The 60948-nt window shown below is 47.7% G+C and overlaps 1 protein-coding gene and 1 long non-coding RNA gene across 16 annotated transcripts; one reads left to right on the forward strand and one right to left on the reverse strand.

The window, feature by feature from the left end:
- Window positions 1-3940: 3940 nt before the first annotated feature.
- Window positions 3941-13073, forward strand: LOC138845505 (USP6 N-terminal-like protein). Of its 15 annotated transcripts, none has more exons than XM_070058364.1 (10): window positions 3941-4228; window positions 4812-4881; window positions 5043-5128; window positions 6209-6251; window positions 6566-6733; window positions 7147-7254; window positions 8968-9062; window positions 9442-9507; window positions 10047-10661; window positions 11804-13073. In XM_070058364.1, the coding sequence occupies exons 2-9, from the start codon at window positions 4819-4821 to the stop codon at window positions 10114-10116; spliced, it is 699 nt and encodes a 232-aa protein (XP_069914465.1). In that variant the 5' UTR covers window positions 3941-4228; window positions 4812-4818; the 3' UTR covers window positions 10117-10661; window positions 11804-13073. The 15 variants fall into 15 exon arrangements, 14 of the variants coding, with proteins under 14 accessions (XP_069914465.1, XP_069914451.1, XP_069914459.1 ...); XM_070058350.1 differs by lacking the exon at window positions 3941-4228 and having other exon boundaries at window positions 4239-4881; window positions 10047-10146; window positions 10556-10661; XM_070058358.1 differs by lacking the exons at window positions 3941-4228; window positions 9442-9507 and adding an exon at window positions 7648-7696 and having other exon boundaries at window positions 4239-4881; window positions 10556-10661.
- A 20779-nt stretch (window positions 13074-33852) lies between these two features.
- LOC138845506 (uncharacterized) lies at window positions 33853-49923 on the reverse strand. The gene is made up of 4 exons (XR_011382795.1): window positions 49795-49923; window positions 40911-41027; window positions 36889-37034; window positions 33853-36103 (listed from the first exon to the last, which is right to left on the reverse strand). It is a non-coding gene; the product is annotated as an uncharacterized lncRNA (long non-coding RNA).
- Between the last annotated feature and the right edge of the window lie 11025 nt (window positions 49924-60948).

Below are 60948 nucleotides of genomic sequence, written 5' to 3' on the forward strand. Positions count from 1 at the left end.
AAGGTGCAGCAGGAGGGAGCTAAGATGTTCTGGCTGTCAGCACTGCACTCAGACACTGATGAGAACAGCTATTCCTACACCACACCACAGGATCTAAGGAAGCAGGTGAGTGACCACAGTGCCTGGCATGAGAACAAGAAGAAAAGACGCTCTGAGGAATGCAGGAAGAAAAGAGGACATCCATACCCACCTCTGAGATCCAAGTAGCAGGGAAAGGGGTGTCTGGTTTTCTGCTTGGAGGAGAGAGGAGGAATTGCACCCAGACCTTTGATGTCAAACCCAGTACCAGGCTCACTACTATGAAACATGGTGACAGACAGGGTCCCAAGGCCATTGCTCCCAAGCCAGTGGCTACAGACTGAGCCCAGGTGTCCTCTTTAGTGAGCTGTCAAGGGTACTGCCTCAACCATCCCTTTCTCAATCTTGGAAAGAACACAAAACAAGACCCCAGCCACTGAGAAATAAAGTGATTTCAGGATTGTGTCCTGTGACTCAGTGCCCATCTGAAAAATACCTGAGACTGTTCCTATCCCAACATTTCCCTTCCCCAAGCCCCTCCTTCTGGATTGACCCCAGTGCCAGGAGTACCAGGTGGAGACCTGTGACCCACGTTAATCAGACTTACATTCCAAACAGCATCACTGATGGATGATGGAAGTGAGTCCACTTCAGGACTGGAAGCATGGGTCTTGGGCTCCAGATGTGATTGCCATTTTGGCACTGATGGCATGGTAGTTGGCATCTGGCTCAGCACCTGGAACAGGACTGCAATGATAGACTACCCCTACTTAGGTACTTCCTCAATTTATTTTGAACAAAACACCAACCACAGCATTAGGACAAACCTGGGCTTGGAGCACTCTCTAGTGCTAAAATAGTGACAACACATCAACAGCAGACTTATGTTGCAATCTAGAGCTGAAATAGCCCAAGTGTCCATATGCTCTGAAAATAGACTGCTTGGAATTTCTGGAAGGAAAGTCAAAAACAAAGCCACAATTCAAAGGCTTGAGGAAACACTTAATCCCTCAAGTTGAAGATGATATAGTGTACCTACAAGCATCAAGAACTTTCAAGTCCTTTTTTTTTTTTTTTTTTTTTGCTAGAGTGTCTTGGCTTTCCATGAAAGATCTCTGCAAGTGAGATCCCAATAGAAAGAACAGGCCATCAAAAAGAGGTACCTTTCTCTGAAGGGAGGAGAGAACTTCCACTTTGACTGTGACCTTGTCTAAATAAGATCAAAGTCAGTGAACTCAAAAGGCTTCCATAGTCTTGGAAACTCATGACAAGAGCCTAGGGAGATTACTGATGCCATAAACAAGAGTGTCAATTTGTTAAGTCAACAACAGGAGTCACTGTGCACTTACTCCTCATGTAGGATCTTTGTCCTTAATGTGTTGTTCAATGTGAATTAATGGTATAACTAGTACTCAAACAGTATTTTACACTTTATGTTCTGTGTGGGTGCAAACTGTTGAAATCTTTACTTGATATTTACTAAATTGGTCATCTGTATATAAAGATAACTGAAAATGAATCTTGATGTGAATGGAATGGGAGAGGGAGAGGGAGTTGGGAGGGTTGCCAGTGGGAGGGAAGTTATGGGGGGGGGGAAGCCATTGTAATCCATAAGCTATACTTTGGAAATCTATATTGGGTAAATAAAGGTTAAAAAAAAGAAAAAAGAAAAAAGAAAAAAAAGAACTTTCAAGTAACCACTACCTCACATAAGGAACAAAGTAAGTTTTCAGAGGCCAGATGGATGGCAACTGACATGTGCAGATTCTCAGATGAAGAATTAAAAATAGCTGCTGTATTGCAACTCACTAAGCTTCAAGAGAACATGACAAAACTATTCAATACTCAGAGGAGGAAGCTTACTAGAGATGAAGGTAATTTTTTTTAAAAAAATATTTATTTGAGAGGTAGAGTTACTGATAGTGAGAGGGAGAGACGGAGAGAAAGGTCTTCTTTCATTGGCCAGTTGCAGAGGAGGAGGCCTGGGAATGAGCATTTATCACCCTCGGTCTCTTGGTGGCCTAAAATGGCCATCAACTCCACAGCAAATGTGTGAGAAACACACATTTTTCAATTTATTGGTATTTATTTGCATTCTACTGTTTGCTAGGAAGTCTGCAGGGCCAGGAGACTAAAGAGAAACCTTTCATGCCCATGACCTTCAGGTGATGAGGTGAGGATGGCTGCAGTGAGGACTGGGAAGAAACTGAAAGGCAGGACAATGCCATGGCTGTGTGGCTTTAGGGGGTGCAGGGAGGCCTCATGGCCCCCGTGTCTGGGGAGAAGTTTCTCCAGGGGTTGGTGAGTGCTGCATCAAGGTAGGGCAGGACAGCAGAGGGGGACACTTGGGTGGGTTCCTGGGCACAGGAGGGGCCCCTTGCAATGAGGAAGTGGAACAGAGAGTGATGTGGTGCATGTGTGGGTGATGGGGACTCTGGACTCTGTGGTACCAGGCAGGCTGCAGATGAGACTTGGGTTGTCACTGCCCTGGCCATGATGGGGTGAGCAGGAGAGGCCTGTCCTGGGGCCTGACCTAGGGCAGGGAGGGGCTGGAGACAGGTGCATCTTTTGTTCCTCCTCATCCACCTCCAGGGTGACAGAGGAGGAGATGGCCAACAGGTGGGATCGTCACCTGACAGGAGGGGACAGAAGCCACGTTGCAGAGGTGAGTTCATCCCTCCCCCTGGGCATCCTCCATGCTGGGCCACATTAACAGGGGCTGTGCAGCCAGCTGCCTTGTCACCCAGAGCAGGATTCATCCTGGGTGCCTCCTGAACCCATCAGCCTGGGGCCATTGTCTCGGCCTCCCCCATGCACACTGAACTGAGGGCAACAGGAGTTCTTGAAGGAGTGTAGATTCCTGCCTTGCCATGGGGCTATGCCTGCTGCAAGCCCACCTCCACTGCACCAAAGCAGCCCAGCAAGGCGGGGTGGGAAAATGGGGGGACACTTGGTGCCATCTCAGTGTAGCCTGCGTGCTATGAGGTGACAGTGACAAGGACTGGGTGCTTCAGGCATGGAGCTTCCAGTCCCGGGGAGGCCTGAAGCACACCCACCTTGGGCACACATGTGTGATGCACAGAGAAATACATGTGCACCCCACAGTAGAAGACAGCTCCCCCTCCCTGGAGTAGGCAGCGAGGAAGCAGCAGGAAGGCAGCCTAAGCTGGAACCCTTGAGGCTGGGCCAACCCTGCTGGGGTCCCTGGGCTCTGCAGAGCCCGCGGTGACCACGAGCAGCCCAGGGGCTGGAGGGACTGAGCTGCCACTGGCAGTGACCCCTGCATCCCTCAGGGGTGGGTGTCCCGGTGATCAGCACCCTGGGGAGCTGCGGGCCTGTGGCTGCTTCTGCCAGACGTGTGCTGTCCCTCTCCTTATGGTCAGCAGCAGCCCAGTGTTACCAGCATGCAGCTCAGGGGCTGCTGCCCAGGAGCTCTCAGTGCTCTGTGCCTGAAGCCCTGGTCCGTGTCCAGGACAGGGCCCTGGCTCCTGCTCTGGACAGCCTGGGCCACGCTGGCTTGAGGTTCTATGCAGGTGGTGCTCAGCGGGCTGCTCCCCTCCCCCCACCCCAGGAGGACGCCGGTGTCCACCTCCTACAACTCCTGGGAAGATGGAGTGGAACAGAGCAGGAGGGGACAGCGGATGTTGGCAGTGCTGGGGTGGGGCCTGTGGTAGGACAGGAGGCTGCAGCCCTGGGACTCCCAGTTCTGGTCATTGCAGGGGCAGCCCCCAAGTGTGGGTACCTCAGGAAGATAAACAGGCAATGATGGGGCTCCCCGTGCCACCTTGTGTTCAAATAAAGAGGACTTCACAGTGGTGCTATAATAAAATGGCAGAGGAAGAAAGGAGGGGCAGGAGGTGCAGGTTGCCTGGGACTTGGGACCGTTACGGCAGGTGGCAGAGGGCCCTGGCACCCCTGGTTCCAGGGCAGTTTTGCCAGAGCCCTGCCCTCTTCACCTGGGCCCTGGGGAGAACACAGGCCCCACTTTTGGTGACCTTAAATGAAGCCAGGGCTGAGGACCCTGACCCCTGCCACACAGAGCCACTTGGGATTGGCTGGCAGGATTCTGTGACATCACAGTCACTGAGAACTGTGCACTCTGGGTTGTCGGCAACCAGTGGCCAGTAGTGCTTCTACTGCTCAACTGACCAGGTGTTGGTAGCGTAGGCAGAAGGCACATTTGATAGAATCCTGTGGATTCTCGACGGAGGTGAGTGGGACTTGCTCTACGCATGAGCTGTGATGTGGGGAAGGTCACGCCAGGTGGGTGGCACTGGTCTCCCACGCCGGGTTCCATGGACGATGTGGCTGAGCTCTCAGTGGGCCCCTGTGTGCAGAGCATGTATACAGTTGTCTCATTTTTCCTGCTGTGCTGGTCACCAGTGCCAAATGTGCCTCGTTGTGAGTCTGTGTCTGAGCATGGGTTCAAGACTAAGTATCGGGTCAGCTGGTACCAGGTGGGGCAATGAGGCTGGATCTAAGAGCTCCAGAGATGTGGGAGCCAAGAGCGGGTCAAGGAGACCCTTAGACTTGGGCTCCCTGGAGGACACGTGGATGCCAGGCTGGGGGTGGCGCATCATACCTGAGGGCAGAGGAGGTGAACTGGGGGGAGGGTGTCCTTCCCCACCTGTCCCTAGTCCCTGTGCTCTGGAGGAGTCATCCTCCTGGGACCCGGCCACCAGGTACCTGCTCGCCTGTCTGTGTGGCTGTCCCCTCCGACCATGGGGACAGACCTCAGGGCAGCAGTTCCCGTGGGCTCCCCATGCTGGCTCACAAGTGTGTGTGTCTTACAGATTGGATATGGACACCCTGAGGTCCGGCAGGGCCCAGGAGCGAGCAGTGATCATCATGAAATATGAGAAGGTACTGGCCAGGGTGCTAGGACAGGAGGTAGGGCCCTGCCTCAAGTACTGTGCTTGTGAGAGCCAGACCCCACCTCCCTGGGGACACAGCGGGGAGGGTGGCTCAGCTTTCCCCAGTGCCTGAGACCCGGACTTCTCACCTGGGTCCCCTCTCCCCTGCAGGGTCCCCGTAAAGGGGCCCAGTTTCAGCTGGGAGAAGAGGGTGAAGAGAATGGAGTCCTCGTCCCAGACAGATTTGGATTCTTGCAGTGAGTCCTCTGCAGCCCGATCCACCCAGGGGAGGGACCAGGGTCAGAAACCCCGCCATTAGGTAGCACACCTGTCCCCAGTCCCCCTCCTTGATCCAAGCTGTCGTCACAGTGCAGGCACTGGTCAGAGCTTGGCCAGAGCCGAGTGACCCTGTGACTCAGGACTGCAAGCAGGGGGCACTCTTACTCTGAGGCCTCTGTTCATGTTAAGTTGAGGGGTGGCCTGAGGGTCCTGCTGTGCTCCCAGGGGACACAACTGGGTCATCAGCACTCCAGAGCTGTGGCCACAGGTTCAAGAAAGCACCCTAGAAGGTGGGCAGTTGTCCAGGAGGTACCTGGGTCTCAGGGGCCAAGCTAAAGGCTTTTTAAGGCCTGGCCTGAAGGACAGTCAGGGGTGTGACCTCAGGGCTCCAAACCTGCCTGCAGGCTTCCCCAGTACAGACCAGGGCAGAGGGGTTTGCAGCAGAGGGCCCTGCCCCCGGGTCTAAGCTGGGAGGCATGGGGCCGGGGGCAAGAGTCAGACTTGGAGGTTGTTCCCACAGATGGCAGGGAGAGAGGCCCCATGGCTGGAGGGTGGGCTCCGGTGACCTAGAGGGATGGAGCAGTCTCGGGACATCTCTGGCATGACTCAGCAGCCCATCTTAGCACGTGATAGGGGGCTCTGGCTCCATGTTGTGCCAGAACCTGGAGAAAAAGTAGGAGCCAAGTGGTGGAGAGATGGCCACGATCCGGGCTGACAGCAGAGGCTGAGGGGTTAGCAGGTACCTCAGGCAGCCAGTAACCCGGGGGGAGGGTGTATGGGGGGACCCTGGGGGTGTGGTGGTCCCAGCTGCCTCGAGCCCAGCTGCACACTCACAGCACTGGCAGTTCCTGCCTGGCACTGGGCTCCCTGTGCTCATGGTCACAGACCCTGCTGGGTGTCTGCCTGCAGCATGGCTGCTGCCTCCCTGCCCTTCTCTGTGCCCTGGGCTGCACCTCAGCAGGGTGAGGAGGACACAGGTCCTGTCCACACCTTGCTGAGGAAGTGGACCATGCGTGGTTCAGTGCCCATTCTTATGGTGTTGTCTCTCTGCCTTTCAGTAAGCAGAAGCTGCCCAGGCATGGCTGGCTGGCAGTGCAATGGGTAAGCTGACCTTGGCCATGGACTCTTCATCTAGGAGGCAGAACTAGCAGGCTTGTGGGTATGGGCAGTGGTTAGGGTAGTGCCATATGGTCCTCCAGGGACAGCAGTCCCCAGGAGATCTGTTGAGGCCCACATGCCCCAGTGCAGGCCTGTAGCTCAGGGGTCCCTGCCTGTGGGCCACTGTGACCCACTTTCCAGGATGAGATGGGACTGGCTTGAGGATGCTTGTCCTGTGGGCAGGGCTCAAGCCCCAGAGGCTCCCCTAGTTGGAAGGTCTGGGTGCCATGGTCTGCCCCTTTGCTGGCTCCTCCCAGCTGAGTTGTCCACAGGCTCCTGAGCTGCACCTGTGGCCTCTCTCAGAGGACACTGCTGGGCTCACGCCATCCTGTCTCCATTCCCGGCGTAAACATCAGGAGGGCCGCCGACTGCAAAAATGGAACAAGATGCTGCGAAATTTCACCAAGTACCACAGCAGCAAGAAGGTGCCTGGACCTGAGGGCCCCTGGGGACCACTGGGGGCAGAGTTGGGATGGATGGTGCCCATCGCTGTGCCTCTCAGACACAACTGTCCTGTCCTGAAAGGAGACGGGTCATCTCAGCCCCATGCCCATGCACCCAGGACACTGTTGCAGTAGAAGATCCAAAGTCTCCCCCGGGGCCACTCCCAGATGCAGGGCAGGCACAGTTCCTGGTGCCCTGTAGGGGCAGTGAGTGCACGACAGAGCCTGCACTGAGCCCTCGGCCCTCCTCTCACTGTTGGGTCAGGAGGCCCAGGTCCAGGCAGATCTGGGGACACAGCACAGAGCCCAGGGCTCCCCTTCCTGCTGTCTCACCCTGCGCTCCCCCCCACAGAGGGCCTGGGGCGGGTCTCACCAGAGCCTCCTCTCTCCTGTAGTTCCACCTGAGAATTGAGAAAGGCATCCCCGCCCAGGTGCGCGGCAAGATGTGGGCCATGATGCTCTCTGTGGATAACAGGAGGGCCCAGAACCCTGGCAAATTCGAGGTATGGCTCTGCGTGCAACCTGAGGCAGCCCGACCCACTCGGGCCTGGTCAGGAGCCCGAGGCTTCCGCGTGGTGGACAAGTAATGACAAGGAGGAGTGGTCATTTGGTTGGGGCCCCCACCTGGCCCTCCCCTCTGCCTCACCCACTCCCCAAGGCCTCCTCCATGTCTCCACACACAAAAATGGGCCTGGACACAAGGATCCAGTCAGGGCCACAGCCCTCATCCCTGTGGTCCTGCCTTGCCTCTAGGCCCAGGACTGCCCATGCAGGTGCCACATGCAGGTGCCCTGACGACGTCACTGCTCATGAGCAGAGTGTCACGGGCCCTGCATGTGGCTGTCAGGCTCTGTTAGGCAGAGCCACATTGAGAGCCTCTGTCCTCTCTTTTCCAGACAACGCTCCTTATTCGAGGTGCTCCTGGCATATTCGATGTACAACCCCGTGAGTACTCTGGGATAACGTTCCATGTTCATATCCAGAGCTGTCCATGCAGGGTACTCTGGTCACAGAGATCTCAGCCAGTGTTGAGGGGGCCTCTCTAATCCACCAGGCAGAGGCAGAGGGGTAGAGTTCAGGCTCATGGACTCCTTGGCCCCAACCTCAAGTTCTGGGGGCAGAACGGAAGCCTTCTCCTGGGCTGGGCTCTGTTCTGGCCCAGGCAGGCCTTACTATGGTGCTTCTTCCTCACGTCTGCAGTGGGGCCCAGCAGGGCACCTGTGCAGCAGAGAGCTCCAGAGGCCATCACGGGTGTGCAGTCTGCACTCCCACAACAGTCTTCCCCTTCCTGACATCTGGGGTGGGGCTCATACCTCTTCTTGACCCTGCACAGCCTGCACTCAGACCCTGCAGGATTCTCTCCAGGAATGTTGAGAGCCAGCATGTGCTCCAGTCCCTGAGATCCTGACACCCAAGGGGCAGCAGTGGGGCCTGGTGGTAACCCTTAGCCTTCCCAGGAGAGGTCACCCATGCCACGTGAGATCATCCCAGCCAGGGAGGTCCCTCCAATGTGCTTTGTGCTCCTATAGGACTTGGGCTACAGCCAGGGCCTAAGCCACGTGGTGGCCCTGTTGCTGATGTGGCTGAGTGAAGAGGATGCTTTTTGGGCCCTGGTCCAGCTCATGTAGGGCAACCAGCATGTGATGCATGGTGGGTGATGGGTGTGGTGGGTGTGGTTCGTGCAAGTGCATGGATGGGCATGCAGACAAGTGACTGAGACATTGTCCCTCGCTGGCTGCTGCGTGCATAGGGCAGTCTCCCTCAGGATGGTTCCTTAGAAGCCAGGGCCAGCAGAGGGCCCAGTACCAAGCCATACACCTCACTTCCCATCATCCAAAGGTCCTGTGCCTTGTCTTTGACAAATGACCCTTAGGTCCCTACTGGCCTTACTGCTTCACATGTCTACCCAGACTCCCACCCACTGAGCCACACCCCGGGAACTTGTAGAAGGAGCATCCACTGTAGGGTGATCCCCTCCTCACTCCGAGTGTCCAGATGGCCCTGAGGCACCCAGTGTGACTGCAGTCAGCCCAGAGGTCACCTTAAGCAGTCTGCCCTGGGCTGTCAGCTGTACCCCTCTTCCCCTGAGGCTCCCCTGCCTGTTAGAGCCTCCCCTGACCCTCCGTGTTCAGAAAGACCCCACCCCAAGCCTTTGGCTTTCCACCCTTCCTGGGAAGACACTCTGAAGTGAGGGCTGGGGGGTTGCTATTACACAGATTTCTACACACCAGACTCCCAAAAACTGGAGTGATTCCAGCACCACCTGGGAGATATCATGCATCTCGTGCTCCTCTCCCTGGAGAAACACCTGGTAAGTAAAACATCTCCTTTCTCCTCTCGGGGCTCTGTGCTTAGGGAGGGGAGGATAGAGAGGGGTCCTGACTGCTTCCTGGGCCAGGGGAGGCTATGTACTCACCAAGACTTTCCTTGGCTACTGGGGTCCACGGAAGCTTGGGTGTTGGTTTGTTTTCCAGCACTTGGTCCCCCAGAGTTTGTGTAGATTGAAGGGAGATGCTGTCCCCAGAGCAGAGTGGAATGAGGGACCTGTGTCCCTTCAGGAACCTGCATGGCTGGGAGGGGAGATGCACCTGCTGCTGGGCTTCCTGCACCCAGGGGCTCTGCCACAGGGCTCAGAGTAGAGGGAGTCCGGCCTGGGCCCTGGGCCCTGAGCCCCCTCTGCCTCTTCTTAGGAGAAGGAGGGTGTGTACCTTGAGGACTACACCACCCACTGGTACATCCAGTGCTTCCTGGGTGGGGTAAGTGTCCCGGGGACCCCTTCCCAGGGAAGCTCCTGCGCCAGTGCCTGACTCTCTTATCCTGGAGGCCTGTGACTCTGAGCAGGGCTGTGCTCCCCCAGCCCCAGCAGACACAGGAGGGAGCCTGCTGTGCAGACCAGGCAGGCCCTGTCCTGCTGAGTGTGGTTCAAGATGAGGCTGAGCCTCAGGGCCAGCAAGGAGGGGACAGGCCCCACCAAGACCCATCCTGAGAGCCTGGCAAGGCCCAGAGCCCTACAGTGAGAGGCAGGAGATCCATAGACCCACGGTGGCACAGGCTAGTGTTGTCACAGCCCAAGGGCTGATCCATCCCCCAGGTCCCTGGGAGTCTGGCATCTCCAGTGTGGCTTCCAAGTGTGCAGAGCAGTCTGGGTGGCCCCAGGGTCCTAGATAGTCCTTGGTGCTCTCTCTCTGGGTGTCTAGGCCACAGCTAGGATGCCCTATGACACCACACACCCACCCCCTGTGGACCCTACTGATGCCCTGATGGGCACGGTCCTCCAATGCCTGCTCTCCCACAGGTGCCATTCCCCCTGGCACTTAGAATGTGGGATATCTACATCCTTGAGGGTGAACACGTACTCACCATGATGGCCTACACGGTCCTCAAGATCCATCAGAGTAAGTCCCCAGGGCCCACTGTGGCCATGGTGCTGGGGATGGAGGAGTTGGGGGTCCCATGCCTGGCTCCGGTAAGCAGAACCCAGGGGAGGAATGAGTTTTCTGAGTCCTTGGCCCACTTGGGGGGCATTGAGAATCCCATTTCATCCCCAACACCAAAAACTCAAAGTCCACAGGGAGAAGTGTCCAAGGTCATTCCCCAGGAAAAGTGGCCCCTGGTCAGTTCCCTCTAGTTCTTGACATGTATGGGCATCCAAGGGGGTCTGCAGCCCATGTCTGGTGCAGGGACAGGGGTGGAGAAGCCATGGTGGCTGTGCCATCCCTAGGGCTCCTCCCAGCCTGATGCCCACCCCCACTTCTAGAGCGCCTGCTGAAGATGTCCAGGGACCACATCCATGGGTTTTTGCAGGTGACTGTGAGGCAGGCATGGGCATTGAGCGAGGATGTGGTCATCAGGCAGCTGAGGGCCTCCATGTGTGAGCTGGGGAAGCTCCAGTGCTTCCTGCCTCCCGAAGGTGAGTGTAGCACATGGCCTTATCCCATTCTCTCTCGGGGGAGTCAGTAGTGGGAGTGGCAGCCCCGCCCAGGGCCTCACCTCTTCCTAGTCCTCCTTTTCTTCCCTGGGCTCAGCAGCTCTGCTTTCAAAAGCTCTGACTGCATGGCCTGGTGGGGCCTTGGGCAGCTTCCCTGAATCCTCCTGAGGAATGGTCCAGTCAGTCCTGGATCCCCTTCAGCCATCTGAGGACCCCTGGAAGGCCCAGGTGCCCTGAGCCCAGTTGTGGGGGCCTAGTGCACTCCTGTGAGCAGGGTGGGCACAGAGGCAGGCGCTGCAGGCCCCCGTGGCAGAACCCAAGTGCAGCTGAGTGTGGGCTCTGCAGTCCTAGCCTCGGCCCAACAGAAGTCAGCAGGACCCAGAGCAGCGCTGGCCTGTGTGCTCTGGTGGGGAGGGGTCCCCGTGCTCATCCCCTGCTGCTGCTGCCATCAAGGGCCTGAGATCCTGGGTCCCCATGAAGAGCAGAGATGGGTCTGTCCCAGCTCTAGAGGCTGGCAGTGGGGGCCCAGGGGCAGGCTGTTCAGGCACTGGGGTGGCCCCACTGTGCTTCCAGGTGCTGCCTCCCCTGGGAGCTCATGGGACAGAAGCGTTGACAGCCCAGTCTCACCAGGAAAGGGAGAGTGGCCCAGGGGCTGAGGACACACCTCAGCTACTTCTTTAGAAACTGCATTCCCTGTCCCCGAGGGCCTGGATGAGTCTCCATGTCTCTCCCACAGCCCCAGCACTCACCCCCATCATCTTAGGCTCAGTTCCTTTTTTACAATTTAGGAGGGACTCAGATGCGGGTAACTCAGCCAATGCCTTATAGGGCACAGGAGGTCAGGTGGGGTAGGTGACAGGGTCCTGAGTTGGTGCCAGTGGTCCCCACAGATGAGAGAGTGAGTGGGGGGATCAAGGAGTGTCCAGCCCATGGAGCCTTGCAGGAAGAACCAGAGGTGTCCTCAGCACTCCCATGGCCCAGGCTGCATGCACCATTCCCTCTGGGGCCCACAGGCTGGAGGTGTCCCACCGAGCAATGGGGACCCCAAGGGTCAGGTTGGGGCAGGCACCCGGCAGGCCAGATGGTGGCCACAGAGAAGCAAAAGCCATCTGTTCTTCTTCCAGCAAAGCCAATGGAAGATTGCAGCCCAGCCCTGCAGGTGCCGCCTGGCTCTCAGGAGCGCACTCCCCCATCAGTGTCCCTCAAGCGCAAGACCATCAAGGAGGAGAGCAAAGGCTGCCACCCCACTGCTGCAGCTCCCCAGGAGCCAGTGGGGGCTTCAGCTTCTGTCCCCGAGGAGACCGGTCCTCTAAGATCTACCTTCCAGCCCGACTCCAAACAAGACACCAAGGAGGAGAAGGGCAGTCATGGTTAGAGCAGCACCCAACCCTGCAGCCTGGGCTCCTCCACAGGTGCCTCAGGGTCAGGGGGTGCCCCTCACCTCTCAGGCCCCCAGTGCTCCTGGCTGGCTGAGCCAGGCCCCCTCCGGCGCTGGACTTCCCTGACCAAACTCAACGTGACCTTCAAAGATGACGACTCTGACTCTGATGACAAGGAGTACTCCAGCTTCCTGGAGGAGCAGGAAAAGGATGAAGAGGAGGAAGAAGAGGAGGAAGACCGGGCTGCTGAGTGCCCTGCGTCTCCCTGGCCAAAGCTGCGGCGGGATCTGGCATTCGTCCTGCCCGAGAAGATTTTTGAAGAGGACAAGGAGGGAGGCCATGAAGAGGGCGCCTCCCCGGAGCCCTCATCCCCAGCCCTGTCTGTGAAGTCCTCAGAGTCTCTGCTTGGCCCGGGCCTCCCGGCCCCACAGAGCTTGCTGAGCAGGGGAGACCTGTCCCGATGGGGTGGCCTCCCAAATCTCAGCCCGCCTGTCAATGGCGCTGATTTCTGGCCCCTGGAGCTGGGTGGCCAGTAGGGGCTCAGGGCCCCTCCCCCACCTGCCTTGGAGCCCCTGGATCCCGGGTCCATGCAGGCTGTGCTGGCCCTGGGAGCAGAGCTGAAGACTCCCTCCCTGCATAGGAGTCCCATGCAGTCTGGGGACAGTCACGGGCTGGAGCCTGCAGGAGCCAGCCCTGTGCTGGGAGACCAGGCCTGCATGCCTTCCCTGGCTTGAGGCCTCCTTGCTGCCCACTCCATGGAGCAGCTGGATGTATGTGGGCGCCTGGAGGGGAAGAAGAGCCCAGCAGGTGTCCAGCTCAGATGGGCCAGAAGCCTAGCTTCTTTATACATGGCGGCCTCCACGATGGAGGAGGCTCCTCTCTAGAGCTCCTCTCCCCTACCCTGAGCGGCCTCATCCTACCTCATCTCGGGCTGAGGATCCAGTCTTCTGTCACAATTGCTATGGGCACGCCTTCTGGCCCCTGTTGATTGAATATTAAATCATTTGCTTCAGAATGTGTTCGCTCTGATTTTGTGACCCCTGGAGCCAAGCTGTCACAAAGGGTACCTGAGTCCTTTGCAAGCAGTCAGAGACCCAGTTCAGGAGGTGCCACAGCCTCCAGCTGCAGCAGAGACCCGGCTCAGGGGGCTCCATCACTTCCTGATATTGACCTTTGCCCAGCACACACCAGGGGAGGGCTGGAGGAGCAGCAATGGCTGGGTACATGTGGCCTTTGGGACAGTTCAAGAGTGTGGGCCCAGCCAAGGGACCAGGCCCATGATTACCTGTGTGCACTGTCCTGGGTGTGTGGGCACCAGGTTCCTGCTCTTCTTCCCTCTTTCTTTGCCTTCCATCCTGCCCTGCCCCATCTCACAATCCAGCATCTCATGGCCTGTGCCCGCAAGAGGACGCCAGGGCACTTCTGACCACAGACCAGGATGCCAGCAGGTGGAGGCAGCCCCAGAATGTCCAGGTGGCCCTGGTGGCACACCTGGCTGGCCAGATGCCCACATGCCCTCTAGCAGCTCAGGACTCCTGGGCTGCTGTCACAGTGTGTTCAGCTTCTCCAGGTCATGCTGTCACTAGGGGTCATTAGCATGGAGAATGTGTCCCCTGATGTTGGGAGAAGAGACTCCTGGCTCAGAGGCTCCTGGCCTGGAGCCTCCACAGGGAAGGAGTCTGGAACCCTGCCTTGGGCAGAGATAGTATCCCAGTTCTCCAAGGGTTGCAACACTTGTAGCCCCTTCCTCAACCCACACAACCTCCAAAAGGCAACTAGGCCCTGTTCATCAGAAGCCACCTGGGTCATCCCAATGGGGCAGGTTAGGCCATAACCATTTTCTCCTGGATCTGGAAGGCCCAGGATTCTCTAGGTGTTGTGTCTGGTTTGGAGTTGACCACTCTGTACTCTGTTCTTGAATGAGCCATGGCTGTGTCAGTGGCAGGACCCCAAGGGCTCAGAATCACTGGTTCCCACAGGGTGCTTTTTGCAGAATCATGCTGAGGCCAGAATCTGATGAGATAGAGTGTGACAATTGGCTGCTGTGCTGATGAGTCATCTCTCCAGGCTGGAGAGCCACAGCCATGAGCCAGTGTTGTGCCTGCCTCCATTCCCCAGTGCTCAAGGCTGGACCCCTTGGAGATTTTAGCACTTCTCTCAGAAATTGAAAAAACTCATAACCGTCATATGGTGTGTTGAATTCAGCCTCTACCTATGAATCTGGCATCCCAGATATTTCTGGTTCAAGTCCTGGCTGTTCCCCTTGCAATCCAGCTCCCTGCTGATGCATCTGGAAGGCAGCAGAAAGTGACTCAATTACTTAGGACCCTGCCACTGTCTTGGGAGTCCTGCATGGGGTTCTTGGCCCCTGGCCTCAGACTGGCCCAGCCCTGGAGCGTAAGAGAGTGAACTGGAGGGAAGATCTCTCTCTCTCTCTCTCTCTTCCTCTCACTACGTAATTCTTACTTCTCAATTAAATAAATCTTATATATGTACATATATATAACATTAATTAGTGGAGCTGTAGAACACTTCTTGTACTATATATGTATACACACATATCTCTATATCACTACACCCTAATCTCTGGAATTTGTCTAATGAACACAAGTAGTTTTCACCAAAATAAACTGCATCATGGGCCTTAATACCACCTGCTCAAATTTCAAAGATTTTTTTAAAAGATTTATTTATTTAAAAGAGTTACACAGAGAGAGGAGAGGCAGAAAGAGAGAAAGAGGTCTTCCATTCTTTGGTTCATTCCCCAAATAGCTGCAACGGCCAGAGCTGCGCCAATCCAAAGCCAGGAGCTTCTTTCAGGTCTCCCACATGGCTGAAGAGGCCTGAGGACTTGGGCCATCTTCTACTGTTTTCCCAGACCATAGCATAGAGCTGGATTGGAAGTGGAGCAGCCAGGACTGGAACCAACACCCATCTTTTTAATGATTTATATTTATTTATTTATTTGAAAGATGGAGTTACAGAGAGAGATAGAGACAGAGAGAGAGGTCTTCCATCTGCTGGTTCATTCCCCAAATGGCTGCAACAGCAGGAACTGAGGCTATCTGAAGCCAGGAGCTTCTTCTGGGTCTCCCAGTGGGTGCAGAGGCCGGAGGACTTGGGCCATTTTCTACTGTTTTCCCAGACCATAGCAGAGAGCTGGATCGGAAGTGGAGCAGCCAGGACTAGAATCAGTGCCCATACGAGATTCCAGCACTTCAGGCTAAGGCTTTAACCTGCTGCACCACAGCACTAGCCCCACAAAGTTATCATTTTGTTATGGAGGATATTTAATGTTATTCTCTGATAATCAAGAGGTGAGAGAGGTTATTGTCACTAGGTCTGTTCTACAAGAAAGGAAGTTTTTTCAACTGGAAGGAAGAGGGGCTGGTGCTGTGGCTCACTTGGTTAATCCTCCACCTGTGGCACTGGCATCCCATATGGGTGCTGGGTTTTAGTCCTGGCTGCTCCTCTTCCAGTCCTGCTCTTTGCTGTGGCCTAGGAGGGCAGTGGAGGAGGGCCCAAGTGCTTGGGCCCTACACCTGCATGGGAGACCTGGAGGAAGCACCTGGCTCCTGGCTTCGGATTGGCACAGCACCGGCTGTGGCTGCCATTTGGGGAGTGAACCAGCGGAAGGAAGACCTTTCTCTCTGTCTCTCTCTCTCACTAACTCTGCCTGTCAAATAAAAAAAATAAACTGAAATAGATGCTAATAAGTAAGAAAAAATATTAGAATGTGGAAAACTCACTGGTACAAGTCACTAAATATACAAAATCAGAATCCTCCCATATTGTAAACAAGGAACATCCGCAATCCATATGCTTAGTATGAAGAATAACAAGCAAAAGAGTTAAGGATAATAACTCCATGAAAACATTAATATCCATATAGACATATTTAAATTTAGACACAAAAATTCAAAATGTAAGAAGGAAAGGAATATAATTTTAGAGTTCTCTATTAGTATTTATGTCTTTTTTTTTCTTATGTTTATAATCAACTACATGTCAAACAAGCTTTTTATAAGCCAAAAATGTTTTATTAGTTTCATGGTAACCACAAAGAAAAACTCTATAATAACCAAAGCTAATAAGTGAGGAATTAAAACACACAAGCAGGTAAGATCATTTAGCCACAAAGAAAGGTTATAGAAAACAAAGATGGTCCAAGTCCTTGGGCCCCTGCACCTGTGTGGGAGACCTGGAAGAAGCCACTGGCTCTTGGCTTCAGATCGGCACAGCTCTGGCTGTCACAGCCATTTGGGGAGTGAACCATAGGATGGAAGACCTCTCTCTCTCTCTCTCTCTGCCTCTCCTCTCTCTGTGTAACTCTGACTTTCAAATAAATAAATCTTTTAAAAAAATCTTTAAAATTTGAGTAGGTGGTATTAAGGCCCATGATGTGGTCTATTTTAGTAAAAACTCCATGTGTTCATTACAAAAATAAATTCTGGAGATTAGGGTGTAGTGATAATAATATATACATATATATAATAGGACAAGAAGGGTTCTACAGCTCTACTAATTAATGTTACATATATGTACATATATATTATTCATTTATTTTCTATTTATTTTTTAAATTTTTTTGACAGGCACAGTTAGACAGTGAGACAGAGAGAGACAGAAAGGTCTTCCTTCCATTGGTTCACCCCCCAAATGGCCACTACAGCCAGCGTGCTATGCCAATCCGAAGCCAGGATCCAGGTGCTTCCTCCTGGTCTCCCATGTGGGTGCAGGGCCCATGGACTTGGGCCATCCTCCACTGCCTTCTTGGGCCACAGCAGAGAGCTCGACTGGAAGAGGAGCAACCGGGACAGAACCGGCACCCCAACTGGGACTAGAACCTGGGGTGCCGGTGCCACAGGTGGAGGATTAGCCTAGTAAGCTGCGGCACTGGCCTGATTTGATAAATAAGAGTTATATAGAGAGAGGAAGAGAGAGAGAGAGAGAGAGAGAGAGAGAGAGAGAGAGAGAGAGATCTTCCATCTGCTTCACTCTCCAACTCTCCAGGGCTGGGCCAGGCTGAAGCTAGGAGCCAAGAACTCCATCCAGGTCTCCCAAGACAATAGCAGGGTCCCAAGTACTTGAGTCACCTTCTGCTGCTTTCCCAGATGCATCAGCAAGGGGTTGAAATGGAAATGGAGCAGCCAGGACTTGAACCAGTGCTCATATGGGATGCTGGCATCATAGCTGGAGGCTGAACTCACACTACAATGCCAGTTCTGCATTTTTTAAAATCACTATGAGAAGTGCTAAAAGCTTCAAATATGATTTTATCTTTGTTGATATTCTATTACTGTTATTATTTTGCTGCATATATATATGTTATATATACATATATAGCTGTATATATACATATGTATGCAAGTTACTAATCTTATTAGGTACAGGCTTTATTTTGATGTGGGACTATTGACAATAAGTTTGCTTTTCTTAGAAGCACTTTACCATCTTTTTGGAAATATACTTTTAGAAGTTATGTTAGCAGATACTTCACTTCAGATCATGGTATTTTGTTACCATTTATTGTTTATGCTGGTCTTAGTTTTGCTTCTTTGAAGTTAATGTCATTTCTTTTTCTCTGGGTATTTTTAAGATTTCCACTTTGACTCTGATTATAGTTTTACTGTAACGTACTTAAGTGTAGATTTCATTGGATTCATTCTGCTTATGCTTTCGAGAACCTCTTGACTTTGCTCAGGGGAGTTTTCATTAGATTTTGTGAAATTCTCGGCCTGTAAGGCATAAGCACCATTCTGCCCTGTTTCCTCTCTCTCCTTTCTTCCTGGATGATTTCACTCACATACATTAGGGTAATGCCATTTGCCATCTCTTAGCAATCAATCTGCATAATTTCTTCTATAAGATTATTTTATTTAAGAAGGGGGGGCTTCCATCTACTGGTTCACTCCCCACAATGCCCACAGCAGCAAGTGCTGGGCCAGGCCAAAACAAGCAGCTGGGAACTCAATGCAGGTCTCCCACATGGTGGTAGGGGTCCAACTAATTGAGCCATCACCTGCTGCCTGCCTGGGGGTACTTTAGCAGGAAACTGGAATCTGAGTAGGTCCAGGACTTGAGCTGAGGTGTGTGCGTGTGCATATGGGATGTGGTTGTCTTAACCACCATTTTCATTGCTAGGCCAAACATTCACTCCTGTAGATTTTTTAAAAAGATTTATTCATTTATTTGAAAGTCAGAGTTACACAGAGAAGAGAGGCAGAGAGAGAGAGAGAGAGAGAGAGAGAAAGAGAGAGAGAGAAAGAGAGAGAGAGGTCTACCATCGGATGGTTCACTCCCCAGATGGCTGCAACAGCTGGAACTGTACTGATCTGAAGCCAGGAACCGGGAGTTTCTTCCCAGTCTCTCACATGGGTGCAGGGGTCCAAGGTCTATCTTTCACTGCTTTCCTGGGCCATGGCAGAGAGCTGGATGGGAAGTGGAGCAGCTGGGTCTCGAACCAGCGCCTATATGGGATGATGGTGCTTCAGGTCAGTGTGTTAATCCACTGTGCCACAGCGCCAGCCCTATCCTGCAGATATTTTATGGACACATATTTTAATTCAGTATTAATTGAAACTGTTGCAACCAAACCAATGTTTAACTATTTGAATCTATAGGAATTATTTCCATTCTAAAATTTTCACTAGACTTATATTTTTCAGTTCCTTTGTGAGACTTTCTGTTTTATTGGAACATGTAAACTAGAGTTGTGTTGTTATTATTTTGGTTAAGCGCTGGGCTGGTAACTCCCAAATCCAGCAGTGTGCTATATATTTGTACTTTTAGTGCCAAATACTCTGCTCCCTTTCTCTTTTTCCTATTGTTTTGTGGTGATCAGATTATTTTTTCTGCCATGTTTATTGTATTTTTTAAAATTACAGACTTTGGATGATTTATGTTCCTCCAGATGGAATTAAATTTTCCTCTGATCCACCACATTTGGGAGAGCACTTAGGTTCAGTGGGGAGTGAAGACGTCTTGAGATTGTGTCTCAGACTTGCTGAGGGCTGGCCTCCTTCCAGTGTGCTCTCATTCCCAGAAGTCAGGGAGGGGGCTTCACCAAGACCCCACCTCTGAGCAGACCTGAAAACATTCTCATTCTCTCTGTCTCTCTCCCTCCTCTCCTTCCCTGCTCACCTTGCGATTAGTGAAGCCTCCACTTATTTTGTTAATTTATTAAATCTCTGATTGATTTATTAACTTCTTACAGATTGACCAATGCCCCAAGAGAAAACAATGCAGAATGTTGAACTCACTTCCCAATGATACCTTTTTTTTCTTCCCCAGGATTTTTTAAAAAGATTTATTTTATTTGATTTGAAAGGCAGAGTCACAGTGGGAGATACAGGGAAGGGGGGGAGAGAGAGAATCTTCCATCCACTGGTTCACTCCTCAAATGGGCACAATGGCCAGGACTGGGTCAAGCAGAAGCCAGTAGCCACAGCTTCATCCAGGTCTCCTATGTGAGTGCAGGGGCCCAAGCACTTGGGCCATGTTCTGTTGCTTTCTGAGGCAGATTAGCAGGGAGGTGGACCAGAAGTGGAGCAGCTATGGCTGGAACCAGCGTCCACATAGGACACTGCCATTGAAGGCAGTGGCTTAACCCGCTATACCACCACACCAGCCCCTCCTCCAGGATTTTGGAACTGCAAATCCACCCACTTCCAGAACTAGAGTTTAAGACATGGGTCAAGTGAATAACAAATATAATCTGATCTTAAATTACGTATCAGTCAGAGTCAGGTATGGGTAAAACAGTGAGGGACAAGTAGGTCAGTGGAAAGAATTTAACCTGGGAACTAGCTAACCAAACTACAGGATGCATGATAAAGCCATGGAGGGGATGGAGGTGGAACCCAGAGAAAGCTTCTTCTAGTGCTGGGCCTGGGAGAGCAGCATGAGTTGGGACAACATCTACAACGTAGAAACCAGCATGAGAACAAATACCTTCTTTAGAGATGGGCATCCCCATGGGAGAGTCAGACAACCAAGCAGAGAGGAAGAACTGTCCAGATTCCCACCTCCCCACCCCATCCCACCCCCATCAGCAGTTCAGCTTGCTCATGCCCCCTCCTACATGAACCTGACTGGTCGCTGGGAAGGAGCCTGGGAAATGTCAGATCAGACTTCACTGCACAGAGCACAGGAAGGAAACTCCCTGCAGTGAGGGGCAAATGGCAACTTGTGAGAAAAGTCCCCATGGGGCCGGATTCCATGGCACAGCAGCAAGACTGAGCGAGTCCACGGCTCTGAGGTCTTATGTCCCTATTCACTATTTAGAAGCATCCTGATATTAGACGAGAGATAAAGGAAGTTAAATTTTTAAAATGTCTTTGCTGATTTGAAGATGTTTCTAGACAGAGACAGAAGAACTCTGATGAGAGAAATCATTTTGGCAATAGCTAATTTTGTGGATCCTGACCAAGATATTTTGTTAAAGATTTATTTATTTATCCATTAGTTTGTTTGAAAGTGTGTGCGTGTGTGTGAGAGAGAGAGAGAATCTGTCATCTGCTGATTCACTCCTCAAATGGCTGCAACAATCAGGGCTGGTCTATGTGAGTGCAGGGACCCAAGTACTTGGGTCGCCTTCCACTGCTTTTCCAGGGAGCTGGACAGGAAATGCAGCAGGTGGGCCTCCAAATGGCTCGATGTGGGATCATCGGATTTGGGATGCTGGCATCATAGACAGTGGCTTATCCCGCTGTGACACACCAGCTCCGAGCTGTTTGAAATAGAATGGAATGACACAGGGCAGAAGGAAGTAAGGCGCCATCACAATACACAGTTACTTGGAGAGAAAGCAATTGTTCCAAAAGTTTTCAAACTTGGCTGAGTAGATGAGTTATTTAAAGTTGGTTTCATTTCACTGAGGAGGAAACAGACAAGTATAATTTCATTTAAGAATTGCGAGTCAAGTCCCTTTCAAGAACGGAGAAAGGAGAAAGAAGATTAAACGTTCTCAGGAAAAAAATTCTAAAGTGGTAAATGACATGCAAATTTTAAATATTCCCCAGCCAGCCAGTAAATCCTTACAAATGGGCAGATTGTTCATCAGAATTGGAATAAGCCCTTGAACTTTGATTCTCATTAGTTTGGGTTAGTGTTGTTTGAAGAATCTGCAAGTGCGGGCCATCGCCTGTGTTGTGAAACATCTGACAGCAGAGATGACTGCCCTCCTCCTGCTCCTGGGAGCATCTCTTTTTCCTTCATTTTTCTCAGTCACTCAAAATGAGATGTGGATGGCCTTCTCAGGTGTCCTGGGCTGAGAGAAGTGTGTCTGCAGTCGCCACTTGCAGGTTGCTCTGAGAGGCAGGTCTGTGACCAGAGGAGGAGGTGTTGGGTTGCAGCCATGGAGCCGGCCAGCCCTGCTTCCCATGCTGGCTGCTGAGGTGTATAGGAAGTGACTCAGGGACCTGGTGACCTGGCAGGCAGCAGGTGGATGGGCACTGAAGGCTGAGTGTTCACCTGCCACCAATGAGAGGTTCATTTTGGTATTTTCTGTGAGTGGAAGATTCACCAGCTAGGACCCTAAGTCCTGCTCAGACAGAGCTCCTGGAAAGCTGGGGACTTGGGCCAGACACTGCCCCCAGGGACCTGGTTCTCTCTTCCCTGGGCTGCCCCTCAAGGCCTGGCTGCTGTGGCCTGCTGGACTCGGTCCCTCTAGCAAGGGAACAGGAGCAGCTTTGGGGCCGACCTTCTCTCCTGGTCTCAGGTAGAGAAGGGGAAGCCCACAAGGATCCATTTCCATTGACTCCTTGCAAGATTGTTTAACTCTATCCCCATGGCCTGGGGTAGTTTTGAAAGAGGCTATAACTTCCATAGAGATCCATGCAAAGAACATGGGCAGTGAGTGAAGCAGGAGGGGAAGTCCTGTGGAGGGAGATGGGGTGCTTAACAGAAAGGGATTGTGGTGCGTTGTGGTGCCACAGGTTCCCCCACTGCTGGGGATGTCCACATGCCATATTGGAGTGTCTGGAATCGGGTCCCAGCTGCTCCACTTCACATCCAGCTCCCTGCTATTGCACCTGGGAAGGCTGCAGATGATGGCTCTCGTACTTGGGAACTTGCCACCAAGTTCCTGGCTCCTGCCTGGCTCAGTGCCAAATACTGCAGGCATGTGGGGGAGTGAACCAGCAGATGAAGATTTCTTTGTCTCTGCCCCTCTCTCTCTTACACTCTGCCTTTCAAATAAATAAAACATAAGAATGAACACACACACGGCATGAAGGGTATCCACTCTACATGACAGGCAGGTTCTCTTAACCTGCTGTAAAGTGGGGGTTTGCTTGTTTTCCCAGTTCTGCTTCGTCTCACCTTTGAATGGACTCTGTAGCTCTGGGAAAAAGTGGGGAACAGTCTGTGAGCCATCTCTGCCCCCAGGGAAAGGGAATAAGAGTCTTATAGCCACTGGTGACCAGGACTTCCTTTTTAAAAGTTAATTTGTTCTGCAGTCAAAAACTCTACCCCTGAGCTATAGCAAGGCAATGCCTATGTTAATTAGCTCAATTTAGCTATTCCACAATGTATACATATTTCAAAACATCATGTTTTACATAAAAGCATATATAATTTTTATGTCAATTAAAAATGCATAAAGCATCAACTTGCTCCATTGAAGACACAGATATTAATACAGTACATTGAAAATATCTGCATTCATGACTAGTCAGGAATAAAACATTGCCAACTCAACTACACTTTGTCGCTCCCCCTCTTCGTGGAGGAACGACACAGGACCCTGCGCTGTTCTTTCGTCTGCTCGGCCCTCCCCGGGTTTGCTGCTGGTTCTTCCCGGGTTGGCTACTGTCCCTTCCACCTCCGTGGAAGGGCAGTTCCCCCTGGCCACATTCCCCACTTCCGCAGGGGAGCGGCACACCGCCGGCCGGCTCTTCTCGGGGGCTGCACGGGTTCCCTTAGATGTTCCCCATAGATGTTCCCGGTGCATGCCGTCTCTCCCCTCCTTTATAGTCCTCCTCCGCCAATCCCAACTCGGCTGCCCACATGCCGAGTACGCTGCTCTCCTCCAATCAGGAGCAAGTCCTACAGTTTATTAGCTGAACTGGAGGCAGCTGTGTGGAAGCTGTTTACTTCTCTCCCAGCGCCATATTGTGGGAGAGCAGATGCATAGAATAAGTCTTAATTCCAGTAACTCAGTCTAGTCCGGATTGCTCCCCACACACTTTCCTTTGAAGTCTCCCCAGTACTGTTCCTTCATTTAGGAGAAACACATTAGCTTGAATTCAGTATTTGTTATTCCTATGCCTTTATTTATATTTTTAAAAATGATTTATTTATTATTTGAAAGGCAGAGTTACATAAAGGCAGAGGCAGAGAGAGAGAGAAAGAAGTCTTCCATCCACTGGTTCACTCCCCAAATGGCCACAATGACCAGTGTTGCACCATTCTGAAGCCAGGAACCAGGAGTTTCTTGTAGGTCTCCCATGTGGATGCAGGGGCTCAAGGACTTGGGCCACCTTCTATTGCTTTCCCAGGCCATGGCAGAGAACTAGATAGGAAGTGGAGCTGCTGGGACCCAAACCGGTGCCCATATGGGATGCCAGCATTGCAGACAGTGGCTTTACCTGCTATGCCACAGTGCCGGCCCCACCTTTATTCATATTTTAACAAAAACCTGAATCTACAAGACACACAGTGTTGTGCATCATATATGTATATACATATGTGTATGTATTAGCATAGTCATATGCATTTTGCATCTTTCCACAGTTAACTTTGTCAAATGTAGCTTTAGTTCTTTCATTTTGCCATCATGTTGTATTCTTTTTGGTTTTTAAAAGACTTATTTACTTATTTGAGAGGCAGAACTATAGAGAGAGAGAAGGAGAAACAAAGAGAGAGATCTTCCATCCACTGGTTCACTCCTCAAATGGCCACAACAGCTGCAGCTGGGCAGATCCAAAGCCAGGAGCCAGGAGCTTCTTCCAGGTCTGCCACATGGGTGCAGGGGCCCAAGCAGTTGGGCTATCTTCCAGTGTTTTCCTAGGTGCATTAGCAGTGAGGTGGATGAGAAGCAGAGCATCCAGGACTTGAACAAGCACTCCAATACAGGACACTGGCTGAACCCAATGCACCACAACCCAGCCCATTTTCCATGAACTTTTCAAAGCCCTCTCATATTTCTTAATAAAAAGATTCTTGAATCATAATGGTATCAAACATGACTATATGGTTATGATCTGTGCTCTTTGTGGCCCAGAGAAGAAAACCTTCCTTACCTTGGTTTAACAAGTCCAGGTTAACAGCCTTCTCTGTGCCCTGGAGGGGCCCACACTGAGTAGCTGATGACATCACAGTGTGAATTTCATTTGAAGCCAAAAGACGGTGCCTTCTGACCTGGCCACTCAAGAGTAGCACCCCTCTCCCTTTCCCCCTCCCCCCTCCCCCTCCCCCTCCCCCTCCCCCTCTCCCTCTCCCTCTCTGCTGTGAGACCAGCAGTAAGGGGAAGACAGGGAAGAAAGTAGTGGAAGGGAAATCTGGTGATGCTGAGTTTCACCTGCTTGCCTGAGGAGTGATGGCTCCCAGATTTGCCAGGGCCCAGGTGGCCCCTGCCCAGAGGCTCAGATTCTTGTACCCTAGGAAGCTTCCTCAGCATCCTTCTATGGTTATTCCCATGGCCTTTGAGGCACTAAACTGTGGAAGCAAAGAAGGAAGTCATTTTGGCTTAAGAAACTAGCTCAAGGGGCCAGCACTGTGGTGTAGCGGGTAAAGCCTCCTTCTGCAGTGACAGCATTTCATATGGGCACTGGTTCGAGTCCCGGCTGCTCCACTTACAATCCAGCTCTCTACTATAGCCTGGGAAAGCAGTAGAAGATGGTCCAAGTCCTTGGGCCCCTCCACCCATGTGGGAGACCTGGAGGAGGCTCCTGGCTCCTGGCTCCTGGCTTCCAATCGGTGCAGCTCTGGCAGTTGCAGTCATCTGGTGAGTGAACTAGAGGATGGAAGACCTCTCTCTCTCTCTGCCTCTGCCTCTTTGTAACTCTGACTTTCAAAGAAATAAATCTTAAAAAAAAAAAAAAGAAGAAACTAGCTCATAAACTAGAATATCACAGTGCTGCCTCCATCCCCCCAGGGCCAAGCCTGCTATTCAACCAGAGCCAGCTCTGTGCTGTGCGGTCTTAGGATCACACAGTTTAGGCTGTTTGACAAACGGCAGTAAAATCTCCTCTCTCCTCCCTGTTCCCTCCCTGTCTGCCATCACTACAACAACTCACAGCCTGTAATAAGCAGTCCAAAACCTAATTTTCTCAGTCCCCTCACTGACCCACAGGCCATGCAAATGCCCCCAGCTGCCTGCCACCTTCCCTAATGCCCGTACCCTATGACTGCAAAGACCAGAGGACATCCAAGTACGAGTTCCCCTGAGCAGAGGGGGCAAGGCCAAGTGTCTGGGGTGAGGCGGGGTGTCCTTACCTGATGAGACAGTGGAAGAGTTCTCTCTATGCCCTAAGGCATGTGGAATTTTGGTCTCTTCTATGCGACTTCTGTTTCTCTTGTGATTTTTAAAATGTTTACTCCAGGTGATATCACGCTGACTTGCTTCACGGTTCAAACAGCCCATTTCAAAGTGATCATGTCTCAAGCAGTGTATTTTTTCTTCTCCTGGACTCAGGGTATGGAGAGGGCATTAATTTCCTTCATTTTCATTTTTCTTCCCATTCCTGTGTACTTTGGTACGTCCTTCTCCCTACATTAATAAATTCTCTTTACAAATAGGCAAGTGGGGTTAATGGTTAACTCTGTGCAGCAACTTGGCTGAGCTGCAGGTGCCTGTACTGGTCAAGTGTTTCAGCAGGCATCTTTCTGGTGAGGTTGACATTTGAATCCATGGACTGAGCCAAGTCCAGTGCTCTCCTGCATGTGGGTGGGCCATGGCCAATCCGTTGAAGGCCTCAATGGCACAGAAAAGCCAGCCCCAGAGGAAGAAGTGTTCCTCCCACTTCAGGTTGGTTGCACTGGGGGCATCCATTTTTGCCTGCTTCTCCACTTGAACTGAAACAAACAAACAAACAAATGCATTGGGTTTTGAGTCTGTGGCTTTCAGACTGAAATTCACTTGATCAGCTCTCCTGGTTCTTCAGCTTGTCCACTGCAGATGTTGACTTGCCAACCTCCGTAGCTATGAGAGCCAATGCCTTAGGATACATGCATGCACACACACACATACACACACATACACACACACACACTCATGAACACACACACATACTATTGGTTCTCTCTAACCCTGACAGGTGTGCTGCCATTCAAAGCTCAGAACTCCAACCTCAACACAAGATGATGTGGCCTTAGATCTTGGTGAAAGTCATACTTGTTTTAAATCCTATTTTCTTTCTTCAAAAAAAGAAAGACCCAAGAGAGCTTTCAGAAATCCTTCAGGTTTTGTGCTGACTGTGTGTGGCAATTTGCTCTATTCTGATCGTGCACTTCCCTTGCTCCTGCTCAACTTCAGGGCTGTTCTCCCTAAGAGTCTAGCTCTGTGGAGCGCTGGCACCATTAGCGTGACCTCTCCTGGTCCTACAAAGAGCAGCAGGCACAGGTGGGTAGGGAAGAGCTGGTCACTCTCCCGGCCACTCTCCCCCAAGAGGGACAGCTGATTGAGTGCTCCCATCTGGATGGGCATGGCAAGTCTCCAGAACCACGCCCGTGACCAGAGTCTTCTGTCTTCGATGGAAACACTGTTCACCTGGTGTCCATCTCTGCCATTGGATGCGGCTGTGACTTTCCCCATGGTGGTGATGCTAGAATCACCCAACAGGACCAGTGTGGACAGCACAATGCTGGGTCGTGAAAGGGTGAGAGGCTGAGGAATAGGCAGACAGGTGCAGGCAGTGGGGAAACCCCTGGCAAACTGAGTCTTGCTGTCTGCTCAGTCCTGCAGCATGCCGCTTCCAGAGAACATTCTGTGTCTTGATGAGAAAAGGGCATTTGAACTCTAAGAGCAGGTTTCTGAAATCCCAGATACAGCCTGGTGTCCAGGCCCACCACCCATCCTACTGCCTGGTGAGGAACCTGTTGGAAGCACACAGCTTTTATGAGCCATGGCAACACCCAGAATAAAACTCTTCCAGGAGGACACTGTATTTTAATTTAAAAAATGCTTATTTATCTATTTTCATGTACTTGAAAGGCAGAGTGACAGAGATAGAGCAGTCTTCCATCTCCCAGTTTGCTCCCCAAATGCCTACAATAGCCAGCAATGAGCCATGCTGAAACCAGGAGCCTAAAACTCTCTCTGACATGGGTGGCAGGGACGCAAACACTTGATCTATCATCTGCTGCCTCCCAGGATGCAATAGCAGGAACTGGATTGGGAGTGATGCAGCTGGGTCTCGAACCAGCATTCTCTATGAGACGTGGGGGTACCATTTAACCTGCTAGGCTACAATGTGGAGGTACCATCTAACCTGCTGGGCTACAACCCCAGCCCCAAACATTTTATTTGGATGAAGCAGTACAGAGATTGAAGGAAATCCTCACCCATCCTTTTCTGTGGTGCTTTTGCAGTGTGACAGTCAAGGACCAGAGGGCTAAACCTTCACAAACTGTGGTTTGAAAACTCAGAAAGCAGAAGGCTTTCTAGTGTCAGGCTGACCCAGTGCAGGGTTGGAAGCTGAGAAGGGGTCCCAGGTGGGGTTCTCTGCCCAGTGGTTCCTTTGTCCTCACAAGAAATTTTCTGACGTGTCACTCTTGTATTGGTCTCATGTTCCTGGAAGTTTAGTTTCAACAAACTTCACGCTATTTTGGGTTTTTTACTTAAGGAAACAAAGACAGCTTTGTGGAATGTCCTATATAAAAGGAATTGGCATCCCACTTAAAACATCCTATTTAACCCTCTAAACACATGCAGTTATTAAGTGATTGAGTGATGGAGACAGAAATACTAACTAACCTGATTTGATCCTCACACACTGAATTCAAGTATCAAATTATCACATTGTGTCCCACAAACATATACAATTAAAATTTTAAAAGAAGGGGCAGGCACTGTGGCATAGAAGGTAAAGCTGCTGCCTGCAGTGCCGGCATCCCATGTGGGTGCCAGTTTGAGTCCCAGCAGCTCCACTTCTGATCAAGTTCTCTGCTATGGCCTGGGAGAGCAATGGACAATGGTCTAAGTGCTTGGGCCTCCACACCCACATGGGAGACCTGGAAGAAGCTCCTGGTCCCTGGCCTCAGACTGGCACAGCTCCAGCTGTTGCAACCATCTGGGGAGTGAGCCAGTGGATGGAAGACCTCTCTCTCTCTCTCTGTCTCTCTCTCTCTCTCTGCCTCTGTCTCTCTGTAACTCTGCCTTTCAAATAAATAAATACATAAAATCATTTTAAATTTAAAAAAAATTTAAAAAAGCAAGCGGTGACCTGGATGGAGGTCCTGGCTCCCAGCTTCTGCCTGGGCCAGCCCTGGCCATTATGGCCATTGAGGGAGTTGAACTAGCAGATGGAAGATATCTCCCTTCCCCTTCCTCCCTGTCCCCCACCTCATTCTCCATATATATATATATATATATATATATATATATATATCACTCTCTGTCACTGTCTTTCAATAAATAAATCAATCTCTGAAAATATATAAATAAAAATAAAAATAAAACCCAACCAAAAAAAAAAAAAATCTAGGGGTCTGTGCCTGCCACAGGAATTAAGATTCTACTTGGGATATCCACACCCTGTATCAGAGTGCCTGAATTCAAGTCCTGCACACCTTCCAATTCCAGTTTGCTGCTATTGTTCACTGTGGGAGGCAACAGTCAAACTCAAGGCTGTGGGTCCCTGCCACCAACATGGGAGACTTGAAGTGAGTTCCCAGCTCCTGGCTTCTGCCTGGCCCTGGCTATTGCAGGCATTTGAAGAGTGAATCGGTGGGTGGAAGATGTCTCTCTTGCTCTGTCTCTGTTTCTCTGACTTTCCAATAAAATAAATGCACATTTTTTAAACAAGCAAATGTTTTTTATTTACCTAACTAAAAACTCATAAGAGGAACGATTAAAAGTCTAGTGGATGGACCTATGCCCTTAGATTTGATATTCTGGGTATTTCCTTTCCTGTACTCACACTTCTGCCCTCTCCTTGCCTGTTCCAAGGATATGTCACTTCTCACATGCCACTTTTAATTTTTGGTCTAACTTTTGATGCAAGTTTTTAAAAACATAACCTCTTGGCTGGCGCCACGGCTCAATAGGCTAATCCTCTGCCTGCAGCACTGGCACACTGGGTTCTAGTCCCGGTCGGGGTGCCGGATTCTGTCCCAGTTGCTCCTCTTCCAGTCTAGCTCTCTGTTGTGACCCAGGAGTGCAAAGGAGGATGGCCCAAGTCCTTGGGCCCTGCACCCACATTGGAGACCAGGAGGAGCACACCTGGCTCCTGGCTTCGGATCAGTGTGGTGCACTGGCCACAGCGCATAGGCCACAGTGGCCACTGGGTGGTGAATCAAGGGAAAAGGAAGACTTTTCTCTCTGTCTCTCTCTCTCTCTCACTGTCCACTCTGCCTGTCAAAAAAAAAAAAATAACCTCTAAGCGAATAAAACAATATTAAATGAATCACAAATCTGAAGTTGGCCACTAAGTATCACAGATACTCCAAATCAGGACCACTGGCAGTTAGCACAGAAGAGGCACATGTTAGATTGAAAAAAACAGAAGATGATTTAGTCATGAGTGAAGTAGGCAGTTCTTCCCAAGGTTTTCCTTCCACCAAGTGTGTCTCTGTTCCTGCGTGAAGGTAGATGAGACGCCAGTATAACCCATGCACATTTTCCTAAAACAGTGGGCTGAAATTACAGATGTAAGCTGTGTTATCCCTGCTGTGGGTGTGGAATCTGAAAACTGACTTCTGCATTCTGAGTGGCACTCCTCCCTTCTACAGAAGGGCATACCTTCAGAAATGCTGGCGATATTCCAGGTATTCAAAACCTTGAGGAGCCTGGAGACTGGGAACTCAGAGGGGATGGAACTTGGGATTTTAAGCACTGAAACATGTAAGGAAGGGAGCATTTCATTTCACACTTCAACAAGACAAGTTTCCGGGCACCAATAAGAAATTCTAGAGAGAAGACTGCCCTGGGAAATGGTAACGGAAAGAACTGACTAATTACCTTGCCTTACAGAACAGCTGTGACTCTCATCACCCAGGGTTCTAAGCTGGCTTACTTAGGCCCTAGCTGACTGCCCAGGGCCTCTGGGAGGCCAGTCTTCCTTTGTACAAGACTCCTATGATAGAAATGCAATGGACCAGCAATAGGCAATTTTAGCACCAAATAAAGCAGATAAACAAGGTAACAACATCTGCAGAGGTTCGGCACTTCTCTTTTTCCCTCCATTTCTCAAATATCTCCAGTGGGTAACTTAAGAAGATTCCTATTTAGTCACCTGATGCTAGAGCAGAAGAGCTACTCTACAATACCAAGGCATGTGTTAGCACAGACTGCCGATAACTCAAGGCAGCAAAGGAGCCCAGCTCCCCAGGGTGGGCTGTAGGAGAGCAAGCACTGCATCCAAAATCATCCTTTTCTTTATTGATTCTGTCTCTATGGTTTTACTTTTCTCTACAGTGAACTTGTACTTCTTGGGAAATAAAGAAAAAAAAAGTCACAGGAGAAATCGGCAAACACTCCCAAGGAGACGGGGCATCTGGTGAGAGGATGCTTAAGCTTCTCACGTGAGAGGGGTGGAAGGAAACACAAATGCTTACTTTGGAGAAGAAAAACTAAGAACTAAGCGGGCCATGAACATTAACTTCATAGGATGAAAAAACCATGGATGTGAAACGGGGATTGGCTGTGATTTTTGTCAACTCCGAGAACCGATCTCAGACAAGCATCCTTGGTGATCAAGGATGCTCTCCAATGGGCTAGACTCAGAGCACTAGGGAAGCAGTAAGGTCCCTGTCACTGGAGGCATCCAAGATGACGGATGAGGGGCTCTCAGAGTGGGATGTATTGGAAGAACACTGGGGATATTTGTCTACTGATGTCTGTTCTATGCTAGGATTCTTACATCAGTTCACACTTGCTTTAAGAGGGAGGTGGACATTGTTTATAGATGAGAACATTGAGACCCAGAGAAATGAAGTGACTTAAGTGACACAGATAGAAAAATGATAACCTAAGGGTAGAAACCCAATTCTGCTGGTCATTCTGCAATATTTTGTTGTGAAATAGAAGCAGAAGATCAAGGGTTGGTCTTGCTGTCTGCAACTGAGCTACCCACCAAGTCATTCTCTAAGTCTACGCACTGAGAAGCTGACTCAGATTTAATGCTAGCTCTGATATTTACCAGCTATGTGAGTTTTAGCAATTTATTTATCTTCTCTATGCCTGTTTCTTTATTTCTAAGAAGTCATGCATGTAAATAAATTCTTCAAAAGAAGAAAAAAGCACAATGACCAGTACGTGATAGGCACCCAAGAAACTTCAGTTATTATTATTTAACAGTAATATGTAATAATAAGAACACAGCTCAGCTTCTGAGACATTTAAATAACACCTAGAATCTAGTAGAAACACCTAATCGGGACCAGCGCTATAGTGCAACGGGTTAAAACCCTGGCCTGGAGCGCCGGCATGCCATCTGGAAGCTGGTTCAATTTCCGGCTGCTGCACGTCCTATCCAGATCTCTGCTATGGCCTGGGAAAGCAGTACAAGATGGCCCAAGTCCTTGGACCCCTGAACCCATGTGGGAGACCTGGAAGAAGCTCCTGGCTCCTGGCTTCAGATTGGCACAGCCCTAGCTGTTGAGGCCAATTGGGGAGTGAACCAGCAGATGGAAGACCTCTCTCTCTCTCTCTCTCTCTCTCTCTTTCTCTCTCTCTCTCTCTCTCATTCTGACTCTCCTTCTCTCTGTGTAACTCTGACTTTCAAATAAAAAAAAAAAAAAGAAACACCTAGCCACAGATCTACATCTTCCCTGTTCCATCAAAATGCTTACGTAGCCTCATGAAGGCCCTGGGGTGGAGCCAGGTCTCCTTGCTGTATGTATGCCCCCACTCCTCAGGGACAAAGGACATCGGAACTGGGAGGACTTACCCAAGCTCCTTGGCTATGCTCTCCACTCCACCTCCTAGGGTTTGCCTGATGCCCCTGCCCTTAGCTCCAGAACAGATCCTGGCCAGAGAAGTCAGCCAGGCAATACTGTCACTTCACTTCGTGACTCCAAACCAAAGCCAGAGGAAGGTTAGCGAATCATACAGGACAGCTTTCCTTGGTGAAGAGGAAAGAGCCAACCCAGAAAGCCACACTGCCCTGGGGCCCCTGAGGTGGCCTGTAGTCCTTAGCTGCGCCAGCAGTCACAGTGCTAGAGCCAGCCCGTGACCAGTGCAGACCCCTTCAGATGCAGCCCTGCTGCTCTGTACGGCTCTTCCCACCTCTCTTCTGTAGGGGCTCACCTCTTCCTCCATTCTCACCAACAGGAGTGGAAAAGGCTGCTAGGGCAGGCTGGACACCCAGGACCCTGAAGCTCCCATGACTGATGCAGGTCAGGGGGAACTGAGAGGAGTGTGGCCAGCATCCACCCCACACTTCTCCCCTACTAGGGACTGAGCTAAGCATTCTATAGAAGCAATCTCTGTCCTGCCTTTCAAGCTCTCTGCCAAACAAATACTGAGCATCCCTGCATTCCCAGTTACAGAGAGAACTGGGACTCAGAGAGGCAAAGTAATTGGCCTAAGGTCACAAAGCTACCATGTGACAGAGGCGAGACTTTTTCTATCTTTAAAGTTGAAGCTGTAGGCCATCATATGATGACTGTCCTTGCTTAGCATGACTGCCTAGAATTACAGTGGACAAGTGCCAATCAAGAAACAAAAAGGGCGAGATATAGATGGCATTTCTTAATAACTAGAAATAAAATTTTATTGAATCCCATAAAAATATATGTATATATGTTTATGCATGTATAACATAAGTAGAAATATATAAAAATATAAATATATTCTATTATGTAAATATAAATATACATACAGAAATATAGAAATAAATATATAAATGTGTATTCATAAGTACATAAATTAAATTATATGTGTGTATCACCATAAAAATATTTGCAGTGTCCTTAGAGTATATGAGTAGTGAAGGTTTCCTTCTAGTCTGTTATCCTATAATTGGATGGTTCTAGAAACAGTTGCTAGGCCCTTGGCCCTTGGTTCCCTTCTCCATGGTGCCCAGGTTCACCACAAACTTCTGGACACGATGACGGACTCTTCCTATCCCATGCCAGTCGAGTTCAGTGCCCTCAGCATTCCAGCTTCCCCTGCATTTCCCATGATATCACAGAGCTCCCAGAATGCTTGGTGACTAAGCAACTCCAAACTGTGAGAGCAGCGTCCCAGACAACAGCAGTGACATCTGGGGAATTATGTGCATGTCACTGATTCCAAGACCTGCCTGAGGTTGCGAGTCTCCATCAGAGAACAAACAGCTTTTCCTTCACCAAGACCCCAAAGGAGACCACCAGGAGCTCATCTCCCTGGGGAATAAGTCTCACGAGACCACTTTTTTCTGGGATCAGTAATGGGGAGCATTGCACAGGCACTGTCTGGCAGGGTATCCTGAATCCAAAAGGATTCCCAGGGAAAAACTGTAAGATTGAGACAGGTCTAAGAGTATAATTCCTGGTTTTCATTCTAAAAGTCTGAGTGGACTCCTACCTTGGAACTGAGGGTCAGGGTGGGCTCCTGGTGCCTCAGGAGGACATGAAGGGGCCAGAATTGTGGCACAGCAGGTTAAGCACTGCTTGCTTGAGTCCTCATTGCTCCACTTCTTTTTAAGATTTATTTTATTTGAAAGGTAGAGTTACAGAGAGAGGTAGAGCCACACAGAGAGGTCTTCCATCTGCTGGTTCACTCCCCAGATAGCCACAATGATTGGAGCTGGACTGGGCCAGGCCAAAGCCAGGAGCCAGAAGCTTCTTCCAGGTCTCCCACATGGGTTCAGGGGCCCAAGGACTGCTGCTCCACTTCTGATCCCACTCCCTGCTAGTGATCCTGGGAAGGCAGTGGAAGATGGCCCAAGTTCTGGGTTCTAGCCACCATGGGAGACCCAGATGGAGTTCCAGGCTTCTGGCTTCTGCCTGGCCCAGCCCTGGCTGTCACAGCCATTTTGGGAGTGAAGTAGTGGATGGAAGCTTGCTCTCACTCACTCTCACTTTAACTTAGCCTTTCAAATAAATAAATCAATCTTTAAAAATAAAAGTAGGACATGGGTAATGTTGGTCATGGAGACCAGAGTCCATGGAGAGCAAATCCTCGTGGAAGAAGAGCAACACCAGTCTCCTTTAGGTGCTGGGTGATGCAATCCCATGAGCCAGAGGATGTGGAAGCCCTGCCTGTGAAATAGGCTCTGTCTTCTTGGACTTCAGCTCAATTAAAAATGTGCTATGAGCATTCATTAATTTATTTGTGACAGTACTCTCACAGACCCATATTGTATAATTATGTATACTCATGGTTCTTGAATTACAATGGTTCCAGTTAATGATTTTTCAACTCAACAATGGTACAAAAGCAATACCCACTCAGTAGAAAAGTGTTTGATTTGAATTTTGACATTTTCCATGGGCTAGAACCTGGGCCGGTGATAGAGGGGAATGGCTCAAAAAGAAGTGGTCGTTGAGAAGATACAGGTGGGGGTTTTTTCAAATGTTCTGGAGATAGTGTTGGAGTCTTACTGGTGACACCCCATCTTTTCAACATTAGCAACATGGGTCATTTGGGTAAACCACGATGGTATTACATAAACACGATCAGATGAGCTGTCTTTCATCTCCCTGAATCCATTACTCTTTCTTACCAGCTACGTCCTGCCCCTTGTCCACCATGACCTTTCCAAGCAATCATGATTCTTTGTATTCTATCTTTACTTGGAGGTTCATAATGCTCATGCTAGTTGCAATTTTCCTGGAATTTTCCAACTCTCCCAATCCATTATATTTCATTTCACCAGCTTTATTGGGATATACTTTAGCCATATCTGAATCTATTTCAAATTGCAGTAAGCAGACCTTACAACACAGAGATGTACAGCAGGCATTTAAACACAGATATGCTGAATCCAGATCCAATGGCAGAAGTTGTTGTTTTCAATCTTTCTCTTGACAGCATCTCACATTTTGCCAGTTTTATGGCTGAACCCACACATTGAACTAAACCTGTTAGAAAACACTCTATAATTCAGAGTCCCATGCCTCTTCCTGATTAAAGCTCTGAACTCACTCTTCAGTGCAGTTATGTCTGGCTTGTGGCTTGCCACGTACCCTCTGCTCACTGCTCCCTCCTCCCAACCAGAGTGGTCTCCAGAGAAGTGAACCTGCCCTGAAATCTCTAGGATGTCACTGAAGTCTCTCTTCTCAGAGTCAGTCTGGAGTCTTCTTGGAAGCTTCTACACACTGGGATTCTCGGCACATCTCTAGACCTGCCCTAAGCCAGTGGTGGATGAAGTCTTGGTCCCGAACAATCCATGCACCAAAAGATTATAACAAGTCCTACTTTCTAGTCAGGGCAGATGAAGTTCCTCAATTATGAAACCTCACTTTCATGATATTCTGTGAGGGCAGCGACTGGAACAATGTCCCTAACCATGTCATGGCAATGTCAGCTACAATGGCTCGTGGATAAAGTGGACTAGCAAGCGGTAAGGGTCTTTGACACTGGACTGTTTCTCTTCTGGATATCACAACTCCCCAGAGCACATTTGAGAATGTGCTGATCACACACTAATTCAGTAAAAGCTATTTGAGCATTTTCTTAAGCATGTGTATTTACCTTAATGTATACATGTATCATGTATTTCTATATTAATATGTAAGAATGATTATAAAATAGACACAAAAAACATTTTTTAAAAACTGATCAATTAAAGAGGCAGAGAGAGAGAGCAAGTTCCTGTCTATTAGTTCACTCTCCACATACCTGCAGTGGCCTCCAGCTGGAGCAGGAACTCAGTTCAGTTGCCCCGCGTGGGTGGCAGGGGCCCAGCACACCTGATCCATCACCACTGCCTCCCAAGGTTCATTAACAGGAATCTAGAAATCAAGAGAGAAATCAGGCCTCAAAGCCAGGCACTCCGATATGGGACAGAGGTGCCTTAACTGGCTTCTCAGCCAGTAGGCCAAATGTCAGTCACAAAATTGACCACTTAAATTTTTCCCTGGGACAGGCACTGAGGCACAGCAGGCTAAGTCACTGCTTGGTGTTCCTGTGTCCCATACCAGGTTTCCAGTTTACGTCACAACTACTGTTTCCAAACCACCTTCCTGCTGATGAGCCTTAGAAGCAGGAGATGATGGCTGGAGTACCTGAGTCCCTACCACCAAAGTGGAGACCCAGATGGAGGTCCTGGATCCAGACTTCAGCCTGGTCCAGTCTCAACTGCTGCAGCCATTTGGGGAGTGAATCAGCAGATGGAGGACCTCTCTCTCTCTTTCTCTCCCTGTCTCTGTTTCTGTCTCTCTCCCTCTTTCTGTGTGTGTGTGTGTATGTGTGAGAGAGAGAGAGAGAGAGGGAGAGAGAGAGAGTGAGAGAGACGTAGAATCATCCATTTAAGTGAATAAATAAATCTTTAAAACTTTTTTCTAATTTTCTTGGGTTGTGTTATCATTAGCTAATACCTGAAGGCAAAATATAAATTTAGGACAAGCCTCCCACAGATAACTTCATCTTTAAAGATCCCTTAAGTAATCCTGTGGAAAATTTCAGTTTTCTCTTTGGTTGCCCATTCTGAGTCTCGTGGTGTTACCACCCCTTTTACTTTCTAACCTGTATGGCAAGGAGAGCATGTCTGAGCAGCTGTGTCTATGTGGCCACTTACGGTCATTCCCTTTGGCTTATGTTCCACCTGGTTTCTTTGATCTTCAGTTTCATCACAAGAATGTTACAAGCCATTTGTCCATCATGGGAAAGCTAGTTTAGTTAAAACTATGTAAGTGATAAATCCATTAACCAGCAACACAGAAGCTGCAAAACATCAAGACACATCAAAAGTGAATGAAGTAGAAGGCAATGCTGTCAAACCCCGCCTCCCCTGATGTTTCGCCAGCTAAACACGATGTAGGATCACTCACTGTCACTCTCATGGAACAAGCAAAGACACTGGTGCCAATCCATATATGGGTGTTAGTAAAGCTTCATTATGTTCCTTTTTTTTTTGAAAATATAGAAACAGAAGTCTTAATGCTTTCTGTGAATTTCACAATGGATGGTCTTGCACAACCCCTGGCTATGTGCTGTGCAGCCCATTTTGGAGATGGCTGGTGAAGACCCTGCTTCTCCCCAGCTGGTGCACTGGCCAAGGGGGCAATGTGACCAATACTTAGGAAGTGAAGACATGGGCAAAAGCTGGTTAGCCAGCCTCATTCTCAGAGAAAGACTTGAATATGGGAAGCCATGCACCTGAGTCAAGTTCCCTGGAACATTAAGGACACCATCAAAGGTGTCGAGGTGTCGAGGAAGACCCCAACTCTTCAAAGTCTAACTTATGAGCCAACCACAAGGACAATGACCACAATGGCAGGTGGATGAAACTCCTCTTCAGAAATCTTTCTCTTCAAGGCACTCATGGTTCCAATCCCTAGATTTAGCTTTACACAGAGATTCTTCAGAGCCCCAGGGAACGTTCAGGGAAGCCAAAGCTGGTGCTTAGCTCTTAAGTCCTGAGTGCTCAGAAATAACTGAATGCATGAGTGTTACTCATCCAAGAAAACATATTTAAGACTTCACACCGAGGGCAAGGGGCAGGGACAGGAGTTTTGTGCACATGAGGGTGCCATAATAAGTCTTGTTCTGTAAGAACAACACCAACACCCTGGCCACGGCTCTCTCTGGAAGGAACTCCCAATGGTAAGAATCCATTCAGGGGCTGGTGCTGTGGCAAAGTGGGTTAATGCCCTGACCTGAAGTGTCAGCATCCCATATGGGCACCAGTTTGAGATTCAGCTGCTCCACTTCTGATCCAGCTCTCTGCAATGGCCTGGGAAAGCAGCAGAAGATGGCCCAAGGACTTGGCCAGGGTGTGCATTAGCAGAAAGCCGGAGTCAGAGCTAGAGGCAGATACTGAACACAAACACTCCACTGGGGGATGTGGGGCTCCTCACTGCTGGGCTAAATGCTGTGATTGTATTCATCTATGAATACACCCATGTAGGAGACCCAGAAGAAACCTCCTGGCTCCTGGCTTCAGATTGGTCCAGCTCTGGCTACTGGGGCCATTTGGAGAGTGAACCAGAAGAGGGAAGACCTCTCTCTCTCTCCCTCTCTCTCTCTCTCTCTTTATCTCTGCCTCTGCCTCTCTGTAACTCTGCCTTTCAAATAAATAAATAAATAAATAAATAAATATTGAAAAAGAAGATACTGTGATTACCTACTGAGTCCCCACATCTCTGGAGCCTTCCCAAACACACACCTCCTTTTATTCCCAAATGGAATCATCTGTTGGTTTTCTACAACATCGACATCAGCCCTCTCAGTAGAAGGCTCAGGAACAAGATCTCACAACAAACAGGGCCTCCATGTGTGACAAGGAGGGGAGGCATGGGGAGGAAATACATCTCAGTTCCAAGGGTTTACCATCCACAATCACAAAGGTGAAAATGAGCTGAAACATCTGAAAGTGCCTTTCACTGCTATTTCAACGCATGGATTTTTGGTAGATAGAAATTTGACAGTTCACTTGTGAAAGGTACTAGCTAGATTGATATCTCCCCATCAGCCATTAAAATAAATCAAAGATAAAAGAAGTGTAAGGACAAGAACAGGGAGGACAGGAGGACAGTAGAAGCACATCTTCTGATTCTGTATCATGGCCCATCCCTGTGAGGGGCATTTTCTTGTATGTAATTATTTACTTACTCCTTGAAACAGTCAATGAAATCAATAGTCACAGTTTACCAATTTTAGATGAATACAATCACAGCATTTAGTCCAGCAGTGAGGAGCCCCACATCCCCCAGTGGAGTGTCTGTGTTCAGTATCTGCCTCTAGCTCTGACTCCAGCTTCCTGCTAATGCGCACCCTGAGAGGCAGCAGTGATGGCCCCAGCAGCTGGGTTTCTGCCACCCATGTGGGAGTTCCTGCCAGTACCAGCTGTTGCTGTGGGCAGTTGAAGACTAAATCACAGGACAAGAGTATGTTTCTCTGTGTGTGCGTGTGTACCTTTTCAAAAGAAAGGAAGAAAATTAATAAAGAAGGTGGGCAGGACGGTTGGGATCATGCCCTAGCACAACTGTCAACATAATAGAATACAAAAAGATAAAATTCTACTTTCCCTTTTTAACCTTCAAAGAACAAACTTCTCTGTCTTCCAATACGTCCAGATGACCCTCCTTCTACTGAGAAGTCCTTCCTGTTTTTGACCACTAAGTACATCCTGCTCTGTCGAATGTCATTGTACTGAATCTGCAACTCCAAGCCAGCTTCACGCCAACAAAGCAAGGCTCATCGCTGCTGAAGACTGCTGGTAAGGTGATCTCCTCTCCCCCCACACTCATCTCCCTTCCTTTGTGGTCCCATGTGAGTGTGGACCCAAGCATCAAGGGCAAAGCAGCCCAAGCAGAAGAGGTGAACACACCAGCTTCCTGCTGTGTTATAGCTGGTCCTACCAGGAGCGCATGCTGATTCCAGCTGCACGGAGCTGTTGGGAGTCCTAGCATCTCCCAGCCTCTTCTCAGCACTCTCCAGCTCACTGAGACTCGTGACTCCACCTGATATGCAAGGAAAATCCCCTTGCCATCATGACAGCTTAAACATGACCTCTCCCAACCCAGGGCTGCCCACTACTCAGTACCCTTAGGTCTTGTTCCCTCACTGCACTTTTTTTTTTTTTTTTGACAGGCAGAGTGGACAGTGAGAGAGAGACAGAGAGAAAGGTCTTTCTTTGCCATTGGTTCACCCTCCAATGGCCCCGGGGCTGGTGCGCTGTGGCTGGCACACCGCACAGATCCGAAGGCAGGAGCCAGGTGTTTCTCCTGGTCTCCCATGGAGCACAGGGCCCAAGCACTTGGGCCATCCTCCACTGCACTCCTGGGCCACAGCAAAGAGCTGGCCTGGAAGAGGGGCAACCGGGACAGAATCCAGCGCCCCGACCGGGACTAGAACCTGGTGTGCCGGCGCCACAAGGCAGAGGATTAGCCTATTGAGCCATGGCACTGGCTCACTGCACTTCTGTTCCATTGTATGATGGCTGCTCACTTCCACACCTGTGGAGTATAAGCTACCAGAGCATATGGTGCCGGTCCTGTTGTCTCCAAATCTCAGCCTTGCAGCATTCCTTCATCTTGTCTCAACATCTCCACAGTGGAAGAAGGCACTGGTAATTCAACAGGAAGCATTCAGGTGAAAGAGCTCTCCGGGCTTTTGGACACAGAGGAAGGATGCATTTGGTTACCTGGCCACTACTAGGGGAACTCCCTGCTCTCTGTTATTCTCTGGGTCACAATGGACAATGGACATAAAATCCATTCCATGGAGAGCAAACAGCAATCAAAAGGTACATTGAAGCTCTGTGACCCCATGTCACAAACAGCCACCCAATCCACTTACTCTCATAACTCATTTCTATTCTAAATTGTTCTCCACAATCATGCTGATGTGTAGCTTGGAATTCCAATACATGCTCCTCAACAGAGAGGGAACTGGAAGGTTTAGGGCATCTAATTGAAGAAGTAATGCAGAATTACCCTTTAGACAAATGGGCTGCTGGTGACCATGGGAAGGCAAGGTTAGAGTTTGCAAACTTTACATGGCAGGTGGTCAGTGTCACTTGTCTTTCTTGTCTCCAGAAGGTCTTGTGTAATAGAACTCAAATTTGGCTGTTCTAACAGGTGTCAATGTACTTACCCCTGGTGACAGCAAAAAGCAGTTGATGGTATGTTAGCTACAGAAACCACAGTGCTGTCTCTGGAGAGGGGTGTTTTCCTTCCAGAGTCAGGAATGTAACACAAGGTGATCCAATCCCTAAGGAAAAGGAGAAGTCAATGTCAACCACCTTATGGTTTCTAGCAGGTTCCACACATGGAAGCAAAACCTTATTGGAAAGAATCATCAGAAAGCGTTGCAGCAGTTTGATATGACAATGCATTGAAGGGTGGGACTGGGAGCTTCTGACCTCACTCAGAAGCCCTTAGTCCAGGTCCTCTGTGTGTCCTGACCACTTTCTGACAGGGGCACTAGGACGAGAAAGGAGTTGGCATCTACTGTTCAGCAGCTTGCATTAGTGTCAAGTGCTCTGTGTGCTTTTTCTCATCTGACAACCCATCTCCACTGCTCCGAGTCCCAAAGCCAATGTCCCTCCCCTCCTGCCATTCCACTGGGGCTAGCCCAAAGACCTTTCCCTTCCTTGTGCTTCTAAAGATCCATTACAGTTCTTGTCTTGGCTCATCATGGGAGAAGTCACCCTTTACTTTGGCTATTTCTAGGTGATGACATGAAGGCCTGCTCCAGCTCAGGCTAGGAGCAAGCACTGCAGAGGCCTCTGTTTGCCTATGACTGTGAGCAGGTGATCCTGGAGTGTCCACTGTGCAGGCCCCCATCCTGGACAACCCCAGAAGCCACCATTCACATTAGAACCTGTGCATGGTGTCTCTGGGATTGTGTGCATGGCAGCCCAATATTTGTGGCCCAGGGCTGGTCTCATTTTCTTTTTTTTTTTTCCTGACCTGGGCCGGTTCATCCCTCCTTAGGCAACCTGGTGGTCCCCCACTGCCAGGAGGTCACTATGTTGATACGGACACCCAATTGGCATAGCGCATGACAGCCCAGAACTCCTGGACTGAAGCAATCCCCTGGCCTCAGCCTCCCAAGTAGCTGGGACTACAAGAATGCGCCACTGCGCCTGGCTCATTTTCTTTTATTAAACAGAGATGTTACATGCTGAAAGGTTGTGTCCCCCTAAATGTCAGTGTTGGAATCCTAATCTCCAAGTGGATGTGGGTCTTTGGTGTGGTTAGGTCATGAGAGTGAAGCCCCCAGATGGGATCAGTGCCCTTACTTAAGAGACTGTGGGAATGTCCTTGCTTCATGCGAGAATATCACAGAACAACAGACACCCTCAGAAACAGGGAGGACAACTCCCTGAGGACTTCCTCAAGATGCAGAAAGGACAACTACCCTGAAGCCAAGTGTCCCCCAAAGGCCACCCCTGCCTGCCCCCATGGACTTCACCGTTATGCTTCCTGCCAAGCCCATGTTTCCAGAAGCCCCCACCATAGCTGGACTCACTTATCCTAGCATACAGTGCCATTGCATCTCAGTGACCTGAGGACCAAGTCAGCAGTGGGGAAGTATGTCAGTGGCTCTCAGGACTCCTCAAGCCTTCTGAAATTTTATGCAAAATATCCTGTCAGTAGGAATATCTTCATTTTTATTTAATGAGGAAGAATTTCCATAGCTTTTATCAACTTATCAAAAGGGTTTGAAATACAGAGTGTTTGGCAATCAAGAGTCTGGACATAATTCAGCTCTCCTAAGCATGTTTGGACAAGTTGGTCCCTCACTGTCTGGTGATTTACATGGTTTACCAGCTGTCTCCATCCTCAGGGGTTAGGGCAGACCAGGTCATGTCTCTGTCTTTCTCTTGCTCTATTTGAAATTACCTCCTCGCTTCCTATGCCCCTGTCCAGGCTTTCTGTTTATCTGTGTGCAGACACACCTGCTGGCCCAAATTATCACTCAAAAGCAATGTTGCATTCCTTATTCTAAGAGCATTAATAGCAATAGAGCCCGGGTGCTTATCTCGCCTGTGTCCCTAGAACATGTGATTCCTCCAACATGGCAGATTTTCTTTTCAAATAAAACAATCTCACCCCTGTCATACTCCTTTTTGACAGCATGATTTGTCCTCACCAGTGTGCATGCCCTGGCCCTCTAGATGACACCTGCCACCAGGGAGATGATTTCCAAGGCAAGGGGCAGCCACTGAATGCATGCTGCACTCTGGGCCCCTTGTCACCCTCAGTGATGTACAGCAGTCCTGGCTATTGAGGTGGGAGGGTGGAGGCTTTACCAAGCCTCCTGATGATGTGGGCGGAACACTCTCCTGTAACAAACCTCTACAGCCAGGGTGGAAAGGTGTGTGCATGTGTGTGTGTTGTGTGAGTGTGTGTGTGTGTGTGGGTTGTTTTTCTACTTGTCCTGTGGCCTAAATGTTCTATGCAGTGTCTGCTGGAGGATTGAGTAGCTGTGAACCTACTGGTCTCTACCTTCCCCCAAGTACAGCAACACCCATGAGGAGCAGGGCATAGCCACCCTCTTATGTGGCTAATTATAGAAGAAACAGGCCCTGCCTTGAGATACTGCTGGATGCTTCTCAGAATCACGAATACTTCCAGCTGTCGATCACAAAGCAGGGTGCAGGGAAGTCTCCAGAGGTTAGAAAGTCACCCACAAGTTAATAGCTAAGGAAGCCAAAGTTATTTCTTTTGTTAACCAAATTTCTGTGATTATCCCATGACCATGCAGTGTGTCTCAAATGTGAGAATGTGCACATTCAACACTGATAGACATACACTCCCACCTTGACCTGAAGTCACGAGAGCCTTTTGGTCAAGGACAAGAAGGGAGAAACTTCAAGGAGTCCTGAGTGGTGTGATGATGGGAAGCGCATGGGCTCTTCTAGAACTTCATGGAAAATAAGTATCAAGGAAAAGCTCCAAATGGGTTTCAGCATTTTTTGCACCAAAATAACCATGCTTTAAATTCCATTCTCCATGGACTTCCTGCAGTGCCCTCATATATCCTTCCCGGTGGCCTGCACGCTTATCCCACAGTTATGTCACAAGATATGCCAACACAAGGGACAAAAATCTGTGCATACTGATGAAAACATCCTGTTCTCTTTCTTCTTGATCCCAAATATCTGTTTTCTATTACAGATTGTATTAAATCATTGATTCAGACAACTCTATTTAGATTGTGGTGAGAAAGAACTGTTTATTAAATTATAAGTCTGTTTCATGATTAATCATTTCATGCTTCATGGATCCTTAGCCCTTCTTCATCCTAACAAAACAGCATTACTGTTCAGCCCATGGTACACCAGGGACTTCTGTTTCTTGGCCTCTCCCCCTTCCGATTCCTCAGCTAACAAGACATGGGAAACTCAAGCTCCTGGGGTAAGGGCCCACAGTGACCACCCTGCCAGAGAGAATGGATGCACAAGTTTGCACGTCTACAGGTTCACACACTTCTCAAGCTAATGCCCACAGTTTATTCAGATTTCCTTCTATTTTATCTGGTATCCTTTTTCTGTTTTTGTACCCCATCCAGGAGGACAGGTAACAGTGTCACTGTGGATGCTTAGGTTCCTCTTGGCTGTGACACTTTCTCAGGTTTTCCTTGTTTTTATGGCCTGCACAGTACTGTTACTGTGTTGTTGTTGTTGTTGTTTTTGCCTATCTTTTTCTTTGTGGCAAAATATGTATAGCATAGAATTTGACATCTTAACCATTTTAAGTCTAATTCAGTGATATTAAGCCCAACCATAATCACCACCATCCACCTCCATAACTCATTTCATCCTATGATACTAAAATGCTGTACCCATCACATATTAATTTCCTACTTCTGCACCTCCACCCCCAGTTAATGAAGATGGCCATTCTCCTTTTCTGTCTCTATGGTTTTGACTGTTCTAAGAACTGAATGTACTTGGAATTGACATTCATCCTTGACCCTGGACAAGAATGAGAACTAGCAAATGAACTGATGTCAAGACTCATGGAGAAAGGCATTTAAGTGCTTGCCACTTCTCAGGAAAAACAGCAAGGAGCCTCCAAGGCCACTCAACAGAGAGGGGGCTGGAGTTAGTCCCCTAGGCAATTGGAGAGAGGGGCTTGAAGGCAAAGAGAGGGACCAGAATTACTATTCTTGAGAATTTACAGAAAAGGAAGGAAACTGAAATGTGAAATGGCCATACTAAAGATGACCAATTTCACTGATAGAGAAATTAAAGTCTGAACCACATATATTATTCCATATCAGTAAATTGATTAAAAAATAATGTTTGTAGGTGCCATGGCTCTGCTTGCAGAGCCAGCATTCCATATGGGCACTGGGTTCTGGTCCCAGTTGCTCCTCTTCCACTCCAGCTCTCTGCTGTGGCCCAGGAGGGCAGTGGATAGCCCAGGTGCTTGGGCCCCTGCACCCGCATGGGAGACCAGGAGGAAGCACCTGGCTCCTGGCTTCAGATCAGTGTAGCTCCAGCTGTAGCGGCCATTTGGGGAGTAAACCAATGAAAAGAAGATCTTTCTGTCTCTTTCTCACTGTCTGTCAAATAAATAAAAATAAATAATGTTTGATAATTCTAAGCTTTGATGATGTAGAGCTATCAGGACATGCATATACTGGTCATGAGAATGTAAATTGGTACAACCACTTTAGAAACTACTTGCGAGTATCTGGGAAAGTTGAAGATTTAGATATTCAACCACCCAGTAACTCCATAGCTGCATATGTATTCTATAAATCATTGAAAAATTGTGTTTTAAGCAGCTTTACATAAAAAATAGGAAATAGGTAATAGGAAAAAGAAATCTTGTAGGCTGCAAAATGTCAAACAGGAGAACAGATCAATAAATTGTAATGTATTCACATAATAAAATACAATATAGCACTGGAGACAACAGAATAGAGCTGAGAAAATCAACATGAATATATAAATAAATCTTACAAACCCAGTATTGAGGGGAAAAAACAAAGCAAATTGCAGAAGAATATTTTCACTATAAAACAATGTACATGGAGTTGAAAAACCTGCCAATAATGAGCACAGATTCTTCAGGATGCATAGGTGGTGTCATAAAGAAACATGAGGGTGTCCTAGCAGTAAACTAATACACCATGCACAGTTTGGAGGGACAGCTTCCAAATGAGGCAACTGATGAGAGTGCGTGGGGGCCTCGACTCATTTTCTCCCTCTAAAGGGAAAGGCACCACTATGCGATCCAGCAATCCCACTATTGGATATTGGCCCAAAGGAAATGAAATCACCATATCAAAAGGATGTGTGCCATATTTAGGGAGATGCTGCCATGCTCACTGTAGCACTATTATAGTGACCAAGACAAAGAATCAGCCCAGGAGTCCACCAATGGATGAAAGGATCAAGAAAGTATGCTATATATAAACAATGGGGTAGTATGCATTCATACCAGAGAATGAAAGTCTGCCAATTGTGGCAATGTAGATGGAACTGGAAATATTGAGAGAAATATGCCAGGCACAGAAAGACATTGCTAGTTCACACTCGCTTGAGGAACTGACTGTATCTCACAGAGGAGAGCAGTGGTCATTGGGGACTGGGAGTGGGAGATGAAGGGGATGGAGAGAGGCTAGATAACAGGCACCAGAACGGCTGATGGGAGAAATTCGTGCTGGTGGTGCTCCATAGTGTAGCAGAGTATCTGTAATCTCCAGCAATTGATGATAGATTTGGAACTAACTAGAAAAAAGAAAGGCCCAAAGGTTTCCAACACAGAGAAATGATGAATGTTTGAGGAGATAGAAATGCTAATCACCCTGACTTGATCATTAGGCTTTATATACATGTATCAATCTATCATACTAGAACCCATAAATATGCATAAATATTATGTGTCAATTAACAAAAATTAAGTCAATAAAAAGGAAAGCATTTTAATACTGAAGCAAGCTCTCTGTACAGGTGTTTGGGGTCCCTGTGCTTATTAAGACCTACAGAAGGAGGCCACCCTGGGGAAGCACCATGAATCCACCTGGCTACCAGGGTCAGCTCTCATGTTGGGAGGATGTGAGTGAGGGGACTGGGACACTCATTGCTTCACTGCTGCCAACTGCAGCTCAGCAGCACTGCTGACCCTGAAATACAAGCAAGTGCAGACCCAGAACAGGATTCTCTTGTCTCAAGCCTGCTGCCCTTCTGCCAGGGTGAGATCCACATCCACAACAAACCTAGCAAAAGCTGGACAAAGGCAAAGCATGGGGGATGATGGCAGGCAAAGGCATAAAAGCAGAGAGGCTGGAGGAATTACTGAAGCATCCCCACCTGGCTCAGGGAACACTTGTGAGCTCCGAGAGGAATGAATGGAAAGGACAGTGGCAGATTCTGGAGGGCCAAGGGGAAGTCTGAGCTCTGTCTTACAGGCAGAGGTGGGTGTGTGGTATCAAGACTGGTTTTGGTCGAGGGGCTAATGATGACCCAGATTTCAGGAAGATCTCCCTGTGCTGCATCTTCTGCTGTGTTCTCCTATATAATTCACTTCTTACTTGCTTGTCCTTGATGTGCCTCATTGAACCCGAGCATGGAGCAACTAAGAAATTCCCATAGGCCTGGGAGTCTGCAGACACAGCAGCCACTCAACAGCCAGCAGGCCAGAAAGCAAACTCACTTCCCTACAAAAGGCTACCTCCATCTCTCAGCCAGCGGGTTGGAGAAGCGTCGGACAAACAACGGCCAACCACAGAGGGCTGTGGCTCTGAGATGAAATGAGCCACGGCATCCATGATATCCTTGGAAGTTTTCCAATCACAGCTGATTTGCTGGACTCCCTAAAGGCTTTGGAAGATACCAAGTGAAGAAGCGAACTGCCCTTCATCTTTCTTCTGCTTTCAAAGGAGCAAGCGCCTTGCAGCTGCTGAGAGTTGCCTGCTGTGCACAGTGCCCTGCAGATGTGGCCGCTTCCCTCCCCGTGAGGAAGGAAGAACCCAGGGGATCAAGAAAACCCAGGAATGCAGTCCCTGCAGCATGTTGGCCACTGGCACTCAATAAATATGCTCCAGGAGACACTGAGGACCTCTTCATTTTTGGTTAAAAACAGGAATAGGGTTTCTGTTCCTTTTGGGTCTCAGGGGAGATAAGAGACTAGAGACATCTTCAAATTCTTGCATTGGTAGTTTGCAGTGTGGTTCTGCCCGTCTCTGATTCTGTAATCCTGGACAAGTCATCTCACTCCCATCATCTGTGAAATGGGGACAGAAGTCATGTCTACCTCCTGAGGATGAAATGAACCAGCACATTTCCAGCAGCCAGTGATGGAGAAGAGTCTCCCAGTCATAAGTAATCACCGCGTTCAGAGGGAGAGAGACAAATGGCTCAATTTCACACCCAAACACCAACCAGTTGATAAAACCTCCCAGCCTACATAGCAATGCCTTCTTTGCTGCTGGTGTCTGGGAGTCCAGGTATTGACACTCCGACCCTTGCAAATTTCAATTCTCATGGAACTTGGAGCCTTCATGGTGAGATCTTTATTGCCCTCCTTCAGCTCTTTCTGACTTCAACAAACAGGGCTCAGTGTATAGAACGAGGCTGCCACGGACATCCACAGAGATAACAGAAAGCTGAGATGGCACCTTCTTAGCTGTGCTGCTTCCTTGTCTTCGTAAGCTGTTAAAACGTGAACACTGCCCAGCTACCTCGTTCAATGCTGCGCTCTCCACCACCTGTCACCCATTTCTTTTTAAGCACATACTGTTTATTGCTACTCAATCATTAGCCACTCAGCAGATTCGCCATGGTATTGGCATGATCTCACTTCCTTGGCAATTCAGAATTGTTACATTTGAAGACACCTGGACATACTATTGGCTTTTAGAATGCTGCTTGTTGTTTCTGGTGCGTGTTTCCTTCTTTCCTCCTCTGGAGAGAGTATTGATTATTATCTGAGTCTAGGCTTCCCGGGAGTAGCACAGCAGCAATCAGTGTTTTGCTGTTTTCTTTTTTAAGATTTTCTCCCTTACAAAATTACATCTGCTTGTTTGTTGGAGCAATCAGGACATGGGAAAAGTGTGAAGGCAGAACTTGTTCTCATTCGTGACCTACACCAGATGCAAAGAGACTGCATGGGCATCACCCAACCTGCACGCTCCAGGTGTGAGGGTCCTGTTCCTCGTGAGTTAAATTTACCCACACAAATGCCATTATCAACAGTTTTGCTTTTTCACTTTATCCATTCTCTCTCTCTCTTTTTTTTTTTTTTTTTGACAGGCAGAGTGGACAGTGAGAGAGAGAGAGAGACAGAGAAAGGTCTTTCTTTTCCATTGGCTCATCCCCCAAATGGCCGCTGCAGCCAGCACACCGTGCTGGTCCAAAGCCAGGAGCCAGGTGCTTCTCCTGGACTCCAATGTGGGTGCAGGGCCCAAGGACTTGGGCCATCCTCCACTGCACTCCTGGGCCATGGCAGAGAGCTGGAGAGGAGGAGAGCGACCAGGACAGAATCCAGTGCCCTGACCAGGACTAGAACCCCGTGTGCCATCGCCGCAGGCAGAGGATTAGCCTATTGAGCCGTGGTGCCGGCCTCCATTCTCTTTTACATCATGTCATACATCTAGTAATTTTCAGCATGGTTTTCACCAGTAAACTCTGTTTTGAATCTGGTCTTTTCTTTACATTTATTAGTACATTTTTTTAAAAAAAATTCTATTTCAGTTTAACAAAACATAATTTTATTTATATGAATATTTAATGTTCTCTTTGTGTAAACACTTCTTATTTCTGTCTTGGCTTATCTTAACACACCACTTGATTCTTTTTAATCTGATCCTTGAAATTTTAGTCTGATTTGCTCTTATCCCATTTTGAATTTTAACACATCAGCCTTTGCGTGTTATTGTTATATTATGTACTTATGCATTTATGTCATTTTAGTCATCTGTATATCAGCAACTTAAAAGAAATTACTTAGAGGGTGGGCACTTAGCCTAGCAGTTAAGATAACCATTCTGATACCTGTGTCCCACATCAGAGTACCTGGGTTCAATTCCTGGCTCTAATTCCTGACTCCAGCTTCTGTCAATGCAGATCCTAAGAGGCAGCAGTAGTGGCGCAAGTAATTCAGCTCCTGACACCCATGCGGGAGACCTGGATTGAGTTTCCATGTCCTAGCTTCAATAAAATAAAAAATTTAAAAGAAAGTATTTAAAGTTTCTGTGTACCTAAAACACTGTGACATATTCCTAAAACATTCATTTAACTCTTAATTTTATTTATTATATTCTATTTTGTCATATATTCATTTTTAAAGTTTATAAATATGACATATGCATATATCAGTATACATGTGATACATTTGTGCAAAAGTAAAGATAAGCAGTGGGCTGTGAGCTCTCTACTCAGATCACTCCTGCTGGTACTCACTCAGTGTGCAGAATATCAGATTCTCCAAACAGAGAATGAAAAATAAAAGCTATCCTCCATCTATCCTCACTCTGCTTGCAAAATCTCACCACCACTGTATCCCCTGAAGCCATGATCAGTTTTGGCCTCATACCATTCCAGATGTCTTTTTGCACAAGTGCAGATACAAGAACGAAGAATATTTATTTTTTCACTTGAATTTAATAGAGAAAAAAAGAATGCTAATGTGAAACCAAAGAGCTTGCCAAACTTTGGATAAGTATTGCTTCACTGAAATAATATTATTTCATAAAAAGCTAACCTTTTGGTTTAAGAAATAGTATTATGAGAGTTAACTGTAATATCATGGGTTTTTTTGTTTGCCTTTTTAAAGGCATTTACTGATACATTAGATCCTGAGGGTCACAGCAAATGCATGATAATTACTACAACACAACTGTCATCAGTTCTCATGTTAATGTGATACTAATACAGAGAGAGCAGAGTCCATGTAGTGCATAAATACAATTCTAAGAGCTTAGGACAATAACACCTGTTTTCCTATGTGACACAGAAGGAGCCTCCCCTCCTCACACTCCCCCCAGCTCCTCCTCAGCCCTATGCTTTATAGCCATTAGGATTTCTTTGTGAGGATGACAACACTCACTTCCCTGGTGGCTTCTGTTCTCATGGACAGCTGGTTCTGCACTTGTCAGAGGTCAGAGCTCATTATGCTTTCCTCTGCCACAGTTCATCAGCTCCTCTGTTTGTGTTCCTAACTAATAAGGGCATGCACTTATTAGGGCCCAAGCTTTCATTTTGATTTTGTGCTATTAAAAATTATTACCTCTGGGTCTGGCATTGTGGCATAGCTGATTAAGCTAGCTGTAATGCCTGCATCCCACATGTGACAGATTCAAGTGCCAGCTGCTCCACTTTCAATCCAGCTCCCAGTTAATGTGCCTGGGAAAGCAGTGGAGCCCCAAGTACGTGGGCTCTTTCCACCCACATGGAGACCCACATGGAGTTATAGACTCTGGCTTCAGCCTGGTCCAGCCCTGGCCATTGCAGCTATTTGGGGAGTGAACCAGCAGATGGAAGACATCTTTCTCTGTGCATCACTCTGCCTTTGAAATAAAGAAATAAATACTTTAAAGAATAATAATATATTATCTCTGAGGCAGGCAATTTTGCCTAGCAGTTAAGATGCCTGTGTTCCACATCAGAGTACCTGGGTTCCACACCTGGCTCTAGCTCCCAGGTCCAGCTTTCTGCTGATGCTGGTCCTGGGAGGCACCTGTGGTGGCACATGTAACTGGGTTCCTGTCATCAGGACCTGCACTGAACTCCAGCCTCTAGCTTTGTCACAGCCTGGCCCCAGACCTTAACAGCATTTGAGGAGTGAACTATCAGATGAAAGTGTGTGCTCTCTCTCTCTACCTCCATTCACATAAATAAGGCTTCAAGTATTATCATCCCATTCATTTTACATTACTAAAAAGCCTTTTTAAATTAGACTTTAAGTTCTTAACTGATTAAATAACTCAGTGGAAGAATGGACTGAAGACAGAAACAGGTGTAACAGATGGGGCAAGGTGTTCCTTGCCCTTGAACATGGGCACAGCCAATGCCTTCCAGGGACAGATGTCACAATGCTGCTATAGTCTCACAATTTGTGGCAATGAATGATGTGATGAGGTTCTGAGGCAAAACATAATTCCCAAAGATGTTCTGAAGGGCTGGAGTAACTGCATTTTGAAAAAGTGCCTCCATTCGGGGAGGCAGGCCCGACTTCCCGTAAAAGCAGCATCACTCTGGGGAAACCAAAACTTACAACAGAACATCTTACTAGTGTTCACCATATAAGGAAATCCTCTGGATCTGAACCAATCAGGAACAACCATGTTTGATTAGGAAATACCAGAGGAGACCCTAGCGAATGCACTGTTACCCCGCACCCCTCAATGACATAACTCTGCTTTAAAAGAGGCTCCTGAGCATTGCTCGGGGCCTCCCTCTGCCCTCCGCTGCGTGGTTGGTTAGATGGAGTCCCTGCCATGGCTTGTACTTCCGAAATAAACCTTGCTTTTGCACTTCAGTGTGTTCGAGCCTCTGGCAGCATTTGGGGATCCAACGATCTGGGCACAATAGTTTCTCTGATCAAGCATATATCAAGGACTGAATCAACTACAGCATTAGCATCCTTTTTCAAAAGATCCTTCTATAGATATGTCTTTAGTTGTGAGAGCTATGCAAGAGAACAGGCCTAGCCTAGGATCCTCTAGCCAACACCATTCAGATGGGGAGCACTTAGACTTGGGGAAGACCCCTTTCATAGACAGAAGTCAAGCCCCCTTAGATCAAACCTACCTGCTTAGAACATCACTTGTCCTACAAACTGGACACCAACCTCAGCCCTGACCCTCACCTCAGGGTCACACTGAATACCAGCTGTTGGCAGGGATGATGACAGGTGTTGATGACAAACCCATGTGCCGCATTTGTCCGTATTGCAAAGGGAGGAATTAATTCCTTTTTGAGTCATGCTGGACTCATACAGTAAGTTTGATAGCCAAGCAAACAGAATCCTATGTGATCAATATTTGTTTAATTAGCTTATACTATGGGGAAAGTGTTACACTACCTACTTGAAAGTTAATTATACCTACTGAGTTATACAATTATTATTTTAATTGTTAAAGATTTTATTTTTTAAAGATTTTATTTATTTATTTGAGAGGCAGAGTTACAGACAGAGATGGAGAGACAGAGAGCAAGGTCTTCCATTGCTGGTTCACTCCCCAAATGGCCACAATGGCAGGAGCTGGGCCAATCCAAAGCCAGGAGCCAGGAGTTTCTTCTGGGTCTCCCAGATGGATGCAGGGGCCCAAGCATTTGGAACATCCTTTACTGCTTTCCCAGGCCATAGCAGAGAGCTGGATCAGAAAAGAAGCATCCAGGACATGAGCAGTCACCCATATGGGATGCCGGCACTACAAGTGGAGTCTTAGCCCACTACACCACAGCACCAGCTCCTCAATATAATTTTAGGTAAGTGCCACAGGCTCAGGACTCTAAAAATGAGCTGCTTGATATGAGGCTAGCAACTTAGGGAATGCTTCCTTTAGCAGTAACTGGAAATCCGGAGGGTACTAAAAGCATCATTAGCAAAGGGTAGGGTGGTGGTGGAGACTTGCACAGGCAGAAAAACTCGTTTGCAGGGTCTGGGTCATAAAGAATTACAGCCTTCTCAAGGGCTTGATTTTTTCACAAGTGTGACTAAGTCACAGTGAAAAAAAAAAGTAACTTAGCAAAATTCTAATGAGGGGCTGGAGTTGTGGTGCAACAGGTTAAGTCTCTGCCTACAAAGCTGGCATCCCTTATCAGAGCACTGGTTTGAGTGCTGGCTGCTCTGCTTCTGATCCAGCTTCCTGCTAATGTGCTTGGGAAAGCAACGGAAAATGGCCCAAGTACTGGGGACTCTGCCAGCCATACAGGAGACCCAGATGGAGTTACAGGCTCCTGGCTTCAGCCTGGCCTAGCCCTATCACTGTGGCCATTTGGGAAGTGAACCAGGGGATGGAAATCTTTTTGTCTCAATGTCTCTCCCTTTCTGTCACTCTGCATTTCAAAGAAAATAAATATTAAAAAAATTTAAGAAGGAGAATACTATTAATAGTGAGATGAACTAGCCAGATCCTGGGGACCTAGTGATTTATGTTAAGAATCTTATATTTTTCATAGGAAAGGCATGTAAAGTATCAGGAAGGCATTGCAAAGCCTTAAGCATGGATGTGATGTACTCAGAAACACTGTAACATTTTGGCTCAGAGTTTGAGAGTGGAGTGCATAGGCAGGATCAGTCACAGAAGCACAGTAATGGGACTGATGCAAGTTGAGAGGTGAGGGTGGCTTGAAGTCAGATTCTAAAGGTGATTTGAGCAGCAGAGCTACTCAACACATGCAATCTAAAGGACTTGGGAACTGACTTAGGTAGGTATTGAGACTTTAAGAATGACAGGTTTCTTGTTTGAATAATAGGTAAAACTAGGTAGCTAATTCCTTAGAATGAAAACAGAGGGAGAATAAGCAACTTCCTACTCAAACATCTTCCTGCCTGCAGTTTCAAACCTCCCACTCAGACTGTTTTGCAGAGCTCCTTGTTGATGAGTGGTTGGTCTGTCCAAAGCCAATGTTGCAAGACAAGACTTCCTGAAACATTCTCTGAAACACAAGTACTGAGGAGGAAACTGTTGTAGGCTTCCCCTCTCTGCTCCTGTACCCACTCTTGCCTAAACCACACACTCTGGGAGGAAGAAGCCCATTTTTCCAAAGGGAGCCTGGGAGCCTTCCACTCTCTTACATCATAAGCAGGTTGGGGTATATGCTCTCACATCTGATTCCAGTTTATTTTTTCTTTCCTTTTTTAGTGACTGGGGCCTCTTCACCTTGCACAGCAATCACCCAGGGTTAACCCAAACCTAATTTGAAGTTTCAGGAGTTGGTAAAATGACTTTGTATGTGATAAAGGGCCTGTGGGGTCAGACCTCCTCACCACTCCTCCTACCTGTGCCACCAGCTGTTAGTAACATCTTCCACAGAGGTGAAGTTCAAGTCTTACTGGTCACTTCATCTACACCCCTGAAAATGTGTAATTAACTTACACAATGGCCTTTAACCTGGAATCTTTTCCCCATTTATGTGCTTTACATGTTGCTAAGTTAGGAGTAAGGACACAGGACCTTAACAGGAATGCCAAGGCCCCGCAGAATCCACTCACAGCATTTCCCACAGTTCAGTTGGCCCGCGCTTGGCTGTGCTTCATGGTTAACAGTGCCAGTCACCTCAAGCCTTCACATTGCCACACCCTTTGAGGTGTTGGAGTTGACTAAAAAGAACTAAACCCGATCTCTTTTTCCTGCTCCAAAACTTCTGTCGTCTGTGTGGGCACTCCTCCTAGTCCCTTTCTGCTTAATAACCCAGCTTTGTTTCTGGTAAATCATGACCGAGATGCAGTAAATACATCATTAAGTAAGCAACCTGAGCTGAAAATTGGCTGTATTTTAAAAATGCTGATGTATGGGATTTGGAGGTCTTACCTTCCTTGACGGATGGCAAAAGAAAATTAAAGAAAATGGTCACAGTGGCTCCCTTTTTCCACACTTCAGTGCTTGGTTAAATAAGAATAAGTCTATTTAATTAATATTGATTTAACACTGACTGTCCTTGAGACACATTACCCTTTGACACATTTTTACTTTAAAAACTGTCAAAATTGCAAAATGTATAACAAAATTCACATGCGTTTCTAAGCACAGGGTTATTGTGCTCTGTTATCATGGGTCCCCAGTGACTCCAGGAAGTAGCCACATGCCTTAGCAAGTGGCAATGTTTTTATTTGTGACCTCCAGGGCTGAGTTACCTTTGGCAGAGACTGCTCAGAGCATGGGCCAGTCACCCAAGTAAGGGATTTGGGGGAAGGAGAAAGATTCTGATCATTGGCTTGTGATCCTGGCATTTGATGGAAATGTTAATTTGCTACTTCTTTCTAAGCAAGTAACTCACAGGAAGGATTTCTTTGTCAGTGGGGGGAAGAGAACAAACATGTTCCTCCTGAGCCCTCCTGTCTGGCCATTTGAATCATGGGTCAGCAACCCACAGCCCTTGTTTACTTAAGCGAAGACTTTTTCCATTGGAAAACTCACTTGTGCAGCTCTCACTTTGTTTTCTTGCAAATTGTGGACAAGGTGTGGGGTAACAGTCCCTGTTAGTACTACTCCATCCCTCCCAGGGATATGAGGTACAAGTCATTAGATTGAATAAGCTCATCTGAAATGCACACTCCATTTTCAGTCTCAAGATAGTGGGTCATTCTACATATAACTATTCCACATGTAACATATATGAACATAACTGATGTGCATATGTATTAGATAGCACTAATATTATTCCACATGTAGGTCACACCCATGCATCTTCAGTAACCAGCACCCTCCTTTGTGGCATGGTGCATGTCATGTTTTTCCTGTGACCCCAGTGAGTGAAAGAAAACAGAGGTGGCAAAGATCTGGATACTGGTTGGAGAAGGAGACTCAGGCCCTCACTTCAGCCCTACCAGCCTACAGGTGCACTGGGTGCAAGCATTTTACCATCCGTTTCCAGAAAAGTGGAACAGAGGCTCCCCTCCTAGACAACCAAAACTCAGATTCCTGGAAATGGAAAATCTCACCTGCATTTCTTTTTAGTTTTCTCCCAATACAATCACTGATAATGATGGGGTGAATTTGTAGGTAGTAAAACAGAAAGCAGAGAAATACCTGGGACCAGGGAAACCATGATCAAGTTTAAAGGAAGTTGCACAGTGGTCCTGATTTGGTAGGGTATTCTTGGTAGGGCTTAGGCTAAACAGCAGTTCATGAAAAGGATCAAGATAAAACCAGTTGATGGCCAGTGCTGTGGCTCACTAGGCTATTTCCTCCACCCTGCAGCACCAGGACCCTGGGTTCTAGTCCTGGTTGGGGCGCCAGGTTCTTTCCCTGTTGCTCCTCTTCCACACACTCTCTGCTGTGGCCTGAGAAGGCAGTAGAGGATGGCCCAAGTGCTTGGGCCCTGCACCTGCATGGAAGACTAGGAAGAAGCACCTGGCTCCTGGCTTCGGATCGATGCAGTGCACCAGCCACAACACACCAGCTGTAGCGGCCACTTGGGGGAGTGAACCAACGGAAAAAGGAAGACCTTTGTCTCTCTAACTGCCTATAAAAAAAAAAAAAAAGATAAAACCAGTTGACAGAATAGAATGATTCTGAGTTGGTGTGCAAAGTGAGTGAGGGATGGCAAAAATGAAAAGGCTCTGTCTGTAGCAGCCTTTGCCCAATCTCCAGGCACAGCACCCACTAATGGTTGTGAGAGTGGGATTTCACAGAAGCTGCTGCCTTGATTTCCCACTGATGCAGGACTGCTCTCCTGCTCTGCACTATTCCTGGGATAAGTGCAATACTTTTATCTGGGTCATGATCCTGTCTTCCCTTGAGTCTTAACATCCATGGATGTAACTCATTTCTACTCCCCTTGGGGTGAACTGTGACAAAGCCCGGCTGTTCTGGGGTGTTCAGGATGCTGAAGTAGTGTCAAATAAGCCCTGGAATGAAAACCAGCAGATCCACAATTTGAAATATAAGGAATAAAATTGTCCCAGGAAATTCCCATCCAACGATTGCTGTTCCCATCACTGTGACCACCTGTCCAGTTGGCACTGTACTCCAGGAACACAGGCAGTCACACTCCAGAGTCTTCTATCAACTCAGAAATTATGATAGGCTTCCATGGAGTCTCACACACACTTAGCATCTTCTTTAATCCAAAGTGGTTTACAATCATTTCCTACACTCAAATAGGCATCTTCCAGGAGTCCCCTGGGTAAACATCCCAACACAGATCTAAAGCTTCTAACTCCAATTGTATATTTCCAGAAAGAATGAAAAATGCTGTGTTGAGAAAAACTGATGGAAAAAACAAGTTGCAACTGTTGATTATTATTAAGTAAATCCCATCAAGATCTGTGGGCTATTTTTTCCCAAAAGAAGTTTTGTAATAATAATACAGAGTACTTGCAAAATTCTGCTTCCAATCTGTACCAACTCTTTGTTCAATATGTCCATGAAAAATGCAGAAATAAAAGGCTGCACCACTTAAATCTGCTTCAAAAGAGTCACTGAGTTTTCATCACACATCATTGTTGCCAATCATTTCTTCTCCTGAGGAAGCTATTCATAAAAGGTGGGAAAAATTCCATAAAATTCTTAGGGTCAAGTTTTCCATGATGACCCTTCCTGAATGGTGAACACTTGAAACAAAAGAATCTTACAAACAGAAAAATAATAGATGATTTTTTTAAAATGATGATGAAATCAGATCAGACCTATTGTCATGTTTAATCCCAGTGAGAGTCAAGTTGGGAATTGATAATTTCTTTTTTTTTTTTTTTTTTTTTTTTTACAGAGGATCAGTTTAGTATGCATTAAGTAAAGATTTCAACAGTTTGCACCCCCATAGAAACACAAAGTGAAATATATTGTTTGAGTACTCGTTATAGCATTAAATCTCAATGTACAGCACATTAAGGATAGAGATCCTACATGAGGAGTAAGTGCACAGTGACTCCTGTTGTTGACTTTACCAATTGACACTCCTGTCTATGGCATCAGTAATCTCCCTATGCTCCAGTCATGAGTTTCCAAGGCTATGGAAGCCCTCTGAGTTCTCTGAATCTTATCTTGTTTAGACAAGGTCATAGTCAAAGTGGAGGTTCTCTCCTCCCTTCAGAGAAAGGTACCTCCTTCTTTGAAGACCTGTTCTTTCCACTGGGATCTCACTCACAGAGATCTTTTGCCAGAGTGTCTTGGCTTTCCATGCCTGAAATACTCTCATGGGCTTTTCAGCCAGATCCGAATGCCTTTAGGGCTGATTCTGAGGCCAGAGTGCTATTTAGGACATCTGCCATTCTATGAGTCTGCTGAGTATCTTGCTTCCCATGTTGGATCACTCTCCCCTTTATTTACTCCATCGGTTAGTGTTAGCAGGTACTAGACTTGTCTATGTGCTCCCTTTGACTCCCAGTCCCTCCACCATGACCAACTGTGAACTGAAATTGATCACCTGGAATAGTGAGATGGCATTGGTACATGCCACCTCGATGGGATTGAATTGGAATCCCCTGGTATGCTTCCAACTCCACCACTTGGGGCAAGTCAGCCTGAGCATGTCCCAAATTGTATTTTTAATGTTAATTTTTTTTTTTTGTCTATGGATGTCCAATACTCCAATATCATTTTGTTTAAAAGGCTTTCCTCCTCTATTGAATTGTTTTTGTAACTTTGCTTTTTGTTATTCATAAATTAGTTGAGTCTATTTATGTGGGTCTGTTTTGGGGTTCTCTATTTTTCCTGTCTCTCTGCTAATACTACTTGGTCTAGTAAATGAAATTTATTTTTAATTTTGCTGTCCACATATTCATTGCTAGTATATTAAAATGTGATTATTTTTGTGATCATTCCTTGTATTCTGTGACCTTCCTAAACTCACAATAGCTTTAGAAATTGCTTTATAGATTCTTGGGGACTTCCTATGAAAACAACTGTGTCATTTTTATATAGAAAAAAAATCATTTCCTCCATTCTTACATATGTGTTTTTAATTTCCTTTTCTTGCCTTACTGCATAGTCTAGAACTTTAGCACTATGGTAAATAAGAACAATGAAGATGACATCCTTGCCTTGTTTACAACATCGGGGGAAAGCATTCAGTATTGTATTTACCATAGGTTTTATTCCGGTCTTTGTTAATTTCATCCTCTTCTCTGCTTGCTGGTTTTTGTTATCACAAATAAGTGCTGAATTTTGTCAAATGCATTTCCTGCATCAGTTGATGATACCATATAGCTATTTTTTTCCTTCCTAGGTGATATGACTGATTACATTGTTTTTCTATTTTAATGTTGAGCCAGACTTGCATCTCCAAAGAAGCCACATTTTGTCATAACGTGTAACTTCCATGTATTGTTGAATCTCATTTTTAATATACTGCTGAGGATGGCTGCATCTGTATTCATGAGAGATATGGGTCTTTAGTTTTCTTCTTTTGTACTGCCTTTTCTGGTTTTTATTAACTTCATAAAATTGGGAAGTGTTGCCTCTTCTATTTTATAGAAAAGATTGTGTAGAATCGGTGTTACTTATCCTTGAAGTGCTGTGTAGAATTCTCCAGTGAAATCACCTGGCTCTGGATATTTCTGTTTCAAGAACTTAATAATTAGGAATTCAATTTCGTTAAGAGTGTGGGGGTAATTCAAGTTATCTATTTCATATTGGATGTAGTGTGGAAGTTTGCACTTTTCAAGTAAGTAGTGCATTTTATTTAAGTTGTCACATTTATGTGTGTAGAGTTTCCCATAATATTCCATGGTGGATTAGTTTTCTTTGGCTGTTTTAACAAATTACCATAAACTCGGTGGATTTAAAAAACAGAATTCCATTCTTTCACAATTCTGTATGCCATAAATCCAACATCTGTTTCACTGGGCCAAAACGAAGCCTTCAGAAGTGCTGTGCTTGTGCTATGGTGTAGGGAAGAGTCTAGTCCTCGCCTCTCTCAGCTTCTCGTGGCATTCTTAGATGTGTCACTCTACTCTGCCTTCACAGTTACATGCCTGTGTCTTTTCTGTATCTGCCTATTCTCACTCTCTTTTCCTCCTATAGAGATACATGTGACGGCACTTGGGCTTACCTGAAAATCTAGGACAAGCTCCTCATCTCAAGATTCCAAGTTTAGGTCCAAATGAAGTCAAATGGATAACGTCCCAGAAATTGAGATCTAATATTCTGGAGGCCACCGGCTGCCATTCAGCCAGTGACACCTTTTTATCAATTTGATGTCTGCAGGATCTGTAAGAACCTTTTGTTTCAAAATCTTGATGGTGGCAATTTGTTCTCTTTCTCTCTGTCCTATCTTATAGATGCCAGTTAGTTACATTCACCTTTTCAAATAACTAGCTCCTTGTCACATTGATTTTCTCCATTGTTTTTAACTTCATTGATTTTTTTTTCTTATCATTATTTCCTCTGTTGCTTGATTTATTTTACTGTATTTTTTCTAGATTCTTCAGGAGAAAAACTTCAATTATTGATTTGATAGGCTTTTATTCTATAATATATTCATTTAGTCATGTTTCTCTCTCACTGCTGATTTAGCTGTATTGCATAATCTCATGTTTTGTTTCTTAGTTTGCTATAT

The sequence above is a fragment of the Oryctolagus cuniculus genome, chromosome 15 (genome assembly GCF_964237555.1).
Source record: "Oryctolagus cuniculus chromosome 15, mOryCun1.1, whole genome shotgun sequence".
Classification (NCBI taxonomy): Eukaryota; Metazoa; Chordata; class Mammalia; order Lagomorpha; family Leporidae; genus Oryctolagus; species Oryctolagus cuniculus.

Excerpts from the sequence above, each read along its gene's own strand:
- LOC138845505 (XM_070058349.1), top strand. The coding sequence starts at position 4,261 with ATGTGGGGAAGGTCACGCCAGGTGGGTGGCACTGGTCTCCCACGCCGG. Across the intron at positions 9,063-9,441 it reads TCTCCCTGGAGAAACACCTG|GAGAAGGAGGGTGTGTACCT; the intron begins GTAAGTAAAACA and ends GCCTCTTCTTAG. Across the intron at positions 9,508-10,046 it reads TCCAGTGCTTCCTGGGTGGG|GTGCCATTCCCCCTGGCACT; the intron begins GTAAGTGTCCCG and ends GCTCTCCCACAG.